This window comes from Balaenoptera musculus, chromosome 1, assembly GCF_009873245.2.
Source record: "Balaenoptera musculus isolate JJ_BM4_2016_0621 chromosome 1, mBalMus1.pri.v3, whole genome shotgun sequence".
Classification (NCBI taxonomy): Eukaryota; Metazoa; Chordata; class Mammalia; order Artiodactyla; family Balaenopteridae; genus Balaenoptera; species Balaenoptera musculus.
In genome coordinates, this window is record NC_045785.1 from 115,240,132 (window position 1) to 115,312,220 (window position 72,089).

General features: G+C 38.7%; 2 protein-coding genes and 1 pseudogene across 2 annotated transcripts; all 3 read left to right on the forward strand.

Annotated features, from left to right (window-relative positions):
* The first annotated feature begins 8,454 nt into the window (after positions 1–8,454).
* Positions 8,455–9,041, forward strand: LOC118905617 (annotated as a pseudogene).
* Positions 9,042–28,367: 19,326 nt separating this feature from the next.
* Positions 28,368–32,338, forward strand: LOC118892086 (T-cell surface glycoprotein CD1b-2-like). Its single transcript, XM_036846249.1, has 6 exons — positions 28,368–28,521; positions 28,776–29,042; positions 29,722–30,000; positions 30,221–30,499; positions 30,947–31,040; positions 31,941–32,338. The coding sequence occupies exons 1-6, from the start codon at positions 28,461–28,463 to the stop codon at positions 31,960–31,962; spliced, it is 1,002 nt and encodes a 333-aa protein (XP_036702144.1). The 5' UTR covers positions 28,368–28,460; the 3' UTR covers positions 31,963–32,338.
* Positions 32,339–43,756: 11,418 nt separating this feature from the next.
* On the forward strand, positions 43,757–47,698 carry LOC118903654 (T-cell surface glycoprotein CD1b-1-like). Its single transcript, XM_036868964.1, is given in 8 exon segments — positions 43,757–43,833; positions 44,088–44,354; positions 45,431–45,471; positions 45,473–45,611; positions 45,614–45,709; positions 45,927–46,075; positions 46,420–46,494; positions 47,576–47,698. Coding segments are annotated over 8 exon segments (951 nt in total). The 5' UTR covers positions 43,757–43,772.
* The last annotated feature ends 24,391 nt before the right edge of the window (positions 47,699–72,089 follow it).

Sequence of the window (72,089 nt, forward strand, 5' to 3'; positions counted from 1 at the left end):
CATCCCACCTCCCCTCCCCCTTGGTATCCATATGTTTGTTCTCTACGTCTGTTTCTCTATTTCTGCTTTGCAAATAAGATCATCTGTACCACTCTTCTAGATTCTACACATATGCATTAATATACAACCCATCCCAGTTTTCTCCTCTGGGGTTTCCTGATACAGGGAGCACATAATTATCAGTGACCTGTATAACAACTTCCTTCTCTCCCAATTCTTTTCTTTTTTTTTTCCTGGTCATGGTCACCTTCCCCCTGCCCACATTTTATCCCTTGATGTTGGCATCCAGTTCTGCTCTTTCTCAGCTCCCCGTGTTCTCAGTATTCCTCAGCCAGCTCCTGAGAAGGCCCTGTCTTCCCCTCCTTCAGATCTGTCCTTTTCCTACATAGCTGAGTGTACATTCAGGAGTGGAGCTGCCTGGGACGCTGCAAATCCACAGTGGGGTCACGACTCAAGTACCAGCTGCTTCCTGCTCCCTGATGAGGATCAACTCTGCCCACAGGAGCTGAGCTGAACAGCTTGTGGCTCTGCTCCACTTCTCTTTCCAGTCCTCCTCCCCCTCCCCTCCCAGCCTCTTCCCCTCCTCCTCTTCCTCTCCCGTGCTTCCTCCTCTCCTCCTCCGTCTGTTATGTCCCTTGGTGTCTCTGCCCAGCTCCCAACCTCTTGGTCCCAGACTCCATTCCTCAGTTAGTTAACTCTCTTTTCTCTTCTTCCCACTCAAACTCAAACTGCCTTCTCCTCACTTTTCCCCAGTCATGGTGAAGGGTATAAGCACTGGTGGCTACATAATTTTGGGGACCTGTACAAAATGTAAATGTGGGGCCTCATATTTAAAAAGCAAGAAAAAGTGCTTTCAATGGTTCTAAAATATAAACCTATTTCCTTTCTTTTGAAGTCAGCTCCCTTCTCTCTCTCTCTCTCTTTTTCAACCTATCTTAGTGTACTTTTTTTAATTTGTTTGTTTTAATTGGCTAGTGTCACTGTCTCTTGGGCAAAAGAATTCATAGGGCAAGTGCAGACCCTCTGAGGCACCTGGGGGCTTCCCTCTCCTTGCTTTTTTTGTGTGTTTTTAATAACTTTTCATCCAAATGCAGACATCTTGTGTGCAACAATAGACACTGAGGTAAAGAGTGTTTTTATCTTTATTTTCTTGGCCTCAAAATGAACCTGTCTTTTTTTTTTTTTGCTAAGCATCGAGTGTGTCGATTTCAGTCAATGAGTTAGGAGTTAACTGGGTTTGTGTGTTTTGTTGTTGTTTCAACAGCCTTCAAATTCCTCTGGCATTACCTTGTTTGTGTAGCAGCGTTACTTGCTAAAGAGTTTTTCTTAATGTCTGCTTCACTCTCAGGCTTTGATATTTCCTTTGTGAGGTGCCTCAAGAAGATTTATGGTCATACTGCTGCTTCTCTTGCAGCAGTAGAATGCTCCTATTACTCTATGCTTGCTCACCTGCTTGGGACGGGAAGTGGGAGCATTATCTTTATTCTCACTCAGTCTCATTATTAGGCATTGTCTTTCAGTTTTAGGGCTTGGGCCTCCTAAGTGTTCCTGCCTTCCTCTCAGCAGTATGGAACCTCTAATAGTTGAAGACAGGATGTTTCAGTGTCCCTTCCCCACTTTTTCCTCTTCCTCTAATTGCTGTGTGTCTTCACCTGTGTCCTGAAGACAATAGAGCTTTTTGCCCTCCCCCACTGTCCTCCCCTCCCTCACCAGGTTAAGGTTTTTTTCTGTGTGGGAGATAGTGGAGAAAGATCTGGTTGGGACTTCCTCCCTTTCTCAGATCTCAGGCCTGTACCACGAGGAAGGATTTCTCTGGCCTATATCCTTGTTTCCAATCTTTCAGGAGCCCCTGGTGAGGTCCATGGAAAAATCCTAGAGATATAAGTGAATTTCCCTTGTCTGTGACTCTTAGGGGTTCTATATACTTATGCTAGCCTTTAGGAATTTATTAACAATTTTAGCTGAATTATTCTTGCTGGCTTATATAGCATCTGGCAGCTGTCCCAAGTAAGCAAGGGTTTGCAAATCCTATTTCCTTGGAGGAATCTGTCTTTCCTTAAATTTTGGGTTAATTGGTTGCCCTGATACTTCAGTGCTGTGATGGTTTCAAGAAAAGTTGTGATTTTGGTTATCCAGCTTTTAAAATTACAAGTATTCAAGTGAAGCTCTTTCCAGCTTTCTATGTTCTAATTTTAACTTCCCCCCAATTTTTCCCCCTTGAATTAGCCTGAGATAATTTCTGTTTACTTATACACCAATAAATAACAAAATAAGTAGCCTAAATACATTTATCCGGGTGATAAATAGAATAAAAAAATATTTAAGACACTTTAAACAGTTATAAACACCATGAAAGAGGAAGGTCAGCATGTCCAGCAGAAACCAGTGTACGATAAGGCAGGCATGGAACATTCAAGCAGGACCAATAAGAAGAGAATCTTGGATAAATAACCCCAGAATATTCTATTAACTTCACTTCCCACATATTCTCACTGGTTTCTTACTATAAATGTTGACCTAAAACAAATAGATGACCAGATATTTCTCCAGCAAAATTGGGTTTATTCAGGATGAGCAGAGAATTGCAGTCCGGCATCTGCAATAATGGCGAGCCACATAAAAGCTTGAGAGCCCCCACTTGGGGCCTTTGACACTATTCAATTGAGGTTTTTATTTATTAATTTTTTACATTAGTAATAGGACATTTACAGCAGGACCCTTTGTAAACTTCATGCTTATTAGCATATATTTTAATTCTAAGTAAAACTCTAAAGTTTCTCATTTCATCAAATAGGGTTACAAGTAATGCTTTCTGATTTTTTAAATCATCTTTATTGGAGTATAATTGTGTTACAATGGTGTGTTAGTTTCTGCTTTATAACAAAGTGAATCAGTTATACATATACATATGTCCCCATATCTCTTCCTTCTTGCATCTCCCTCCCTCCCTCCCTCCCTCCCTATCCCACCCCTCTAGGTGGTCACAAAGCACTGAGCTGATCTCCCTGTACTATGCAGCTGCTTCCCACAAGCTATCGGTTTTACATTTGGTAGTGTATATATGTCCATGCCACTCTCTCACTTTGTCCCAGCTTACACTTCCCCACCCGTGTCCTCAAGTCCATTCTCTAGTAGGTCTGCGTCTTTATTCCTGTCTTGCCCCTAGGTTCTTCATGCCCTTTTTTTTTTTTTTTTTTTTAGATTCCATATATATGTGTTAGCATACGGTATTTGTTTTTCTCTTTCTGACTTTTCACTCTGTATGACAGACTCTAGGTCCATCCACCTCACTACAAATAACTCAATTTCATTTCTTTTTATGTCTGAGTAATATTCCATTGTATATATGTGCCACATCTTCTTTATCCATTCATCTGTTGATGGACACTTAGGTTACTTCCATGTCCTGGCTATTGTAAATAGAGCTGCAATAAGATTGTGGTACATGACTATTTTTGGATTATTGTTTTCTCAGGGTATATGCCCAGTAGTGGGATTGCTGGGTCACATGGTAGTTCTTTTTTTAGTTTTTTAAGGAAGCTCCATACTGTTCTCTATGGTGGCTGTATCAATTTACATTCCCACCAACAGTGCAAGAGGGTTCCCTTTTCTCCACACCTTCTCCAGCGTTTATTGTTTGTAGATTTTTTGATGATGGCCATTCTGACTGGTGTGAGGTGATACCTCATTGTAGTTTTGATTTGCATTTCTCTAATGATTAGTGATGTTGAGCATCCTTTCATGTGTTTGTTGGCAATCCCAACTAATTTTAGGAGGCACTATTTTCATTACACCAAAGCCAGCAAGAATTTTTCCAGGAAAAAAATCAAACCAAATATTAAAATAGTAGCCATTAGCAAATTTCATTTATGTATATTTACTCAGAAATATCTATAACTGACTCAAATAAAATACTTACAAACAGAATCAAGCACCACATAAAGTGGGATTTATCCAGAGAATGCAAGGTTTGTTTACCAATAAAAGTCACTTGATAGAATCCCTTACTTTAAAAGATTAAGGAAATAAAACTATGAAATCATCTCTAGAGTTATAGAAAAAGCATTTGATATATTTAAGTATTCATTCTGATAAAACATTACTAACTCAGAACAAAAGGAAACTTCCACTGTATGGTCAAATGTAGCTACACACAGCCTGCTTGAGGTAAATTTAATTGTGAATGTTTAAAAGCATTCCAGTGAAAATCAAATACAAGTTGTCTGCCTACTATAATCTTCACCATTCAATAGAATACTGAGTCCTAGTTAATCCAATAAGGCAAGAAAAATAAGGAGGGATTAAAAGAGAAATTAAAGAAAAGATATTATTTGAAGGTCATGGGATTGTATATAAGAAAATAAAAAAATAAGTAAAATGTTGGGAATAAAAAGAGAGCTCAGGAATTATCTAGATAAAAATTAACATAAATAAAAACTGAAAGGATTTCAAGAGAATAGGTATTCTTTCAGATGGTATGATTTCTACCTATAAAACTAATAGAATAAAAAGGAAACCATTAGCGCTAACATGAAAGTTTAGCAACGAATGTAGACACAAAATAAATATTAAAAAATCAACAAACTTTTAAAAAATATAAGTAACAAACAAATAAAATAAGATACCATTTATAATAGCATCAAAAACCATAAAATAGCTAAAAATTAGCAAAAGAGAGAATATACAAGTATTCTGCAGAGAGATTTTAAAAACTATTAAGATTATGAAAATATTTCTGATTAATAGGAGTTGTATGGAAGAAATTATTATTATAGGAAATTACAGTTCTCTTTATTCTATAACTTCAGTAAATTCCTAGTTAAACTTCTAGCTGAATTTTTCTAGGTACTTAGTAAACTTATTTTTTTATATTGTATGGAAGAATAAATGACTACATAGATCTAAATTATTTTTGAAAGAGAAGAGTAAAGGCTTATTCACAGTGGAATAAAGTCTTAAATGCAAAAGGCAATACTAGAAAGCCAGCAGCATATAATATGGCAGAATATTGTTATGATCTATTAGTGCAGATAATTATTTCTTAAATTAAATTTCCAAACTGGAAAATCTAGAGCCTTGGGAGAATTGGCCTATGGTGGGTTGTCCCACCCCATTCCCCATCCCATGTATACATGCACAGTTCCAGTTAACCAGTGGGCCCTCGAGGGGGCCTAAGTGCTGGTGTCTTTCCCTCCCAGCCTTGACCCCTAAGGGCTTAGTCCCTCCCAGAGCCTGTAACTAAGTTAGGTCTTGCTGGGCAGGGGTCCTGTGTTCTCCACCTCTTGGGGGACAGGAATGGGCATGCCCAGGGTGGGTGGGGAGAGCATAGATGTTCCACTGTTTTGCCTATTGTTACTTCTGTATCACAAGCTGTATAAAATTGATGTTTTTTAGAAAAAAAAAAAAAGATTAATTTAAACGTAAAAATTGTTGAATTTTACTTTCTAAAATTAAGGCTTTCTCTTCAATAAAGTATACACCTAACAAAATTAATGGGTGAAAAACTGAAGGAAGTATTTGAAATTTTTAAAACAAAATGTGTATATGTATTTTGTACATATATAAAAAGAGTAATATGGGAAGCTCTTTAAAAGAGTGCTGAGTGAACTACATTAACAAATAAAGAACACATATAATACTATTTGTTGAAATTAAAGTTACACTTAAACTCATTGATAGAGAAATGCAAATTAAAACAAGATCTCATTTTATACCACGAAATTTATAAAATTAAAAAGCTGCAGCAGCCCAGTGTTTGCAGGGTTGTGAAGTAGATGGAAATCTCCATACATTGATGGTGATGACGTAATTCTGAAGAGTTTGCAGTAGCAACTTGTCTAATGACATACATATTGACCCTACAATCCCACTTCTGAATATGTGTAATGGGAAATGTTTACCCAGCTCTAAGAGAGAACATATGTAGAGATGGTTATCACAGAGTTTTTATGGTAGTGAGGGGTTGGAAGCATGCTAGCTGTTCATCTCAATGGAAACACCTAAGTAAAATGCAGTATATGCACACTATGAGATTTTATGTAACAGGTATTGATAGAAACAAAAACTTGACACAGAATAATAAGGGAAGGTCTTTAAAAGAGTGCTGAATGAAATAATGTTAATAGCTGAAGCATATACAGTATAATACCATCTGTAGAAATTAAAGTTATAGACATCAAACAATACCACATTTTATAAGAACACCTAGCAGGATAACATATTTATACATTAGAATGTGGGGAAGAGAAGGATATGGGGATAAATAAATAAATATTTCACAAAGGAAGTCTGCTTGAACAAATGGTGTCCACGAGCCATAATGGAGGAGAATGATTAAGTCAACAATCTGCACTTAAGATTCCAAAGGCAAAACACAACATAACAAAATAAATATTGGAAAATGTTTAATGAGTGAATTGGGATGATGGGTTGCACCGTAAGTAGTTCCTTCTCAGGGAAAAAACATAAAAAATGTAATATCCTATAAAATACTTGTTTGTCTAAGAACAGAATCAAAATATCTGCAACATTAAAACACTGAAAACATGAGTTTTTGTAATCATCAAAGGCTACAGGATTGGGATAAGTTTCTATACTTTACCGCTGGGTGGCAGTAGAGACTAAAACAGTTTCAGCATCCTTATTATTATTCAAAAATTAGAAGTGTTAAGGCCCCGAAATCATCAAACAGCTTACAAATCCATGCTTAAATTCACAATAACATGTTATCTCTAAAACTAATTGAAAACCACTTACAAAAACATGCACATAATATTAAAGACATATCAATGAAAATATAGGAATTGAATCCAAAGGAAGATATGGCCAGTAAGTAAGATGAAATCAAGAATGGAGTAAATTAAAAAAGAAAGTGTCATGACACCCTATACACCCTATACATGTGGGTCATGAATTATTGGAGGACTATAAAATGATTAAGGCAGGATCAATTACACATTCACAGTGTCTAGAAGAAACAGACAAACAAGTTGTTCAGGGAAGGTATCACTCTTCCTGGTCCTGAGGCCACAAGGAAAATTCTCCCATCAGTTCTTATAGAGAATAAACTATTTGGTGCAGTGAAAAATGTTCTCAAGGAGTATTCTTTCAGTAAATTTTATGGGGTTCACAGGCCCGTTTTAAGTCCCTTAAAGTAAGGTGATCATGCCAGCCTAAAACAAAAAGTGGGGAAAGTAACTCTACACAACACGCAGGATCTGGTCCACCTGTGCAGCTCTCTGATGTTCTGGCAAACTCGATGGCAGATCTTATATAATCTACAGGAATGAGTAGACTCTAAGTCTCCCATAAATATTGTTTATGTTGAACTAATTTGAGTTTTTTTTAGCAGCAGAGACTTTCAGATTATGTACTCTAACATACACCGTATATATGACAGTTTTATATTATCTGTTAAATGCAGAGCAATAACTTTAATAATCAGTGGAGTTGTAGGTGGAATTTGCAATTGCAAATTTCTTGTGGCTTTTGGAGATCTACTCATGGACCGTTGTTTGAATCTTAGCTTTGCTCCCGGGAGGCTGATAATATCTGCAGTGAGGACCAAGATTCTTCCTGAGATATAATTTAGTTCTGCTCTAATACAGAGGCACTTGTTGGCCTACCTACAACTCCATCCATCCTCAATGCACAACCTATTCTACTTCAGAGAGAATGCCAGATACAACTTTAGAAGGGAAATATTTAAAATGAGTATGAGCCCTAATTTGGGTATAAAGTGTCCTAAGAGAAACACTCATGGGCTTTGAACAATGTTATTTCCAGGTGACCTATTCAAGTTACCAACTATACATTTATGTACCTAAATAGACAGATGAATTACCAAATGGGGTTATATAGCACAGACAACTGGTTGTCTCCCAGAATCTATTTTGCACTTCCTCTAGAATAAATTAGCAACCAATTATTAGCTGGGCAGAATAAAACTACATCTCTTAGGGACTCTCTTAGCTGGCTGTGGTTATGTGACTGAGGTCTGATCAATGCAATGTACAGCTCCTGCAAAGTGGATCTGAGCAGTGGTGGTGGTGGGGGGTGAGTGTGCTTGGCTTATTCCTTTTTCCTTACTGTCGGCTAAAAGGTGGATTTGATGGAAGGACCTCTTGCAACCAACTCAGAGAACAGGATGACCTTTGGAATGAGGACCAAGCACGGCTAAGACCAAAAGAAAACAAAAAAAAGCAAAGACAAAACCCCCTAAACAAAAGAGGAAACTGGAACCAAATCCCGGACACAATGAGATGCCATAACAACCCTGAACTGCCTTCTTCTAGTCTTTTCACAAGAGAGAGAAATATAACTACATGTTTTTAAAGATATTGTTCATTTGAATTTTCTGTCACTTGCAGCCACATTTGATCCTAACTAATCCAGGATGTTAGCTGAATATCAATTGATAACTTTGGCTTTCCTTTTGCCACTGTGGCCGTGAGTATGCTCAGGCTTCAGAAGAGGCTTGCTTCCAGTGTCCTTTGCAGCAGCAAAAAGAAGGTCTGGTTGGACCCCGTTGAGACTAGTGAAATCTTCAGTGCTAACTCCCGTCAGCAGATCTGGAAGCTGATCAAAGATAGGCTGATCATCCAGAAGCCTGTGACTGTCCATTCCCAGGCTTGAAGCTGGAAAAATACCTCGGCCTGCCAGAGGGCAGGCTTATGGGCCTAGGTAAGTGAAAGTGTACTGCCAATGCTCGAATGCCCAAGAAGGTAACCTAGATGAGGAGAAGGATAAGAATTCCACGCCGGTTGCTCAGAAGATACCATGAATCTAAGAAGATTGACCGCCACATGTATCACAGCCTGTACCTGAAAGTGAAGGGTAATGTGTTCAAAAACAAGCGGGTTCTCACGGAACATATCCACAAGCTGAAGTTAGACAAAGCTTGCAAGAAGCTTCAGGCTGACTAGGCTGAGGCCCACAGGTCTAAGACCAGGGAAGCACGAGAGCAACGTGAAGACGGGTTCCAGGCCAAGAAGGGGGAAATCATCAAGGCTCTGTCCAAGGAGGAAGAGACCAAGAAATAGGTTCTCCCCCTCTCGTCTGTACATAGTGGCCTCAGCAATTACATAGATCACTCATTCAATAAAATGAGACTTTATCTGCCTAAAGAAGTGTTGATAGCTTTGGTTTATTTATTTTTTGCTAAGGCTAAATCAAAATTTTCACAGTAACACCCATGTTATCTGTATCTAGTTTTATTTTTATCTGTATATTTTCTAAGGCAAAGGAGAAAATGCAACAAGTCATTCCAAAATTTATACAAAAAGAAACATGTTAAAAACCAGAGTGAACTTCTGGGAAAATAGTAGAGAGAAATATTTCATAATTCATCTCACTGGAATAAATCCAAAATAGAAAAAGGAACTTCCTCTGTACTGAACCTAGAGAAGAACTGTAACTTAAAACAAAACCAAGGAAAGTCTATAACTTATAAACAAGGTTGGAATAAATTTTTAGCATACATTTTCACTCATTTTAAATGAAATAGAAGGTCGGTGGATGTCTGTAGTTTAGGATAATAAGTTGAATTAATAAGAGAATTAATAAGGGCTGCTGGGGTCTTTGTTAGAAGACAAGTACAGAGGGAAAAATTGTTATGGAAATGGAGAACAAATTAATCTGTGAGAAACCTTTGGCTTTAGAAATTAGGGAATGCCCACGTGAGTCTCTGGCCTCGTTAGTGTGTAGTGACCCATATGGTTCAACATGGAGCTTTTTTTAAATTTTAAATTTTTAAAAAATTTTTATTGGAGTATAGTTGATTTATAACGTTGTGTTAGTTTCAGGTGTACAGCAAGGTGACTCTGTTATACATATATATATATCTCCACTCTTTTTTAGATTCTTTTGCCATATAGGTCATTACAGAGTATTGAATATAGTTCCCTGTGCTATACAATAGGTCCTTATTAGTTATGTATTTTATATATAGTAGTGTGTATATGTCAATCTCAATCTCCCAATTTATCCCCCCTCACCCTTACTGCCTGGTGACCATAAGTTTGTTTTCTACATTTGTGACTCTATTTCCATCCTGTAATTAAGTTCATTTGTACCATTTTTTTTAGGTTCCACATATAAGCAATATCATATGATATTTGTCTTTCTCTGTCTGACTTACTTCACTCAGTATGACAGTCTCTAAGTCCATCCATGTTGCTGCAAATGACATTATTCCGTTCCTTTTTATGGCTGAGTAATATTTCATTGTATATATGTACCACATCTTCTTTATCCATTCTCTACATGGAGCTTTTTGTATGCCATGTAGTTGCCTTTTTATTGTTGTGGCCTGGGCAGGTTGTTGTAGGACTTTGCTTCTCATGTCCATTTGAGGGTTTACTGTGGCAATTTGCTGCTACTTAGGATGGATACTTTGTCCAAGTCAAGTGGCTATTTTTATACAGATGAGTGTCATAGGTCAGTTTCTAAGGAAACATACTCAGGTAGATGTCTGCATGCAGAAAGCTTGCTGGGGGTGCTTTCAGGAACAGCAGGACTGAGGAGAGGGGGAGGTTGAGCTGTGATGTAGTTTCAGTAGAGGATTTAGTCAAACTCACAGAGAGTTCTGGAGCAAGGATGACCCTTCAGAGACTTCCTAAAACTAGGTAATGGGACTTAACTTTTTACTCACACATTTGGTATGTGCTCTCAGGGAAGGGATGTCCCCTTGGACAAAGCAACTCTCCCACTGAAGGCAATGCCTGGAGAGGGACATGTCTGTGAGCAGTCAGCAGCCAACGCTCCCTCAGGCTGAGGGAAACACTCATGTTTGTCCTGAAGGGGGTACACTGGTGGCTCCACAGCATCCACTAGAGCAAAAGCGTGTTTCTATGGAAGTAGAGATTTACTTGCTAAGACTTAAGTAAACACACAGGCCTCACAAACAAAGTTAGTGTTGAAAACACAGGCCACAAAGCAAATCTTAGGAAATGTGCATGAGATTCTGTGAGCAATGACCTTTACCTAGGCTGCCTCAGGAGGAATGGCTGAGACAAATTATCTGTTAAAGGAATCAGAGACTCTTAGATATAGATTATTTTAAAGCATTAGGCAACAAAACAATTAGTGCCAGTTTTTGCCTTGGTTTTCAGTCTGGACTAGGTGTGCAGCTTAGATAAGATGCCTCAAATTTGGTTCCTCTCCTATATTAGTTTGAACTGGCTTCATGGTCAAGGAGACCTGTAAAGAAATTCACCTTGAATTCACATGTTTTATACACATGCTCAGGGGTCACTTCCCACTGTAGAGTCTCAACTTGCCTATACCAGCTTTGTTGTTGCCTAGATTTCTGAGACATAAATTGAGGCTCCACACATGAACGGATGGTAGGGTTTATTAATGAACAATTAAAAAAAAAAGTAGAGGCCTTCTGCTTCTAGAAATGGTGGACTATCTAATTTGAACCAACTCTCTTGTCAAGGACAAGTAGAAAACACGAGAAAATATAAAATAAAATCCGCCTGAAGACGTTGAAGAACAAACAAAGGAGAAATAAATTACTGGGTCAATATCTAGGAGAAGACAGAAATTCATAGAATGAGCCCTGTAGTTGGGGCTGCTTTTCCAGTAAGAGCATCTGCTGATTCCATGAGAGGCAGATAAAAACACTGAGAAGCTCAGCAAAGCTTTCACCAGACTTGCAAATCTTCAAAGATATCACTGGAGCCTGAACTTTACGTTATCATCTTAAAGGGCTGCATCTGAAGTAAGTGTGAAGCAGAAGGACAGCAACTTTGCATTCTATATACTTTGATCTGTGCCCATTCTTTTTAAAATTTTGGTAGTAAAATATATAGTAAAAGCCTATCTATAAATAGTTTTAAAATATCATACAAGAATGGTACTATTACTTTTGTCTCCAACAAAACATTGGAGTGTATTGAAAATATAAATATGAAATTAAAACCATTGTTAAATATAAGAGAAGAAGTGCTAATGCCTTCATGGGATTAGGAATTCAATTTGTGGTAATCTTCAATACTTCTTTGGAAAATTTGAAGATATTAATAAAATTATGGGTTCCAGAAAACAAGCCAAATGTATACTTCCAAAAATATCCTTTAAGTTGATGGACTTAGTACTAGTTTGGCATGGTATTTTAGTAAAATTAATACCATAAGCAGAATGATATTAGAATCCCAATCCAATGTACTTAATTCCTTCCAAGTTTCAAAGGATTAAGGCATTCTTTAAAGAAAAATGAAGTGATATGTCAATAAGAAGATATTATGGATGTTAACAAATTATAATTTTAAAAATTTGACTCCAAATCTTACAATATAAGGTCAGTCTTTGCTTTGCATAGTAGTGTGGGACTCTAAAAAATGATCATGCAAGGTGAAACCAAGCAAAAGACCTAAATAATCAATGGGAAATCATTCCATCACCTTTAAAAATTTTTGTCAAAACATTAAAAAACCCTCTTACTGTTGGTTATAAATACACAGTTGACCCTTGAGCAATGTGAGGGTCGCAGTCATAAAATCTGTGTATAACTGTGCAGCTGGCCCTCTGTGTCTGTGGTTCCATATCTGTGGATTTAACCAACTGTGGATTGTGTAGTACTGTATTTATTGAAAAAAATCCATGTAAAAGTGGACTCACGTAGTTTAAACCTATGTTGTTCAGGGGTCAACTGTATAGGGATATTGAAAAAAATAGTAACACTAGTATTAATTTAACATGTTGTCACTGAAAATGATAAAAATGTCCAGACTTTAAATGTTTTATCTTCCTGTAAATATTTACCAAGAGCGGTTTGAACCGTGCTTGCCTTATTCTCATTCTATAACTTATAGATATGGAGTATCTTTTCTATGCCTTGGTGAATTTTCATAATTCTTTCTAAGATTGGGCCAGCTTCCAATTTACACTTTGAGTTTTTGATACATTGAGAGTTCTTTAAATGTGAAGTTTTCTGTAGGCGTCACTTCATCTGGGACACCTTCATCCTTCTCATCACAATTATTTTCCTCATTTATATTGATAAGTTTGCCTTCACTAAGTTCCTCTAGGTTCATATCCATAATTTCTCAACCAGTGGCAGCATCAACATTTCCCAGGTCTGCTATTTCTTCTATGACTTCATTTACATTCAATTCAAATCTCACTTCCAGCATTTTCATTTTCATCTTTCTTGGCCGATCCCCTCTTTCTATTATTCTTCATTTAAATGTCACATGGATTTATTATTGGAATACAAGGAGATAACGCAAGTACAGTTGACCCTGGAACAACGTGGGGTTAGGGGGGCCAACTCTTTGTGCAATTGAAAATCCACATGTAACTTTACAGTTAGCCCTCTGAACCCACAGTTCTGCATGTGCAGATTCAACCAACCTCTGATCGTGTAGTACTGTGACTGTATTTACTGAAAAAAAAAAAAAAAAAATCACGTATAAGTGGACTCATGCAGTTCAAACCATATTGTTCAAGGGTCAACTGTACACATTTTGCTGTCCACACGTGGAACAGAATTAAAAGCCCCTGACAAACTGTGAAAGAAGTGTTGTGATTGGTCACTGATGTCATTGGTTACTGATTGCACTTTTATTATTTCCATAGTCATTCATAGAATGAAGAGTTACTAGTAAAGTTTGTGCTTTGTTCAATTACTAATCTTTAGTATACTGTGGCAACTGAAATTGAGCCATGTTGTTGGGGGATTGGTATTATTTAAATAAACCATGGTAACTGAAATTTGTGTATACTGAAATTGTGCAAAGCAAGGACTGCCTATATTAGAAAAAAGAAGATTGTATTGGTCTTGGATCCCTAGAATTCAGGTTTGTGTTTGCTTCTGCCAAGTAACCAGTTTGAAACCAATTTTCTTTTTCAGTTGTAAGATACTTAGTATTTAAAAGACACAACAGAAATGACAATAAATTTCACTTTTTAAAAAGCTGACAAACAAGGATATATTGTACAACACAGGGAATATAGCCAATATTTTATAATAACTATAAATGGAGTGTAACCTATAAAAATTGTGAATCACTATGCTGTATACCTGTAATTTATATAAAATTGTACATCAACTATACTTCAATTTAAAAAAGCTGACAAAATTCTAGAAATAACACATCATCCAGAGAAATAATTTAAAAATGATCATTTTATTTAGAGAACATGGAAAGATAATCCAGTCTGTTGTCTAGCATAAGTTGATCAGAATTGTTTTTCTTTTTTACTGATTGCTTAGAAAAAAATTTTATGTATTCTATGGGTTTGGGCAAATATAGAGTGGCATATATCCATCATTATAATATCATTTAGAGTATTTTCACCATCCTAAAAATCCTCTGTGCCCTACCTATTCATGCCTCCTCTCCTGGAACCACTTTTTTGATATTAATTTCTTGGATTGGGCATTCCAAATTAATTAGAGTATTTTCAATGCCAAACTCATGTGAGGCAAACCCGTGATTAAGAAATTTCATAAGAATAATTTAAAAAATTCCTAGGCAGAGCATAAGGCAACCATAAGTTTCCTTGTTATTTCCCTGTTCAGTTGGATGGATTTTTTTTTTTATTTCTTCTGGTCCAGTTTCACTGAGGGTGTAGTAGAAAGTCTCATGACAACTTGCATTTTTTTTTTTTTTTGGTGGGGGGGGTGATCTCAAGACATTACCTCTTCACCCATGTTGCTACTGTAGACAAAAGCCTTGGGAACCAACCCTCGACAATGCCCTGGGAAGCTTCTATTTCCCACTCTTGTTTTCAATGTCTTATTTGATTTACTTTTTGAAGACTTTCTTATCATCTTGTAAGGTCAGCATATGCATGTATAAATAATTTATAAAACTATAGCTTACCTGGTATATCTCTGTTTTGCGGTAGTTTTTTCTTGTTCATTTCTTGGCTTCTATTTTGCAAAAAAAAAAAGCATCTTGCCTGTTGTTAATATATTTACACAAAGAAATCTAATGGTCTAATGATAAGGCAATGCTTTATGTTTCAAAATTTAGCCAAGGTGGTGAGCAGCACTTAGAATGAATGGATAAATTAGGGAGCAGTGGTGACAAAATAGAGATGAGACCTTGGGGACTCAGATTAAGGGTAAATAGAGAACATTATGGAGCCATAGAGAAGTAAGAAATGAGGCCCAGGAGGCACCGAAAGAAAAGACTATGTAAATAAAAATGAATGTGAACACAGACCGAGTCAAAGAATGTTAAAGTTGAAGCAGAATTGGAGAATGTCAAGTTCTTTTAGTCCAGTCATTTTACAGTGGGAGAAATTGAGACCCAGGGCAGTGATCAATGCATTCTAGTAAGTGATTTACCCTAGATCTCAGGGTGGGACCCTTCCTACTGCTGTAGGTGTGAGATGGGGGAGGACACAGAACAGAGGCAGGGACTGCTGCTGGAAGCCAGAAAGTGGAGAGAATAGCTTGAAGATGTGCTAATGGGGAAATGAAAGCCCCAGTAAAAGGCGTGTGGTTGTGGAAGGCAGTGGGGTTTCTGGAATAGGGAAGTGTGCAGAGGGTGAGGTTTCTGCTGGCAGAGAGGGGATGAGGGGGTAGAGTGTGACACTGGGGCAGGGACAGGACACTGGAGTGCTGAGGACAGCGCTCTCTAGCAGGAAAACCACCCACTGAGGTGACCTTGAGGGAGGGCCAGTTAAGAGCCCAGGGAAAGGCAAGCATGAGGATGCCTGTGGCCTGAGCACCAATGGGGTGAGAAGAGGGAACTTGGGGAAGACTGGTGACAGAGGAAGAGCACTGGGCTTCCCCAGGACAGCCAGGACCCTCAGCCAGGCTGGATTCTAATCAGAGAATGTCCCACCCATCTCAGATTATTCTTTGGGGGTCATGTGTCTCTAGAGGGCCTATATAAGGGCCATCTCCTTCTCTCTCTATTGCATTTCATACAGATTTCAGACTCTTGCATTTATGTTCATAAGTGTTCACTGGTACAAATAGTCTTGTCAGTTTCCCTTTTTCACAGATCCACTCCTTTCATCTCCCCCACCCTTTTTCTTGTGGAATGATATATGTAGATATATATATATATATGAGCCTTTTTATATAAAATTGACATACATAGTAGGAGTTTGGATTATTTTTCATGAAAGTAATTGAAATATTTTAAGCATGAGCTTGACATGATCAGGTGTACATTTTTATAGCAATTCTGAACCAGAGTGCTGAACAGATAGGGAGAGGGTTTGGATTGCGTTGCACAGATAAGGGATTGTGGCTGTGACCTGGGTCACATATGATGAAAGCAGAACTAAATGATAGTGAGGTTAGAGAGGAAGAGGAGGATTTTATAAATTATGGAGAGAAATGCTGTGGTGACTATGAGGAGTAAAGGAAATTTAAGTTTGCAAAGAATGCAGGTTTCTAGGTTTCTGCTTGGATGATTGGATGGGTATTACTCTGTCAGGGGATGGGGCTGATACCTTCTAGTTCCCCTGAAGGAGAATTTTCCCTCCATATTTTTTGTTTCTTTTCTCAGTCTTATTCTCTCCCCTGAAAATAGAGTGAATTAGCTCACTGGTGAGTCCAGGAGAGAAACTGGGTTTGTGATATGTCTCAACAGTTTCTTCCTGCCCTTGGCCTCTGGAGCCAAGCTGGTCTCAGAAGTGTCAGTTCTGATCTCCTCCTCCATCCCCTGACTCAACCAGAAACAGGCCCTCCGGTGGGGTGCTTAGAATTTTTCTAGTACTGCCCGGACTAGGTGAGTGTATTAGTCTGCCTGGGCTGCATAGCAAAATACACAGCCTGGGTGGCGTAAACCACAGACACGTTATCTCACAGTTTTTGAGACTAGAAGTCCAAGACAATTTGATTTCTGGCGAAGGCTGGCTTGCAGACAGCCACCTCTTTATGTGTCCTCATATGACCTTTCCTCACTGCATGTGGAGAGAGAGAAAGAGGGAGAGAGGGAGAGAGTTCTCTGGTGTCTCCTTATAAATTCCCACACTTAGGACATCATTTAACCTCAGTTACTTTCTTAGAGGCTTCATCTCCGACTATAACCCCACTGGGATTTAGGGCTTTAACATATGTACTTTGGGGCTCGCACAAAAAAGTCAATTTATAACAGTGAGTAAGACCACTTTGATATTCAATACCAGCAAGATTACTTGGATTACACACTTAAGGGAAATTCTCTAGAAACTTTATCAGAAATAAAGTTGAAAATTTGATCCATACGTCTTATGCTCTATATCTTTATCTCATCTGGTTCTGAATTCAGGAGGTTGGAACTGAGCAGGACTCTGCAGGGCCTTTCTGGGGACAAACCCCCAGTGTTCTCTGCCTCTTGTTTGTAGAAAAACTTTAGCCTTCTAGGTCTCCCCCAAATTCCAAGGGACAAATTTAATCAGGAAAGTGAGAAAATGCAGAAACAAAGGAAAATAGTCAAGCAAGACAAGATAATAATAGTTTAGCCATAAAATGAAGTCAAGGACCTTTAATTCCTCCTCAAGGGACACAGATAATATCCTGAGCCATATCCTTGTGCTGTTTTGCAGATACTAAAACCTCTGTCAGGTGGAATAAGTTAACTGCATGCTGACCACCAGCACGTTAACCCCAGACTGGCTGGAACCAGATGGTTGATGATTTTTAACTCCTGAAATACCACCCAGTTATTTCACTGCCAACCCATCAGAAGGATGTGCACAAGCTGATGATGCACCTGGAGACCCTCTCCCTCACCTTGTCTTTAAAAACCCTTCCCTGAATGCCGTCAGGGAGTTCAGGTCTTTTGAACATGAGTTGCCCATTCTCCTTGCTCAGCCCCATGTTGGGCACCTTACAATAAACACTGTACTTTCCTTCACCACGACCTGCTGCTGGTAGATTGGCTTTACTGCGAGTTGGGCAAGTGGACCCAAGTTTGATCTGGTAACAATATTAACCAGTATAGCTAGTTGTGTTGCAGTTATAAATAAACTTGAGAATCTTAGAGGCTAAATACAACACAGTATATTTCTCATGTAGGCGAACTTCATGTAGGCCAGGCAGCCCTTCTCTGCCTGTATCTGCCATCTGGAACAAGTGACCTCCAGGGTGGAACTGCATAGCAAGATGATCAGTTGCAATAGTTTACATGATTAGGCCTGGAGGAGGCTTACGTCTCCAGCACAACACATTCCATTGTCCAGAACTTAGTCACATGGCCCTGACCCAATTACAAGGGAGAAAGACTATAGCATTTTTAAAATAGGCCCATGGGCAAAAAAATGTGATACACATGTAGCATTATATCAGCCATAGCTTCCTAAAACCACAAACTAAGTGTTTGCCATTGGCAAGAAGATTCAGTAGAGATGAGATCTGGTGCCTGTGAGTGATTTGGATGGGGCTTAAACTGTGTATGGTTCTTGGATGAGTTTGTAGCTCATAGAAATTGCCAAATATCTGTGGCCATAACAGAAAGAGCTCATTGAGCCTAACTTTGAATTTCATTATTAATGTTGACAAATTTGAAAGACTAATACGTTCACCAAATACATTTTTGACCCCTTTCACTTTCTCTTCTCCTTCTGGGACACCTACAATGCAAATGTTGGTACACTTGATGTCTCAGAGGTCACTTAAACTATTCTCATTTTTTATTTGTTTTTCTTTTTGCTATTCTGATTTGGTAATTTTATTATTCTATCTTCCAGATCACATATGCATTCTCTCTCACCTAGTCTGCTGTTAATCCCTTCTAGCATGTTTTTCATTTCAGTTATTGCATTTTTCAGCTCTGACAGGTTCTTTTTAATAATTTTTAGTCCTTGTTAAAATTCTCACTGTGTTCATCTATTCTTTCCCCAAGTTCAGTCAGCATTTTTATTACTAAGGCCTTGAAATTTCTATCTGGTAAATTATTTATCTCTGTTTCATTAGTTGTTTTTTCAGGTTTTTTTTTCTTATTCTTTCAATTGAAACAAATTCCTCTGTCTTCTCATTTTGTTTAGCTTTCTCTGTCCTTATGAAATTAAGTGAACCAGTTACCTATTCTGGTCTTGAAGGGGTGTCCTTATATGGGAACATCCCTGTGCAGTTTGAATGTGCCCAGTGGCTTTGGTGGGAGAGCTTGATCTGAAGTGAGCATGGGTCACATCTCCCCCGAGGGTGTGCTGGCAGCTGTCACATTTTTGGGAGGTTGGGCTGGAGATGGAGGGGCTAGAGCCAAAGCCAGGTGTGGGCTGTGGCTTTTCTTATGTTCAGTGGCTGTTACCTCCCTATGGGGAGTGGGGTTAGGTTCCAAGGTGCTGGAGCAGAAGTTTTAAGTTTAGGGTCCCAGCTGGTTCTCTTCCCTCTAAATGTGCACTTCTCCCCTTCCAGCAAGGTTAACTTTGCCTCAGAGGGGAGTGGCGCTAGAACAAGTGTGCACACAGTGGGGGCTTGGGCGTGTGCCAGGATGGTCCTGGCACGCCAGTCAGAGCTCGAGACAGCTCTTGATCCACCACCTCTGTGAGTGCCAGCAATGACTGTCTGTGCAGATGCAGTGGCGGTCAGAGCCGGCTCTGTTCCCCTCATCTGCATACTCTCCCCAGCAAAGGCACTGACAGCCTTCATCCTAGTGGGGAGCTGTGCTGGAGCTAGAGGGGCTGGGGTGCACGATGGGGCAGTTGCAGGAAACTGGCCAGAGCCCTAGGTGTTTCAATCTGCTTCCGCCACCTTGTTCCTGAGAGTAAGCAAGCATGCTTGAGCTCTTCATGAGCAGAGCCTAGGTTTCTCACAGCCCTCCTCTAAGTACCAGTGGTTTTCACATCATTTAAGAGCACTGGTGTTCCTGGTGTCAGACCCCAGGGCTGGGGCGCCCAGTATGTGGTTCCAACCTCTCCCTCCCAGGGAAGATCTCTGAGCCTGTGCAATCACCCTCCTTTCCTGTGTGCCCTCTTAGGGGCTTAGGTCCTGACCTGATCACTTCTCTTCCCTTTCTACCTGATTTTGTGTGGATTTTGTTTTACAGCCTTGGTTGTAGAAGAGTCTTTCCGCCCATCTCCAATTTTTCAGTGAGAATTGCTCCACATGTAGATGTATTTTCAATATGTTCTTCGGGGGGAGGTGAGCTCAGCGTTCTCCTACTCTGCCACCTTGATCTCCTCCCCTGTATGTACTCTTTGTATTTGCCCTTTCCCTGCTCCAGCATATGGTTATAAGTCACCCATGTTGTTTATCAGTGTATCAGCAGTCTATTCCTTTTTATTACTGAACAGAATTCCATGTATGTATGTACTGTATTTTGTTTTTTTTATCCATCCACTCTTTGCTAGTCATATGGTTTGTTTCTTGTTTGAGGCTCTTCAAATCCAGCCTTCATTGTTTTGTTTGTTTTACTTTTTGTGTTTTTTTGTTTGTTTATTTTGTTTAGTTACCTGCCTGGACTAATTCTGTAGATTCTGGCTGCTCTGCAGCCAGAATGCTGATGTCTCTGCTCATTTTTAAAAGATATCTTTTCTTTCCTTTCTTCCTTCTTTTCTCCTCCTCCTCCTCCTCCTCCTCTCCCTCTCTCCTTCTATGTATCTTTCTGTCACCCTTCCTGTCTCCCCTTTCTTTCTCCTTCCTAGTCTTCTAGGAGTCATTCTTTTTTTGTTTTTGTCTTTTTTTTAGTTATCTGTGAGATATACATTTTAAAGTAATAACTAGAATTATTACTTATAACATTATACCAGAACATGTAAGATTTTCAGAAATTTCATGTAATGTCTGAAACATTTATATTAACATATTTCCATACAAATAACCCAAAGAAAGTTTAGGATTAGTTGTTTTTTTGTTTGTTTGTTTGTTTGTACTGCAGGTTCTTATCAGTCATCAATTTTATACACGTCAGTGTATACATGTCAATCCCAATCGCCCAATTCAGCACACCACCATCCCCACCCCACCACGGTTTTCCCCCCTTGGTGTCCATACGTTTGTTCTCTACATCTGTGTCTCAACTTCTGCCCTGCAAACCGGCTCATCTGTACCATTTTTCTAGGTTCCACATACATGCATTAATATACGATATTTGTTTTTCTCTTTCTGACTTACTTCACTCTGTATGACAGTCTCTAGATCCATCCACGTTTCAACAAATGACTCAATTTCATTCCTTTTTATGGCTGAGTAATATTCCATTGTATATATGTACCACATCTTCTTTATCCACTCATCTGTCGATGGGCATTTAGGTTGCTTCCATGACCTGGCTATTGTAAATAGTGCTGCAATGAACATTGGGGTGCATGTGTCTTTTTGAATTATGGTTTTCTCTGGGTATATGCCCAGTAGTGGGATTGCTGGGTCATACGGTAATTCTATTTTTAGTTTTTTTTGTTTTTTGTTTTTTATATTTTTAGTTTTTTAAGGAACCTCCATAATGTTCTCGATAGTGGCTGTATCAATTTACATTCCCACCAACAGTGCAAGAGGGTTGCCTTTTCTCCACACCCTCTCCAGCATTTGTTCTTTGTAGATTTTCTGATGATGCCCATTCTAACTGGTGTGAGGTGATACCTCATTGTAGTTTTGATTTGCATTTCTCTAATAATTAGTGATGTTGAGCAGCTTCTCATGTGCTTCTTGGCCATCTGTATGTCTTCTTTGGAGGCTAGGAGTCATTCTTAAGTCAAAACAGCTTAGTGGTAGCCAATGATTAATCAGAGGTAGTGCCTTTACATTTTAATCAGTAAGGCTTCCACATTTTACTGAGGGGATGTGTGTGGACTGGAACACACATTTACCATTCAAGCAGTTTACAAATCTACCCTGGCTTCTACTTTTTCTTTGCACAAGGTGTCATGTTTGGTGGGGGAGAAGTAGTTAACTGTGGTCCTTTTTGGTCTCTCCTTAGTTTGTGTGCAGCTTCCAAACCTCTGGGAATAAGTGGGAACTTATCAAAGTCCACTATGGCTGTCTCACTTCCCAAGTGTCTTTGTTAAATTTTGTTTGGTCTCTTCTTTGCCTCAACCATCATTGCAGCCTCAGGCAGCTGTACTGTTGACCTTTGATTTTTGCCACCAACTGCTGTTTTCTACATCGTACCTGGGCATGGGTCTCTCTATGGAGTTCTAAATCAGGTGTACCCTTCTGGTGACAGCAAGACTACTGGTCCTCAGCCTATGGCATCACCAAGTCAAGGGAAGTATGGGAATAGCCCCATGTTAATTTGTCCCCATAGTTCTTGCTGAAGTTCAAGTAGTTCTTCTTGAATAAGCACTTCTCAATCTGTTGTCTGCCTTTGGTCATTTTTCCAGAATTCTGAAATTGATTATTTTGAAAATTTTGTCCAGTATTATCATTGATATTTGGAGAAAGGATTTGCTGAGATCATTACTCTGACATTCAGGATGTCCTGCTGCATGTAGACATTTCATAACATTATAAAGCAAACAAACAAGAGTTTCAATTCCTAAAAATTAAAGCAAAATGCAGCAAGGAGCTTAACCACTTATAAAGTTTGTAACACACCGGAAGTCAGGGACGATTTCAAGTGACTGTAAAGCTTAGAAATTTGCTTGTCTCCAGGGGATATACTGTAGGGTAAGAAAACAAATCTTAAATTACCAAAAATTATATTGTTACTGGTAGTGTTTTTATTGTTATTCTAAGACTATTATGTGTGTATAGTCCAGTGAGATACAGTGTATAGTGGGATAGGTGGATAGTATAGAGTATACTGTACAGTAGGTTAGGTGAATACATAATTTTGTTGATTCATTGGGAACCAGGATTTTCTGTGTGGGAGAAGAGAAGTTGATGTGAGACAGATGAGTAAAACTCTGTAGTTTTAAACTAGAATTAAAAGTATAAATATCAAATCATGATATTTAGCCTTAAAAAAAAAAAGGTCCTGATTACTTAAAAAGCCCAGAAACCAAGACTTAGGACTCAGATTATGGCTTCCACATAGTATTTTCCCACTAAAAGGAAGCAAAGCACCTTGGAGAAATGGCTAATTTCTAGTTCGGGGCAGGAAGTTTCTACAAGAGTCTGGAACAACTTTGCCATGTCAGAAGGTAAAGGAAAGCTCAACGATAAAGGCAAGTTGAAAGAATTCATAAGCAACTGGCTTGAAAGGATCCCATGTCACAGATGGGACAATTTCAGCCTCAAGAAAAACAATGGTTAGGATAGATTCAAGCGTTTCTAATATGCTGAAATTCATGAGTATGCAAAAATGCAAAAACTAACTCACTGGAAGCTGTATAAACAATTCATTCTCTCAAAAACTGGTAAATATATGGAAATAATCAAGTACTTATTCTGTCTTTGGTTATCTCAGGGTAATGAGATAGTTATTTAGGAGAATGTATCTTTTGTAGAAATATTCTAACTTAGAAAGAAGATGTGATACCTTTACATATCCCCTAAAGAAGTACCAGATCTAGGCCAGTTGTTCTCAGGGTGTTTTCAGGGATACCTGTGGATTTCTAGAACCCTTTCTAAGGGTCAATGAGTTCAAAGCTATTCTTATAACAATATCAAGATGTTATATTTTAGTGTACAGTGTTTTCCAGAGACTATATGACATGTAAAGTTACATGAGATTGTATTTGGAAGCAGATATGAAAATATAGCTTTCTTCTACTAAGTCAAATGTTAAGGAGAAATGCAAAAATATTTAAAACATTTTCTATTATTAGTTTATTTTTAAGTAGTTAATAATACGTATTTAAAAATACTAGTTTCTACTTCTAATATAGCATGTGCCTATCTCTCTATCTATCTATCTAGAATTCCATCCCTCACATATTGCTTGTGGGAATGTACAACTGTACAGGTGCTATGGAAATCTGTTTGGATGTTACTCAAATTTAAACACTGAGGTAACCATTTGACTCAGCAATTCCACTTCTAGGTATAACACCCATGACGGTTGAATATAGATGTTCAAACAAATATTTGTACATGGATATACATAGAAGTCCTATTCACAATAGTGAATAGTGAATAGTAAATAAGAGGAAACACACAAATGTCCTTTCATTAATGAATGAATAAACAAAAGGTGGCATATACTTACAATGGACTATTATTCAGCCAAAAAAGGAACAAAGGAGTAATACATAATGCAACCTTGACGTACCCACAAAACCGTATGCTAAGTGAAAGAAACCAGACACTAAAGGACACACAATGCATGATTCCATTTATATAAAGTATTCTAAATAGGTAAATCCAGAAAGAAGATTATTGGCTAGTAGGGGTCTTAGGTGAAGGAGAAATGGAAGGTGATGACTACTTAATGGGTATGGGATATTTTTGGGGTGATAAAAATGTTGTGGAAGTTGTTAGAGCTGGTGGTTGCACAACATAGTAATGTACTACATGCCACTGAATTGCACACTTTAAAATGGTTAATTTTTTGTTATGTTTCACCTCAGTAAAAAAAATGGATAAGCAATTATGAGATACTCACACTATAATATGAAACTCCAGAGTCTAAGATGTTCCATTATAAAAGAATGGAAGAAAAGATGGAAAACCTTTAGAGAGAAAAAATTGCCTGCAAAGTAGTAACAAATAAACTGGCAGAAGTTTCCTCATCAATAGCAGATACAAGCAAACAATAAAATAGAATTTGATACTAGAACTTGAAATCCAGATTTACCTGAATGTGTATCTATTATTCAGCTATAAGGATCATATGGACCTCACTCTATGCACTCTTAAAAGATAGAGAACAGCAAGAAGAAAAGTAAATGCACAGGAACAATGTCATATTAAAAAAAAACAAAAAACTGAAACCCAAAATCATCCAGTTTGGATTGAATGGTCAATAAGGCAAAAATGCAGTGGGTTTGCCAATCAGTCTGTGTCAGAAGTTTAAATCTCTCTGTGTCCAAGTAACTGGGAAAGCAGGTAAATTTTCACTGAAAAGATGTCCCTTACATATCAACTTTGAGGTTTTCCCAACATTTAAGAATCTATGGATCCTAGGGCTTCCCTCGTGTCGCAGTGATTGAGAACCCACCTGCCAATGCAGGGGACGTGGGTTCGAGCCCTGGTCCGGGAAGATCCCACATGCCACAGAGCAGCTGGGCCCGTGGGCCACAGCTGCTGAGCCTGCGCTCTGGAGCCTGCGAGCCACAACTACTGAGCCCACGTGCCACAACTACGGAAGCCCGCATGCCTAGACCCCGTGCTCTGCAACAAGAGAAGCCACCGCAATGAGAAGCCCACGCACCACAACGAAGAGTAGCCCCCACTTGCTGCAACTAGAGAAAGCCCGCAAGCAGCAATGAAGACCCAGTGCAGCCAAAAATAAATAAATAAAATAAATAAATTTATTAAAAGAAAAAAGAATCTATGGATCCTGGACAAGACTAAGCCAAGCAAGGTTCCTGAGCTAAAAGGAAGTCTGTGAACTCACTTCCAATTTTGGAACAAGGTAGGATGGGTGATGACAATTTGAATGGTGAAGAGGTAGTTCAGAGCTACTGCAGGTGCAAACAGTAGGCACTCAATAAATACTTGTTAAAAAATGAATGCGTGTATAAATAAATAAGTAGGTCAAAATATACTTGTCAGTTTTGGGTCTATTGTTAACTATTAGCACTTGGTTAAAATCACAAAATTAAAAACGAAAAGTAATACCACAGGCTACTCATGTGCTTCAGTTTTCTCTCTTTAGTTTAACATCTTGTCAAAAATCCAGAAATAGCAAAATTAAACCCACCAAATCAATAAGTAATATTTAGTAAGAGTTTATTGTACATATAAAAACAGTTCACAAACTGGGAGCTTTCAAATTCAAAGCTCGGGAGCGTGAAGTTATAGAATGACTTACAGAGTAAAAATGAGGAAGTTATTAATTTTTACAATGATTGGTTATTACAGTGGAGGTTTCCAGATGGCAGGGGATTGGTTAAAAGTGATAACCTCATGCCATTTTTAGGAAGATGACTTATGTTTCTTTTATGATTGTCAGAGCCATTTACAAAAAATAAACTAGGTTGAGCTTCATGAAATGAAATACTTTCATTTACATTCATGAAGTAAGCTGGATTTAGTTTTTCTTACATGGCTTAAATGTTTTTGTCTGTTCAGGAAATTCTTAAATCCAGGCTCCATTTGTATTTAATTTTAATAATCTTAGGTACTGTGACCACCACTCAGACTGTATAGGATTGCACAGAGTAGCAGCTCTCAGGCAACCGTTAGATACCAGCTCACTTGGGCGGCTGCCTTGTACTTCAGTGGAAGGTCCTCTGTCGTCCTGCAGAAATCTTACTTCTGGGCCTGATGTGTGTCTTCCTTGCTTTTGGAGTAGACTTAGGATATTTGTTGTATTTATTTTTGTAGGGAACTTAGGGAAATCAGAGGTAAATTTTCACATTTTCAACCCTATCCTCTCACTCTACTTTTCACCAATAAAGGCAGGACCTTTTCTTCTGAGCCTCTTCATTGGAATAATCGGGATTTTGAAATATTTGTTTCCACCCAGGCTTTTGTTTTGGAGGCGTGGGCCATTGAGAGAGGAGTCTTTATAGTATTAGTGTGGTGTGGCTTGTGAAAAAATTAAGTTCTGAGTGCCCCTTTTCCTGGCTATCATCTTCATGTCCCAGTGAGTGTTTCAGTACCTTTAGTCAAGTTTCAGCCAAGCAGGGGATAATAATGGTGATGGCAACAATGGTATGAAGAGCACAAGTGCACTTTTTCATTGTCGGACTCCCTGAAATGGGGGCTGGAGTTCTCAGAATCTCCCTTTCTCTGGTGCTTTTCAATTCTCAGATCATGTCTCTCTGTGAACGTACACCAAAATAGTGTGGGCACTCACACTGATCCATTTGGTATTCTTTCCAAGGCTACCTGCACAACCTCTCTTTTGCTGCCACACACTGTCAGTGCTATATTTGCTGTGTGAGAGAATTAATCTACTCATTATGGCTGCACATCGCCAAGTTCTTAAAATTTGTTCTTGCCAGTGAATGTACAGTATATCGTATAAACTGAATCTTGGGTGTCCTACCCCAAACTCAAAGCTTACAAAGTAAAAAAAAATGATACAATGTCATGATGTACAGGCAGTCAATATTATGTCTCTGCTGTTGTCTGTGGCCGTTACACAAGAAGTGGATTAGATTATACTATGTACTGGATTCTGGGAATATTGTTCAAACTTGAATACTTTGGAATTTGGAGAGTTATCCTGGAGCTTACAATTAGTCAGTGATAATCTTAAATGAAGTCTATTCTGATTTGTTTCTAGGAATAAAGAATGTTACATTACTCATTTTGCATTTTCTTATCTATGTAAATAGGATCAATTAGTGAAAACCTCTTACACTTAGGATGTTTTACTATCACATTTCTGCTAGATGATACATATCTGCAAATTTGGAATTCTTTTCCTGAGTGGAGAAATCCAAGAATTTTCCTTAACGCTAACATATTGCTTAGAGTCCAATTGTTTCACTCAGTGAATGCTAAATATATTGCTAAAACATGCAAAGGGCATACAAAGAGAAGATAAGAGATAACATCTTAGGACAAACATCTCTGAACTTTTGGTGAAAAAATGCCAGGCTACTTGCTCACCTAGCAATGCTTTATTTGGTGATAGGAAAGACCAAAATGTAGATCGAGATTATAAAATAATACAAAAGAAGAAGGAGGTCCTACCGCCTACTACAAAAATTATCTTTGACTTGGGCTGGAGCCACACATAACTCCTGAAGTTTTACTTGTCTCATGAAGATTTGTTACTGAAAGACCCAAAGGTCAAGAACTACTGAAAAGAAGTTCATATACCAGTAACAAATGTAATTTTCATCTTCAAAAATTGCTATGGTGTAAGAGAATTTTGCTCAGAATATAAACTGCAGTATTTATCATATTTAATTCTGGCATTTGGGTCCCAGAATCAAATATGATAAAGCAGTGATTTAAATGCTTTGCCTGCATGTAAATGATTGTCAACACACACCCACACTCAGAAACCATAATGTGGGTTAGAGAGACCAGGTAAGAGGGATGAGATAAGAAAGAGGGGCCATTGAGAACGTTGGGAAGAGGTAATGACAAAGTGCCAGAGGAAAAGGGCAGTGAGGAGGGAGGTCCAGTTAGGTGTATAAACCAAAGGAATTCTTCTAGATTAAAAGAGACTGGAAGCAGAGCAATTGTTTAATATTACCCTCTTATTTAACAGATGTGGAAATAAACGATTAGGGAGGTGAAATAACCTTTTAACATCACACGGGAGCTTTTCCGAAGTAATAAAAATGAAGGAAGCTGAGGTCAAGGAGAACAGCCGGAAGCCAGAGACATTAAAAAAAATCTACAAGTCAAGGGCTGGAGCGGAAATGAGAGGCAGAGTGGGAGCACAGAGCTGTAGAAAACACAGTATTTCTGTGACGTGCGGGTGTGGGTGTGGGTGAGGAAGAGATTTGTCAGTTGAAAGAGAGAGGAAGTCACTATAGAGTATTGAGAAAAAGGTTTGCTGAAATTAGAGATCAAACACCAGCTCTGAGGGTCAGAAGTTCTACTTCCCAATGAAATGCTGCTTCTGCCACTTCTATTGCTAGCAGTTGTCGTCCCAGGTGGTGACAATGAAGACGGTAAGAGCAACTCTGGCAGTTCCCAGAACAGGTGCAGGGGGTCTGGATGAAAGCATGCTGCACCTATCACTAAGGGTCAGGGCCCTCCTGTCTCCAGCCCTCTCCCCCCATTCTGGAGGTTGGGGATGGAGCTAGAAGCCTTGGGGCAGGCAAATGTCTTAGGCTCTGTGTTGTTGTTCAGACTCTGGGTTCTTTATCATTTCATCCTGATTCTCTCTTCCTCCTCACTCTTCTTATGCTTCCACCACCCACAGCCTTTCAGGGGCCAACCTCTTACCATGTTATCCAGATTTCGACCTTTGCCAACAGCACCTGGGCACAAAATCAAGGCTCAGGCTGGTTGGATGATTTTCAGATTCATGGCTGGGATAGTGACTCGGGCACTGCCATTTTCCTGAAGCCCTGGTCCAAGGGCAACTTCAGTGATGCGGAGTTGATTGAGCTGGAGGACCTATTCCGAGCCTACTTCATTGGATTCACTCAGGAAGTGCAGGACTATGCCAGTAAATTCCAGATTGAATGTGAGTACAGTCCTCTGCTCCGGGGAGATTCTCAACGGTTTTTCTCTCTCCTGGTTAAGGCTATTACTCTCTTGGGTCTTGGTCCCGTCCTCCCACTTTACCCAACTGCATGCACACACTTCTCCAGAGTAGTCTCCAACTCTGACTCCACACCTCCACTAAGTATCCCAGACTCTTCCTGTTTCTTGCACTCCAGTGTGATAAAAGAAGGTCCCCCTTTGTAACCATCTCCTGGTTTGTTTGTGCATAACTGGCTTCTCTCTAACCCCAAGGACAAAGCCCTCACTTCTCCAGTCTGTGCCTGAGTGAACTGAAGTGTGACTTCCTCCTCCTCCAATCCGTCTCCTCAAGCATCTCCTGCCTGATCCCTTCTCTCAATGTAACTCTCCCCTTCACCCTGGAATGCTGCACTCCTGATTCCATCACATGCTGCTCTCCTTCTCTCCTCATGCCCACCCTACAGCCTTACAACAGACCATCTCCACCAGTTATGACATGCATACCTCTCCCCAATGCTCTTCTTTCTGAAAAGGCTCTGAATACTGCAATTGGTTTTTGAGTCATCTCACATCTCAGACCTTTCTCCCACCCCCCAAATCCAAAGCCCCACATCCTCTCCCCATACCTTTCTTTCTTGTTTGCTTTTTAGTAACTTTGTCCCTGTTTTCCTTGTATCCAGACCCCTTTGTGATCCAGGTTATAGCAGGCTGTGAGCTGCATTCTGGGAAGTCCATAAGAAGCTTTTTGAGGGGAGCTTTAGGAGGACTGGATTTCGTGAGCATTAAGAATCATTCATGTGCACCTGCCCCAGAGGGCAGCACCAGGGCGCAGCAGTTCTGTGCACTCATCACTCAGTACCAAGACATCATGGGTATCATAGAGACGCTCCTCTCAGAAACCTGCCCTCGGTTTCTCCTTGGTGTCCTCGATGCAGGGAAGACTGAACTACAGAGGCAAGGTTTGTTCTTTTCTCTCCACAAGACTTTTCTATTTCACGTCCTGCCACCTTCTTTGAATTCAAGAGTAGGAGGTACCTAAGGAGAGAGGGGCTTAATCAATAAATGATTTGGTTCCCATAGGAGTAGAAGAGGTCACTGTCCAAACTTGTGGGTTTCTGAATGCCTATGCTCTAGGTTAGAGTCATAATCTGACAGTCTCCCTGCCTCTTCCTGCCCCAGTGAAGCCTGAGGCCTGGCTGTCCAGTGGCCCCAGTCCTGGGCCTGGCCGTCTGCTGCTGGTGTGCCATGTCTCAGGATTCTACCCAAAACCCGTGTGGGTGACGTGGATGAGGGGCGAGCGGGAGCAGTCTGACACTCAACAAGGAGATGTCTTGCCCAATGTTGACTGGACTTGGTATCTCCAAGTAACCCTGAATGTGACGGCTGGGGAGGAGACTGGCCTGAGTTGCCGAGTGAAGCACAGCAGTCTAGGAGACCAGGACATCATCCTCTACTGGGGTGAGTAAGGCATGGGTCCCAGCTGGGAATGGGAGGAGATGGTCCTCAAGCACAGAGGGAGGGACTGGGAAAAAGGAGGGATTTGATGGATGAGATAGGGAGGGACAGGGGGAGAAAGGAATGGAGAGAGGGAAGGAGAGAGAGACAGAGAGTCAGAGGTTGAGATTTATTCCTTGGGACTACAGTTCCAAGAGGAATGAAAATAGATGATCTAAGGTATAGAAGAGATAAGAATGAAGGACTTATAGACTGGGTCGGATGGGGTAAGAGGGAGAGACAAAGGGTGGCTGTGAATATATGATATCCAGGAATATGAGAGAGAGAATCACAGATGCCTATGCATCAGAAGCAGGTAATGGTGGTGCTGACACTCAGGTGGGTAACAAAGCCAGGAGAACTAGAGAATGGGTTTGAAGTGACATCCCTGTGTCCTCTCCCAATTGCCAGGTCACCGCACCTCCGTCAGCTTGATATTTTTGGCAATATTAGTGCCCTCCTTGGTCCTTTTGATATGTCTTGCATTATGGTTTTTGAGGCGCTGGTGAGTTTTCCTTTTTAATATTTCTTTTTTGTTCATCCTCTCACTCTTTCCCTCCATTTTATCTATTACATACTTTAGCCTCCGTATTTCCAACAGACCCTTTCCCCTTTCTTCCCCACTCCCATCTTTAGGTAAATCTATTTTTAAAAAATATTTATTTATTTATTTGGTTGTGCTGGGTCTTAGTTGCAGCAGGCGGGCTCCTTAGTTGCAGCATGTGGATTCCTTAATTGATGCAGGTGGGCTCCCCAATTGCGGCTCATGGGCTCTTAGTTGTGACATACAAACTCTTAGTTGTGGCATGCGTGTGGGATCCAGTTCCCTGACCAGGGATCGAACCCAGGCCTGCTGCATTGGGAGCACAGAGTCTTATCCACTGCGCCTCCAGGGAAGTCCTGATAAATCTATTTTTAAAAAGTCGTGGTAAAATATACATGACGTAAAAACTTACTGCCTTAGCCATTTTTAAACGTACAGTTTAGTCGTATTAAGTACATTCACTTTTTGTGCAACCCATCTCTAGAACTTTTTTATCTTGTAAACTAAAACTCTGCCCATTAAACCACATTCCCCATTCCTTGCTCCCCTAGTCCCTGGCAACCACCATGCTACTTTCTGTCTATATGAATCTGATTACTCTAGGTACCTCATATAAGTGGAATCATCACTATTTGTCTTTTTGTGACTGGCTCATTCCACTTAGCATAATGTCCTCATAATTCATCATGTGATGGCACGTATTAGAATTTCTTTCCTTTTTAAGGCTGTTTTGTTTATCCGTTCATCTGTCAAGGGACATTTGGGTTGATTCTACCTTTTGGCTACTGTGAATATGCTGCTATGAACATGGTGTACAAATATCTCTTATGTAGAACAATTTTTTGCTTGTGATCTTAACAGGTCCTATCAGAATATCTCATGAGCCCTCATCATGTCTCCATTTCCATTTGGGATCAGTAACCAGGAGTCCAGAAACTCAATTTGTCAGCCCAGGAGTCAATCTCATCTTATTTCATCAAATAATCATCAGATTTGGACAAATCAGAGTGCCCATAGTTTGTAAGATAAATCATAATTTATACACTAGCAGAAAAATAATTAAAAATTGTTATTATGAGACAATATCAATAGTAGGATCGACTCAGATTTCATAGATGTGAGGTGAGAAAGAATGTACCTCGTAATAAGTGAAATGATGTCCATGACTTAACAGTGACATCCCTTTGGCTTCTTATTTGAACTCTTTTTTTGTGATTCTGCTGAAATATCATTTGTTAAAGTGAGCTAGCTATAATTATGCCGAGATAATTGTATTTGCAGAGATGCTGAACAATTTTAACATAATATCTCTGTCTCTGCTTGGATGATTTTCTAACCATGAGGGCCAGCTGAGCAGCTTCTTTCTCCAGGAAGCCTTCTTTAGTGCTACAGTGGAAGTAACCCTCCCTTGTGTGGTGTCATGCTGAGATCCACATTACTCTGTACCCACAACATTGCAGGTCTTTTTGTTTTTCTTTTCTTTCTACTTATAAGTTCCTTGAGAGAAAGGCTTGCTCTAGGTGGATCCCAGGCAAGATCTCTCACTCGCATATGTATTTGTTTAGTAAAATAATCTAAGTTGCTATAACTGCCACATTAATGGTCTTTTTCAAAATTATCTCCTTCCTTTTTTTCCTCTTTAGTTGATATTCTAGATTTTCCTCTTATTGAGATATTCTCACATAGCAAAAAATATCATACTCTCCTTGTTTCTGCCCTGAACTCCTCTGGAGAAAACCACTTCTGCCCATATTATAACTATAGTTTACATATAAAGATTAATCAGAAAAGGATCCTGTTTCTCATTTTCCAGTGAGAATGCATGAGAGGCAGGATGGGTGAGGGATAATAGTGCAGATGGGTTGTTAAATATTCAAGCAAAGAGTCAAGAGGGCTTTTCTTGCTCTCAGGGACTTTGATATCTGTGGTTTATCAAGTCAGTTATATTGTTGACTCTTGTTTACATTTATTGATTCTTTTGCTTATTCCACAGTTTTCTAGAAACCTCATTAAAAAAATCCAAACTCATTTAATTAAAAAATAATATATATATATATATTTTTAATTTACTGTTTGTGTTTAATACACATCAATTCCATAACATGAGAAGTTACTATGAACCCAAGCATAAATACACAAACACAATATACAATCCAAAGTAGATGTACAGCATTCAGGTATGAAACAAAAGAGAAGGTTCGTTCACACACATAGTAGCTTGAGATCTGTTGGATATGGTTGTTCCAGTGTAGATTTCTAAAGATGGAAAAAAAATGACTTTGGTTATCAAGACTATTGTGGCCATATTAGATTTGGAACATCTAAGAATCAGTGTGTGATCATGCAAACAAAAGACGTAGAGAGTGTCTATTTTTAAAAAGGTTTCCGTGCATCAAGGCAGTTGTGAAAAGATTTACTTTCCAAAATCAAACCCACTTTAGGCTTAGGACCAGATTCTAACTATCTAAAAATATTGATTGATAACAGAAAGTGTTCTATATGTGGCTATTCTGATTCAGTTTAAAAAAAAGTATTTACAGAAAAGAGTATAAAAGTTTTTCTGAATTTAATGTAAGCAAGCTTCCAGTCTTCCCTTGCCAAATATATTTGATTTATAGTTTAGCTCCTTCACATATTTGCTTTTTTAATTTCGAGATTTGTCAATCTTACCTGCAAAACAGATCATTTTTTAAACTGTAAAAAGTATTCGGCATATGCAGAAATAAAAAGCATTTTGAAATTAGTTGAGATCCATGTAATTCTACTCTTTGTTATCTGTTTAGCTAAATGAATCTAGTGCTCTTTTTGAATAAGAATAGTTGATAAGTATAGAAGCAAAATGTACTCATTATGCTTGGATTTGGGGTAGATTCCAATCCATCATTGCCCTGGTACATATCAATGACTATATAAAAATTCAAAGGCAATGTCAAACCCAAACCCCAAGGGAAAGATTTCAGTTCCCAAGAGAACAGTGATAGCTTAACATAAAATTTTCTCTAGGGTACACCAGCATTAAATTAGTACTGCTGAAACAACACATTGAGGATTTACAGTAGCACCTGGAAGTTCCTTCTAATGTACATATAAATAGAATCACAGAAGGTTTCTGTTTTACCTCATTGTTTTATGGCCTTTTAAATTTAATGAGCCAAATGAAAACTGAATCTCTGTTCTACATCCCATTCTTTATCTCTAAGTAAGATAAAATCTATTCTCACTTTCAAGGTAGAGTTTTATGTGTGCATACTTCTTAAGCCACATTTAAGGAAAACATCTCTTAACTAATTTTGGATGTTGTCTCTCTTCATCTTGTACAGGAAACTCCAGCAGATTTAATATTAGCATTCATCATCTAGTCAAACGCTTCACATGCTCTTCAAACCAATCAAATTTGGGATCCTCAACAGTTTCTGTCAATAAAGTAAGGTGTGGAACTAGCAGATTAACTCAATGAAGACCTGTTTTTTTTTTTTTCCCTTGTCACACTGGATGTCTGGATGCCATCTGAATTGGGTTTAGAGGATGGGGAAGTGTAGATGTTTCTTGGCCTGAGTCTCTTAACAGTAGAGATGTAGAAGGGAGACTGAGATCTCCAAGAGACTGGCTGTTGACTGCAGAGCACAGTCATTTGCTTTGGTGGTGGCGTTCGCTGGATTGGGGGCAGCTGAGGTATGCTGGGAGGAGTCACTTGAAGGTGTTACAACAGTTGTTTGATTTGAATAAATCTGCGTAGGTAAGAGCAGTGTCAGAAGCAGCAGCCCCAGTCTGAGCCTGGCCACCATCTCTCTGCCCATGTCCACTCTGCCGGTGCGCAGCGCATCTCACTGGATGCGGGGTGCGTGGAGGACCGCTGGCTCCAGGTGGGCGCAGGCAAGGTCTGGGTATATTTTTTGAAGGATTTAGGAAGGGAGGTCAGAGCAAGTGGAATTTTTCAGAAGCCAGGAGTACTAGAAGCGGTTCTCCCACCTGGACATTTTAGAACAACATGGACTTTAGGATTTGGGCAGGGTAGGAAATGACTGAAGACATAGTTTTTTTTCTCTCTGCATTAACACAGCTGGTTATTTCTCCAGAATGCATTAAACTCCAACTCATCTTATAGAGCCGACATGCTGTCCTATGCTTCACTGCTCCCTCAGCTACAGGTCAGGACCCTGATTAGAATGTTTCTTGGAGTGTTGACTATGGACCACCAGCAGGAGTAGTACCTGTGAGCTTGTTAGATGAAGACATTTTCAGGCCCCACTCTAGACTTACTGAATCAGAAAATCCTGGAATGGGAACTAGAATGCTGTGTTTTAATTAGCCTTTTAGGTTATTCAGATGAACATTTAATTTTAAGAAACTCTTGTGTAAAGATTTCTCAGGCTTTGGACTGTTGACACTTTGGGATGCATAATTCTTTGTTATGGAAGGTTGTTCAATGCACTGCAGGATTTTTAGCAGCGTCCCTGGCCACTACTCACTGGATGCCAGTAGTACCTCCCCAGTTACAATAACCAAATATATCTTCAGACATTTCCAAATGTCCCTCAGGGGCAAAATTGACCCCAGATGAGAACCAAGGTCTAAGATAATGAACAGAATTTCACCTCCCACCTCAGCACTTAGTTGGAATAATTGGTGATCCCACTTAAATAAAGCAATAGTTTATAATTGGTGGTTGAGGAAGGAGGGACTCTGTCTCAGGGGTATGATGCCTTCAAAACTCCAAGTGGCTATAGAATTTTGTTCCACAGGTAAAGCTGGCCCAGGAATGAAGTTCACAAATAGAACAGAATGATGACAGAGCCAAAGACCACATGTGGAGACTGACCTACCTCTGGATATTTTAGTTATATGAGCACAACAGATTTCATTCTTCCTTTTAAAAGAACTGAGTTAGAATATTTAGTTGCTTAAAAGTTCTGATATTACTATGCTTTCTGATGTCTTGTAACAGCTTTTCCACATTGTTATTATCTTTCCTTGTTTTCTTTACTCTTCTTATTCTCTTTCCTCCCCCAAGTCATCATCCCTCAAAGGTGGTTTCTTGGACTTGTGATTTTCCTCTGTGTCCTTACCTTGGAAAACCTTAATTTACCCATGACTTTAACTATGACCTCTGGATGATTGACTTTCAAAAACAGATCTTCAGTCTCAGAATATAAGGGCTTTTCAACTCTTTTTATATGAGAGTTTGTGTGCGTGTGTTTGTGTGGTTTTTGCTAATCTATAGGAATATGTTAAAAAATATTTTGTCCTTGTTTCTAGTATCTGTGTTAAATTAACTTATTAAGTTTAATATTTTATCTGTAGGTCCTTTTGGATTTTCTATGCATACTATCATGACAGCTCTAGGTATGAAAATTCCAGTTGTTTCTTTTCACTCCTCTTGATCTCTTTTATTGCATTTTCTTGCCCAATGGCACTTGTTATGAACAGCAGTACACTGTTGAATAGAATTGACATCTGGCATTCTTATCTTTTTACTTGTATTGGATAAGAATTATTCAAGAGTTAATATTAGCTATGATAATTGCTGCAAGTGTTTCATGTATACTTTTTATTAGATTAAGAACACTTTCAAAGTTGCTAAATGTTTTTTATTATCATTATTATTATGGATGGCTACTGAATTTCATTAGGGCTTATAATGAAATGACAAAATCTTTTACATATTTTTTTTTCCTTTTAATGTTGTGAGTCACACTTATTGACTCTCAAATGGTAAAACAAAATTGTGTTTCTGCCATTTATCTGTCTTGTTCATAAAGTATTATGTGGATTCAGTTTGCTAATATTTTGTTTATAATGTTTTTTAGTTCTTATAATTCCTTTGGTATTTTGAGGGTTCTTAACCTCCTAAAACAAGTCAAGAAATCTTTCCTCTGTTTTTATTCTCTGGGAGAGTTTCTGTTATATATTTATTTTTAAAATAAATATTTGGTAAAATTCAGTAGTGAAGACTTATGTGTTGGGAGTTTTTTGGGGGGGAGGGAGTTTTAAATTTCACAGTTAATTTTTAAGAATAAAAATAATGGGGCTTCCCTGGTGACACAGTGGTTACGAATCTGCCTGCCAATGCAGGAGATACAGGTAAAAGCCCTGGTCCAGGAAGATCCCACATGCCGAGGAGCAACTAAGCCCGTACGCCACAACTACTGAGCCTGCTCTCTAGAGCCCACGAGCCACAACTACTGAGCCCGTGTGCCACAGCTACTGAAGTCCGCATGCCTAGAGCCCGTGCTCCCAAGAAGAGAAGCCACCACAATGAGAAGCCTGTGCACCACAATGAAGAGTAGCCCCTGCTCGCGGCAACCAGAGAAAAGTCCATGTGCAGCAGCGAAGACCCAATGTAGCCAAAAAAAAAAGTAAATAAAATAAAATAAATAAATTTATAAAAAATAAATAAATAAAAATAACTCTTTTCAAATTGTCTATTTCTTTGTGTCCTCTTTGGTAAGTTATGTTTTTAAAGGATTTGTCCAAGTTGTTCAGATTTCTAATTTACTGTTGGCTTGTGCATAATATCTTCTTTTTATCATGTTAATGTCTATAGGGTTCATAATTATGTACCCTGCCTTTTTTAACCAGATCTTAGAAATCGGTTCTCTCTCTCTTCTTTGTTTTCTCTCTCTGATCTTGACAGGAGATTATCAATTTTATAATTTTTTCAAAAACTATGTTTTGAGTCGTTGATTATTTCTATGATCATATCATTTTCTTTATTATCTCCTTCCTTCTACTCTCTTTGCATTTATTCTGTTGTGATATAAGGACTCTGATCACCCAGTTCCAGTGTGTGAGGGAGGGGGTTTCCCCACACATCCAAGAAGCAACACTTTGGACCAGCTTGGGTGTCTTATAATTCAATTCAATTCTGACACTATCTACCTGGATATAGCATCAGATTCCACAGTTTAAGGGTTCAGACCTACAAGACTGTGGGGGGCAATCAGGCTTGCCAGTCACAAATAGATTGGAGGTTCCCATGACCTCCTTCTTAGATTTGATTAATTTTCTAGACTGGCTTACAGAATTTAGAGAAACATTTACTTATTAGATCACCTATTATAAAAGGATAGTTAAGAGCTAGATGGATGAGATGCAAAGGGCAAGAAATGGGGTAAGGTGGTGGCGCTTCCATGCCACTCTAAGCCTGCTGTTCTCCTGACCTCAATGTGTTCACCAAACTGAAAGCTCTTAAAGCACCATTCTTTTGGGTTATTTTTGGAGACTTCATTACATAGGTAAATTGATCAAATCATTGGCTATAGGGTTAAATTCAACTGCTAGTCCCTCTTACCTCCCTGGATGTCAGAGGGTGGGACTGGAAGTTCCAACCCTCCAATCACATGATTGTCTCCACTGACAGCCAGCACCCACCCTTAGGTTATATAGGGGTTTTCCAAAGTCACTTGATTAACTAACAAAAGATATCTTGATTGCTTTCAAAAGTTAGGAAATTCCAAATGTTTTAAGAACTCTCTGCCAGTAGTGGCAGCTCCAAAGGTCAAGAACTACTGAAAAGAAGGTCATATACCAGTAGTGTTACAGAACACAAGTTTGTGTGCCTGATGCACAGTGAGGCTGAACAAACTGAAACGTCAGAGTTCGGAGCAGAGAAAGATTTATGCAGGGCCAAGCAAGGAGAATGGGTGGCTCATGCTGAAAAACCCCAAACTACCTGATGGTTTTTGGGGGAAAGATTTTATAGGCAAAATTTGGGGTGCAGGGTGTGTGACTTTCTTCTGTTCCGTGGTGAGGTAACAGGGCAGTGTTCCAGGAATCTTGTGCTCAGTCTGAAGTTGCCATCCTCCACCTGGGGTGGGGGCCTTGCAGAAGAACTTAAAGATATTTTTATGTATATTACTTGAGGCAGAACCAGGACACTTTCCCAAGGCTGCCCTATTGTTTCTTGCTTGCTCCTCCTTTGTTTCTGAATTCTATCCTTTCCCTGATTAACAACTGTTTGAATCTGCTTTCTGGAATTCGTCGAGGGTCAAGGAGCTGAATGAAACGTAATTTCTACAAACAAGAAATGGGGGCCAGAAAGGCTTTCATGCCCAGGAGGCCCAGGGTCCTGCTCAGTTTCAATCCCCCTTTTCTTTGATACTTCTCAATCTTGAAGAGAACAGGTGTTGGGTAAGAAAGGGAATAACATATTGGGTATAGAGGTTAATCATAAACTCAGCAGAGGAACTCAGGTGTAGGGGGACTTGGTTTCAATCCCACCTTGTCTTTCAACCTTCCCCAAATCTTTCAGAGAACATGAGGACAACCACTCTGGGTACTTCCTGCTGAAATGGGGCGTGGTTCTGCCTCAGTTTGGGGAAGGGACACCAAATTATAAATATCCCTGAGTTCCAAGTCCTGGATTTGAGTTTGGTATGATTAAGACCTCAATCCCTTGGCCCGCCAGTTTGGTGCAACAGACCCAATTCAAACTAACTTTAAGAGAGAAAACAGATCTCATTCCCTGAGGAAATCAGGAGAATAAACCTGAAACCTAGTCTGGACCCAGCACCTTGGGGAGACTTGTAGCCAGATAGCCAGTCTTTTATCTAAGTAGGTTTTAACTTCTGATGTTGTATTAACATATACACAATAGGAGCTATTGGCCACTACACAGTCTCCTTTTTTTCTGCCAACATCTGATCTACAGAATCTTATTGTCTAAAAATTTAATTGTTACAAGAGGAAACCTTGAAAATGTAAAGTTGCAGCTACTAGCTGCCAGCAGACACTGCTTTGAGAATGGCTAGTGGTGTCCCCTAGTCTGACACAGCTCAGAAAATTCAGCAACCCAGGAACATATCTGAGGTCACATCCACAATGGCCACCGAGTATTACCTTGGATGTCTGAACCATGGTTACTCTATTTTGACTTTCAAATGCACTTTTATCCTCAATGGCCAAAGTAGGTGTACAATGCATGTCTGAAAGGTCACAAAACAGGCCACTTTGGTCAGTAAAGTTTAAGTTAAACCATATATAAGCCAGAATGACTTCCCCATACTTCAATGTGTGCAGATTCTTCCATCATTTTAACTTTTGATTGTAAGTCTTTCAGTAGAAAACTTTGATGATCAAAATATCCATTCCTCAATGCTGGGGTGAGTCAGCTGCTTGCCCCAACCAGCAGCTGGGGTCCTAGGCCTCCTTTATATTTGCCTAGTTATCCACATTGGGGGAAAACTGATCAGATATTGTGAACAATCTCAGAGGTATGTTAATAGGGAAACATTTTAGAGGCCCTATATATATATATATATATATATATATATATATGTGTATATATATATATATGTATATATATATATTTTATCTATTACACCCATTTGTCACACAAGCATTTGTACATGTGCTTTTAGCAATAGACTTAAAGCAAGCAGTGTCATACATCATGAGTAGTTATACTCTGTGATAACTCTACTAGGTAATTTTCTTGTCCTCCTGAATATTAAGGCAAAAGTGTGCTTAACACAATAGCTTTAAGAGAACTAGAATTTAATATCTATTGAAACATATTATTTTTCTCCCTAATTACCCTCATGTCCAACAAACACAGCCAAATCAAGACTAATTTGTTTCCAAAATAAGTCCAGTCTATTGACCACATAGGCTCCTCCACACTGGCTTTGGTGGAACTCCTCAGGAGTCTCAGACTGAATTCCCACAAAGGCCTCTCAAGGCCAGGAAATCCATGCCAAAGGCCTGCCATCAGATTCTGCCTCAGTGGACTTCTCTTTTCTAGAGGTCTCCAAAATATCAAAATTCTTGCACATGCCAGGAGATAGTTTTTCCCATTCACTTGATAAGCCTCCTCAGAACCCAAGACTCTCCTATTTCTGGAGAGACCAGGCAGAGAGAAAAGAATAGCATTTCAATTCTATCCATAGAGGTGTAATTTACCCAATTGCTGTTAAGTCATAGTAGCTTGAAGGGAAGGGCTTCCCTATATCTGGAAAACATAGATCAAAACCAGTAATATTCCAGACAAAAACCCATAAACATTATAACTGTATTCACCAGTTCACTCAGTAACTAATCCTTTTGTTAACTTTTTATGAAGCCACCAGGTTTTCCATCAGGATTCTTTAATTTCTTACCCAGTTCAGTGGTATAATCTGAAATTTATCAGAGACTTGTACTTGTCAAAATTTCCTTCCTATGAATCTTCTTGAAGATAAAGCACTTTGGCAAAAGCATCAGAGTACAACAATAACTGTCTTTAAATGACAGAAAGATTTAAAAGTCATGGTTAAACACCTGATTATGATGTAATCAGTAAAGAAACTTGGTTACAATAACCAGAATTATGACTGGTAACATTTTATCAGGACATACCAGATTTTTAGGAATTTCATGTAATTTTTAGAATATCTGTATTAATAACATTTATCCATACAGTATAACCTGAGAAGGCTTATCATTCATTTGACAATGCTTTCCCTGTAATTTAACATACCAGGTAATCATAGTTAATTTAATATTTCTCTGAGATGCCTCAGGGCTACTTTGAAGCATCTCAAAAGTAGCTGGAGGTCAAACTTTTAGAATCTGGCAGACAATACTTATTCACTTAACCAAAGTGAAAAGATTTCAAAAGCAAATACAGATCACTTAAAGGCAAAGAAATTCACACAATTTGTTATCAAAAGCAGCATTCCAAGAAAACTTTGTTCTCTTAACAGAGAAACCAAATCCAAACCAAATCCAAATAGCCCACTTACAACAAAATCCATTTACCCAACTAAATTTAATCCAATCTTAGAGAAACCTGAGATTCACAGCTCTTCTCAGTATTCCCTTTCACAAACATTCTACAAATTTCTGTATCCGTATCACCTTGTCCCTTATTTTCTTTTCCATTCAGAAACCACCAGCGGTAGGAGAAAATTGCCCTTTTTCCCTTTAACAAAATGCAGTTCCATTCCTCATACCTTCTTTTATTGAAAACATGAATCTTCCTTTCCTGGCACACTGAAATATTTCCCTTATTTAGTAGCTTTAATTACATGTTTAAATTAGAATCCTCAACTCTAAAAACCTTAATTTCTAGTGAAAACTAACAAGTAAGCAATTATGAACTGTCTTTCATATTAGCATTCTGTAGATTGCTAAACATAAATACCAACAATAATTTCTCAAAATGTGCTTTCTTATAGAGAATATCTCAGGGTGGCACCAAACATATTCATCAATTGTCCCTTATTTTCTCTGCAAAGGGAAACCGATGTTTGTTATTAATGTTTCAGTATCTTATTTTATTTGGAAGTGATCTAGCTATTCAATAAACTTCCATCATTTAAACTCAATGTGGGTCCAGAAGCAACCCAAACAGTAAGATTCCGTCCTCTCTTCATACCATTTACCCTGTTTTTTACATCAACAAGAAGATCCCTTCCTTGTTTCTGAACATCCATGCTGTCTTTCTATAGCAAACCATGCCTACTTGCCATCATTTCTCTGGTCTGGACCTAGGTTTCTGATCAGAGCCCTGAAGCATTAAGGGTTGACTGGCCTGCCAAAAATGGGCAAACTTTGGTTGAGCAAAAGTTTTATAGGCAAAATCTGGGGGGAGGGATGCAGGGTGTGTGACTTTCTTCTGTTTGGTTGTGAGGTAGCAGGGCGGTGTTGCAAGAATCTTGTACTCAGCCTGAAGTTTCCATCCTCCACCTGGGGTGGGGGCCTTATTTCCTGCAGAAGAAGTCAAAGATATTGTTATGTATATTCTTTGAGGTGGAACCAGGACACTTCCCCAGGGCTGCTCTATTGTTTCTTGGCTGCTCCTCCTTTTTCTGCATTCCCTCCCTTCCCTGATTAGCAACGATTTGAATCTGCCTTTTGGAACTCTGGGAAGGTAAAGGAGGCTGAATGAAGCCTATTTTCTACAAACAAGAAACATGGGACGAAAAGGATTTTGTGCTCAGGAGGGTGTCACAGTGTCCTGCTCAGTTTCAGTAGAATGTAATTTTCAACCTCAAAAATAGCTATGGTATGAGAGAACTTTTCTCGGAATATAAACTGCAGTATTTGTCATATTTAATTCCGGCATTTGGTTTCCAGAGCCAAATACACTAAAGCAGTGATTTAAATGCTTTGCATGCATGTAAATGATTGTCAACACACAACCACACTCAGCAACCATTAATGTGGGTTAGAGAGAAAAGTTAAGAGGGATGAGATAAGAAAGAGGGGCCATTGAGAACGTTGGGAAGAGGTCATGACAAAGTGCCAGAGGAAAGGGGCAGTGAAGAGGGAGGTCGAGCTGGATGTATAAACCAAAGGAACTCTTCTAGATTAAAAGAGACTGGAAGCAGAGCAATTGTTTAATATTACCCTCTTATTTAACAGATGTGGAAATAAAGGATTGGGGAGGTGAAATAACCTTTTAATATCACACGGGAGCTTTTCCAAGGTAATAAATATGAAGGAAGCTGAGGTCAAGGAGAACAGCTGGAAGCCAGAGACATTAAAAAAAATCTACAAGTCAAGGGCTGGAGCGGAAATGAGAGGCAGAGTGGGAGCACAGAGCTGTAGAAAACACAGTATTTCTGTGACGTGCGGGTGTGGGTGTGGGTGAGGAAGAGATTTGTCAGTTGAAAGAGAGAGGAAGTCACTATAGAGTATTGAGAAAAAGGTTTGCTGAAATTAGAGATCAAACACCAGCTCTGAGGGTCAGAAGTTCTACTTCCCAATGAAATGCTGCTTCTGCCACTTCTATTGCTAGCAGTTGTCGTCCCAGGTGGTGACAATGAAGACGGTAAGAGTAACTCTGGCAGTTCCCAGAACAGGTGCAGGGGGTCTGGATGAAAGCATGCTGCACCTATCACTAAGGGTCAGGGCCCTCCTGTCTCCAGCCCTCTCCCCCAGTTCTGGAGGTTGGGGATGGAGCTAGAAGCCTTGGGGCAGGCAAATGTCTTAGGCTCTGTGTTGTTGTTCAGACTCTGGGTTCTTTATCATTTCATCCTGATTCTCTCTTCCTCCTCACTCTTCTTATGCTTCCACCACCCACAGCCTTTCAGGGGCCAACCTCTTACCATGTTATCCAGATTTCGACCTTTGCCAACAGCACCTGGGCACAAAATCAAGGCTCAGGCTGGTTGGATGATTTTCAGATTCATGGCTGGGATAGTGACTCGGGCACTGCCATTTTCCTGAAGCCCTGGTCCAAGGGCAACTTCAGTGATGCGGAGTTGATTGAGCTGGAGGACCTATTCCGAGCCTACTTCATTGGATTCACTCAGGAAGTGCAGGACTATGCCAGTAAATTCCAGATTGAATGTGAGTACAGTCCTCTGCTCCGGGGAGATTCTCAACGGTTTTTCTCTCTCCTGGTTAAGGCTATTACTCTCTTGGGTCTTGGTCCCGTCCTCCCACTTTACCCAACTGCATGCACACACTTCTCCAGAGTAGTCTCCAACTCTGACTCCACACCTCCACTAAGTATCCCAGACTCTTCCTGTTTCTTGCACTCCAGTGTGATAAATGAAGGTCCCCCTTTGTAACCATCTCCTGGTTTGTTTGTGCATAACTGGCTTCTCTCTAACCCCAAGGACAAAGCCCTCACTTCTCCACTCTGTGCCTGAGTGAACTGAAGTGTGACTTCCTCCTCCTCCAATCCGTCTCCTCAAGCATCTCCTGCCTGATCCCTTCTCTCAATGTAACTCTCCCCTTCACCCTGGAATGCTGCACTCCTGATTCCATCACATGCTGCTCTCCTTCTCTCCTCATGCCCACCCTACAGCCTTACAACAGACCATCTCCACCAGTTACGACATGCATACCTCTCCCCAATGCTCTTCTTTCTGAAAAGGCTCTGAATACTGCAATTGGTTTTTGAGTCATCTCACATCTCAGACCTTTCTCCCATCCCCCAAATCCAAAGCCCCACGTCCTTTCTTCATCCTTTTCTTTTTAAACAATATTTTTAAATATAAATTTATTTATTTATGTATTTATATATTTTTATTTTTGGCTGTGTTGGGTCTTCGTTGCTGAGCGCTGGCTTTCTCTAGTTGCAGAGAGTGGGCGCTACTCTTCGTTGCTGGTGCCTGGGTTTCTCACTGTGGTGGCTTCTCTTGTTGTGGATCATGGGCTTTAGGCATGCAGGTTTCAGTAGTTGTGACACATGGGCTCTGTAGTTGTGGCTCACGGGCTCTAGAGTGCAGGCTCAGTAGTTTTGGCGAACTGGATCAGCTGCTCTGCGGCATGTGGGATCTTCCCGGACCAGGCCTCGAACCCGTGTCCCCTGCATTGGCAGGCAGATTCTCAACCACTGTGCCACCAGGGAAGTCCCCTCATCCCTTTCTTTCTTGCTTGCTTTTTAATAACTTTGTCTCTGTTTTTGTTGTATCTAGACCCCTTTGTGATCCAGGGCATAGTAGGCTGTGAGCTGCATTTCTGAGAAGTCCATAGGAAGCTTCTTGAGGGGACCTTTAGGAGGACTGAATTTCATGAAAATAAAGAATCATTCATGTGTGCCTGCACCAGCGGGCAGCAGCAAGGCGCAGTGGTTTTGTACACTCATTACTCAGTACCATTGATCTGGGGTACCATAGTGATGCTCCTCTCAGAAACCTGCCCTCGATATCTCCTGGGTGTCCTCGATGCAGGGAAGGTGGAACTGCAGAGGCAAGGTTAGTCCTATTCTCTCCCCAGAACTTTTCTATTTCACTTCCCACCACTTTCTTTAAATTCAAGAGTAGGAGGTGTCTAAGGGAGGGGCTTAATCAATAAATTATTTGGTTTCCAAAGGAGTGGAAGAGGTCACTGTCCAAACTTGTGAGTTTCTGAGTTCCTATCCTCTAGATTAGAGTCATAACCTGACACACTTCCTACCCCTTCCTGCCCCAGTGAAGCCTGAGGCCTGGCTGTCCAGTGACACCAGTCCTGGGCCTGGCCATGTGCTGTTGGTGTGCCATGTCTCTGGATTCTACCCAAAACCCGTGTGGGTGATGTGGGTGAGGGGCGAGCAGGAGCAGTCTGGCACTCAGCAAGGAGATGTCTTGAGGGAGGGAGGGAGGAAAGGAGAGGGGAAGATTGAGATTTATTCCTTGGGACTACAGTTCCAAGAGGAATGAAAATAGATGATCTAAGGTATAGAAGAGATAAGAATGAATGACCTATAGACTGGGTGGGATGGGGCAAGAGGGAGAGACAAAGGGTGGCTGTGAATAGATCATGCCCGGGAATATGAGAGAGAGAATCACAGATGCCCATGCATCAGAAGCAGGTAATGGTGGTGCTGACACTCAGGTGGGTAACAAAGCCAGGAGAACTAGAGAATGTGTTTGAAATGACATCCCTGTGTCTTTTCGCAATTGTCAGAACACCTCCCCTCCCTCAGCTTGATATTTTTGGCAATATCAGTGCCCTCCTTGGTCCTTTTGTTATGTCTTGCATTATGGTTTTTGAGGCACTGGTGAGTTTTCCTTTTTAATCTTTCTTTTTTGTCCATCCTCTCACTCTTTCCGTTAATTTTATATTACATCCCTTTAGCCTCAATGTTTCCACCAGAACCTTTCCCCTTTCTTCCCAACTCACATCTTTATGTAAATCTATTTTTTAAAAATTGTAATATATGCATGACATAAAACTTAACCATGTTAGCCATTTTTAAACGTACAGTTTAGTAGTAGTACGTACATTCACATTTTGTGAACCAATCTCTAGAACTCTTTTCATCTTGAAAAACTAAAACTGTATACTTGTTAGACCACATTCCCCATTCCTTGTTCCCCCAGGTCCTGGCAACCACCATGCTACTTTCTGTCTATATGAATCTCACTAGTCTAGTTACCTCATATAAGTGGAATCATCACTATTTGTCTTTTTGTGACTGGTTATTCCACTTAGCATAATGTCCTTATAATTCATTCATGTGGTGGTATGTATTAGAATTTCTCTCCTTTTTACGACTGTATAACACATTTTGTTTATCCATTCATCTGCCAATGGGAACTTGGGTTGAGTCCACCTTTTGGCTATTGTGAATAATGCTGCTACGGACATGGGTGTACAAATATCTCTTATGTAGAACGATGTTTTTTTGCTCCTGTTCTTTTTTTTTTTTTTTTTTTTGCTCCTGTTCTTTTTTAAAATTTTATTTTATTTTTAAAATTTTTATTGGAGTATAGTTGATTTACAATGTTGTTTTACTTTCTGCTGTACAGCAAAGTGAATCTGTCATATATATATATATATATTTCCACTCTTTTTTTGATCCTTTTCCCATGTAGGTCATTACAGAATATTGTGTAGAATTCTCTGTTGTATATAGTAAGTCCTTATTTTATATATAATAGTGTGTATATGTCAATCTCAGTCTCCCAATTTATCCCTCCCTCCCTTTCCCCCTAGTAACCATAAGATTGTTGTCTACATCTGTAACTCTATTTCTGTTTTGTAAATAAGTTTACTTGTACCATTTATTTAGATTCCACACATAAGTGATATCATACGATATTTGTCCTTCTCTGTCTGACTGCTTGTGTTCTTAACAGGTCATATCAGACTATCTTGTGAGCCCTCACCATGTCTCCTTTTCCATTTGGAATAAGTATCCAGGAGCCCAGAAGCTCAAGCTGTCAGCCCAGGAGTCAATTTCATCATCTTCCATCAAATAATCATCAGATTTGATCAAATCAGAGTTCCTATAGGTTGTAAGATAAATCATAATTTATATACCAGCGGAAAAATAAATAAAAATCATACATTTATTATGAGACAATATCAGTAGTAGGATCCACTCAGATTTCTTGGATGTGAGACATGAGAAAGAATGTACCTCGGAATAAATGAAATGATGTACATGACTTAACAGTGACATCATTTTGGCTTCTTACTTTAAAACTTTTTTTTCTCCTTCTACTGAAATATCATTTGTCAAAGTGAGCTAACTATAATTATGTTGAGGTAATTGTATTTGCAGAGATGCTGAGTATCTTTAACATAATTTCTCTGTCTCTGCTGGGATGATTTTCTAACCGTGAGCATCAGCTGAGCAGCTTCTTTCTCCAGGAAGCCTTCCATAGTGCTGCAGTGGAAGTAACCCTCCCTCGACTGGTGTTATGCTGAGGTCCACTTTATTCTGTACCCACAACATTGCAGTTCTTTTTGTTTTTCGTTTCCTTCTACTTATAAGTTCCTTGAGAGAAGGGCTAGGTCTAGGTGGATCCCAGGCAAGATCTCTTACTTGCATATGTAGTTGTGTAGTAAAATAATGTGAGTTGATATAACTGCCACATTAGTGGTCTTTTTTTCCAAAATCATCTCCTTCCTTCTTTTTTCCTCTTTCAATATTCTAGATTTTCCTCTTACTGAAATATTCTCACATAGAAAAACATATCATGCTCTCCTTGTTTCTGCCCTGAACTCCTCTGGAGAAAACCACTTGTGCCCATACTGTAACTATAGTTTACCAATAAAAACTCATCCATAAAGGATCTTGTTCCTCATATTTCAGTGAGAATGAATGAAAGGCAGGATGGGTGAGGGGTAATAGTGCAGGTGGGTTGTTAAATATTCAAGCAAATGAGTCAAGAGGGCTGTTCTTGCTCTCAGAATCTTTGATATCTGTGCTTTATCAATTCAATTATATCTTTGACTTTCATTTACACTTATTCATTCTTTTGCTTATTCCATAGTTTTATAGAAACTCCATTTCAAAAAATCCAAACTCATTTTAGTTAAAACATCAGAGGGTGAGAATTTGAGTATATTTTTTGTTGGACTTAGAAAGGGAAGTCAGAGTAAGCAGAAGTTTTGGAGAAGCCAGTGGTACTGGAAGCCGTTCTGCCACCTGGACATTTTAGGACAGTATTGACTTTAGGATTTGGGCAGGGTAGGAAATGACTGAAAACATAGTTTTTTCTCCTCTGCACTGGCACAGCTGGTTATTTCTCCAGGATGCATTAAACTCCAACTCATCTTATAGGGTAGGCATGCTTTTCTATGCTTCACTGCACCCTCAGCTACAGGCCAGGGCCCTGATTAGTATGTTTCTTGGAGTGTGGACTATGAATCAGCAGCAGCAGTAGTACCTGTGAGCTTGTTACACAAAGACATTTTCAGGCCCTACTCTAGACCTATTGAATCAGGAAATCCTGGAATGGGAACTAGAACGCTGTGTTTTAATAAGCCTTTTAAGTTATTTGGATGCACATTTAATTTTAAGAACCCCTCATCTAAAAATTTCTCAAGTTTTGCAGTATTGACAATTTGGGCTGGATAAATCTTTGTTATGGAGTGTTGTCCACTGCACTGTAGGATTTTTAGCAGCATCACTGACCTCTACTCACTAGATGCCAGTAACACCTCCCCAGTTGTAATAACCAATATATCAATATCTTCAGACATTTCCAACTGTCCTCTAAGGGACATGTCATCTTTTTAGCATTATTGAGGTATAACTGATGTACAAAAAACTGCACAAATTTAAAGTAGATATCTTGATGAGTTTGGACATGCATCCATGCATCCATGATACCACCACCACAACCAGGGTACTAAATATATCCTTCACCTCCAAATAGTTCCTGTGTTGCTATGTATGTGTTTTTGTTTGGTAAGAACACTTAACATGAGATCTAGCCTCTTAGCATAAAGTGCACAATACCATACTGTTAACTATAGGTACTATATTATACAGCAGATCTCTAAAACTTATTCATCTTGCTAACAGAAAATTTATATATCCATTAGAAGACAATTTCCCATTTCTCCCTTCTTCTGTCCCTGGCAACTACCATCTGATTCTCTGCTTCTATGGATTTGACTATTTTAGATACTTCATATAAGTGGAATCATGCAACATTTGTCCTTCTGTAATTAGCTTCTCTCACTAAGCATAATGTCTTCCAGGATTTATTCATGTTGTTGCAAACTTCAGGATTTCCTTCTTTGTAAAGGCTGAATAATATTCCATTGTATGGATATAACGCATTTCTTTATGCATTCATCTGAATAAATGTTTCATGTGTACTTAAAAATTATACATATTTTTCTGTTGGTAAATTTAAAAAATATGAGTATGTCAATTGTCTTATTTATTCATTTATTTTAACATCTTTATTGGAGTATAATTGCTTTACAGTGGTGTGTTACTTTCTGCTTTATAACAAAGTGAATCAGTTATACATACACATATATCCCCATACCTCTTCCCTCTTGCGTCTCCCTCCCTCCCACCCTCCCTATCCCAACCCTCTAGGTGGTCACAAAGCACTGAGCTGATCTCCCTGTGCTATGCGGCTGCTTCCCACTAGCTATCTATTTTACATTGGGTAATGTATATATGTCCATGCCACTCTCTCACTTTGTCCCAGCTTACACTTCCCCCTCCCTGTGTCCTCAAGTCCATTCTCTAGTAGGTCTGTGTCTTTATTCCCCTCTTGCCCCTAGGTTCTTCATGACCATTTTTGTTTGTTTGTTTTTTTAGATTCCATATATATGGGTTAGCACATAGTATTTGTTTTTCTCTTTCTGACTTACTTCACTCTGTATGACAGACTCTAGGTCCATCCACCTCACTACAAATGACTCAATTTCGTTTCTTTTTATGGCTGAGTAATATTCCATTGTATATATATGCCACATCTTATTTAGCCATTCATCTGTTGATGGGCACTTAAGTTGCTCCCATGTCCTGGCTATTGTAAACAGAGCTGCAATAAACATTGTGGTACGTGACTCTTTTTGAATTATGGTTTTCTCAGGGTATATGCCCAGTAGTGGGATTGCTGGGTTGTACGGTAGTCCTATTTTTAGCTTTTTAAGGAACCTCCATACTGTTCTCCATAGTTGCTGTATCAAAGTACATTCCCACCAACAGTGCAAGAGGGTTTGCTTTTCTCCACACCCCCTCCAGCATTTATTGTAGATTTTTTGATCATGGCTATTCTGACCAGTGTGAGAGGATATCTCATTGTAGTTTTGATTTGCATTTCTCTAATGATTAATGATGTTGAGATTTCTTTCACGTGTTTGTTGGCAATCTGTATATCTTTGGAGAAATGTCTATTTAGGTCTTCTGCCCATTTTTGGATAGGGTTGTTTGTTTTTTGATACTGAGCTGCATGAGCTGCTTGTAAATTTTGGAGATTAATCCTTTGTCAGTTGCTTCATTGGCAAATATTTTCTCTCATTCTGAGGGTTGTCTTTTCATCTTGTTTATGGTTTCCTTTGCTGTGCAAAAGCTTTTAAGTTTCATTAGGTCCCATTTGTTTATTTTTGTTTTTCTTTCCATTTCACAAGGAGCTGGGTCAAAAAGGATCTTGCTGTGAACTATGTCATAGCATGTTCTGCCTATGTTTTCCTCTAAGAGTTTGAGAGTGTCTGGCCTTATGTTTAGGTCTTTAATCCATTTTGAGTTTATTTTTGTGTATGGTGTTAGGGAGTGTTCTAATTTCATTATTTTACATGTAGATGTCCAGTTTTCCCAGCACCACTTATTGAAGAGACTGTCTTTTCTTCACTGTATAGTCTTGCCTCCTGTATCAAAGATAAGATGACCGTATGTACGTGGGTTTATCTCTGAGCTTTCTATCCTGTTCCATTGATCTGTATTTCTGTTTTTGGGCCAGTACCATACTGTCTTGATTACCGTAGCTTTGTAGTATAGTCTAATGTCAGGGAGACTGATTCCTCCATCTCCGTTTTTCTTTTTCAAGATTGCTTTGGCTCTTTGGGGTCTTTTGTGTTTCCATACAAATTGTGAAATTTTTTGTTCTAGTTCTGTGAAAAATACCAGTGGTAGTTTGATAGGGATTGCACTGAATCTGTAGATTGCATTGGGTTGTATAGTCATTTTCACAACGTTGATTCTTCCAATCCAAGAACATGGTATATCTCTCCATCTGTTTGTATCATCTTTAATTTCTTTCATCAGTGTCTTATAATTTTCTGCATACAGGTCTTTGTCTCTCTAGGTAGGTTTATTCCTAGATATTTTATTCTTTTTGTTGCAATGGTAAACGGGAGTGTTTTCTTAATTTCATTTTCAGATTTTTCATCATTAGTGTATAGGAATGCAAGAGATTTCTGTGCATTAATTTTGTATCCTGCTACTTTACCAAATTCATTGATTAGCTCTAGTAGTTTTCTGGTAGCATCTTTAGGATTCTCTATGTATAGTATCATGTCATCTGCAAACAGTGACAGCTTTACTTCTTCTTTTCCAATTTGGATTTCTTTTTCTTCTCTGATTGCTGTGGCTAACACTTCCAAAACTATGTTGAATAATAGTGGTGAGAGTGGGCAACCTTGTCTTGTTCCTGATCTTAGTGGAAATGGTTTCAGTTTTTCACCATTGAGGACAATGTTGGTTGTGGGTTTGTCATATATGGCCTTTATTATGTTGAGGAAAGTTCCCTCTATGCCTACTTTCTGCAGAGCTTTTATCATAAATGGGTGTTCAATTTTGTCAAAAGCTTTCTCTGCATCTATTGAGATGAACATATGGTTTTTCTCCTTCAGTTTGTTAATATGGTGTATCACGTTGATTGATTTGCGTATATTGAAGAATCCTTGCATTCCTGGAATAAACTCCACTTGATCATGCTGTATGATCCTTTTAATGTGCTGTTGGGTTCTGTTTGCTAGTATTTTGTTGAGGATTTTTGCATCTATGTTCATCAGTGATATTGGCCTGTAGTTTTCTTTCTTTGTGACATCTTTGTCTGGTTTTGGTATCAGGCTGATGGTGTCCTCATAGAATGAGTTGGGGAGTGTTCCTCCCTCTGCGATATTTTGGAAGAGTTTGAGAAGGATAAGTGTTAGCTCTTCTCTAAATGTTTCATAGAATTCACCTGTGAACCCATCTGGTCCTGGGTTTTTGTTTGTTGGAAGATTTTTAATCACAGTTTCAATTTCAGTGCTTGTGATTGGTCTGTTGATATTTTCTATTTCTTCCTGGTTCAGTCTCAGCAGGTTGTGCATTTCTAAGAATTTGTCCATTTCTTCCATGTTGTCCATTTTATTGGCATAGAGTTGCTTGTAGTAATCTCTCATGATCTTTTGTATTTCTGCAGTGTCAGTTGTTACTTATCCTTTTTCATTTCTAATTCTATTGATTTGAGTCTTCTCCCTTTTTTTCTTGATGAGTCTGGCTAATTGTTTAACAATTTTGTTTATCTTCCCAAAGAACCAGCTTTTAGTTTTATTGATCTTTGCTATCGTTTCCTTCATTTCTTTTTCATTTATTTCTGATCTGATCTTTATGATTTCCTTCCTTCTGCTAACTTTGGGGTTTATTTTGTTCTTCTTTTCTGATTGCTTTAGGTGCAAGGTTAGATTGTTTATTTGAGATGTTTCCTGTTTCTTAAGGTAGGATTGTATTGCTATAAACTTCCCTCTTAGAACTGCTTTTGCTGCATTCCATAGGTTTTGGGTCATCGTGTTTTCATTGTCATTTGTTTCTAGGTAGTTTTTGATTTCCTCTTTGATTTCTTCAGTGATCTCTTGTTTATTAAGTAGTGTATTGTTTAGCCTCCATGTGTTTGTATTTTTTACATATTTTTTCCTGTAATTTATATCTAGTCTCATAGCGTTGTGGTTGGAAAAGATACTTGATACGATTTCAATTTTCTTAAATGTACCAAGGCTTGATTTGTGACACAAGATATGATCTATCATGGAGAATGCTCCATGAGCACTTGAGATAAAAGTGTATTCTTTTGTTGTTGGATGGAATGTCCTATAAATATCAATTAAGTCCATCATGTTTAATGTATCATTTAAACCTTGTGTTTCCTTATTTATTTTCATTTTGGATGATCTGTCCCTTGGTGAAAGTGGGATGTTAAGGTTCCCTACTATGATTGTGTTAGTGTCGATTTTCCCTTTTATGGCTGTTAGTATTTGCCTTATATATTGAGGTGCTCCTATGTTGGGTGCATAAATATTTACAATTGTTATATCTTCTTCTTGGATTGATCCCTTGATCATTATGTAGTGTCCTTCTTTGTCTTGTAATAGTCTTTGTTTTAAATTCTATTTTGTCTGATATGAGAATTGCTACTCCAGTTTTCTTTTGATTTCCATTTGCATGGAATATCTTTTTCCATCCCCTCACTTTCAGTCTGTATGTGTCCCTAGGTCTGAAGTGGGTCTCTTGTAGACAGCATATATATGGGTCTTGTTTTTGTATCCATTCAGCCAGTCTATGTCTTTTGGTTGGAGCATTTAATCCATTCACGTTTAAGGTAATTATCGATATGTATGTTCCTATTACCATTTTCTTAATTGTTTTGGGTTTGCTATTGTAGATCTTTACCTTCTCTTGTGTTTCCTACCTAGAGAAGATCCTTTAGCATTTGTTGTAAAGCTCTTTTGGTGGTGCTGAATTCTCTTAGCTTTTGCTTGTCTGTAAAGGTTTTAATTTCTCCATCAAATGTGAATGAGATCCTTGCTGGGTAGAGTAATCTTGGTTGTAGGCTTTTCCCCTTCATCACTTTATGTATGTCCTGACACTCCCTTCTGGCTTGCAGAGTTTCTGCTGAAAGATCAGCTGTTATCCTTATGGGGATTCCCTTGTGTGTTATTTGTTGTTTTTCCCTTGCTGCTTTTAATATATTTCTTTGTATTTAATTTCTGATAGTTTGATTAATATGTGTCTTGGCATGTTTCTCCTTGGATTTATCTTGTATGGAACTCTCTGTGCTTCCTGGACTTGATTAACTATTTCGTTTCCCATATTAGAGAAGTTTCAACTATAATCTCTTCAAATATTTTCTCAATCCCTTTCTTTTTCTCTTCTTCTTCTGGGACCCCTATAATTCGAATGTTGGTTTCTTTAATTTTGTCCCAGAGGTCTCTGAGCCTGTCCTCAATTCTTTTAATTCTTTTTTCTTTATTCTTCTCTGCAGTAGTTATTTCCACTATTTTATCTTCCAGGTCACTTATCCGTTCTTCCAACTCAGTTATTCTGCTATTGATCCCTTCTAGAGAATTTTTAATTTCATTTATTGTGTTTTTCATCACTGTTTGTTTGTTCTTTAGCTCTTCTTAGTCCTTGTTAAACTTTTTTTGTATTTTCTCCATTCTATTTCCAAGATTTTGGATCATCTTTACTATTGTTATTCTGAATTGTTTTTCAGGTAGACTGCCTATTTCCTCTTCATTTGTTAGATCTGGTGGGTTTTTACCTTGCTCCTTCATCTGCTGTGTGTTTCTCTGTCTTCTTATTTTGCTTAACTTACTGTGGTTGTGGTCTCCTTTTCGCCAGCTGGAAGTTCGTAATTTCCGTTATTCTTGGTGTCTGCCCCAGTGGCTAAGGTTGGTTAGTGGGTTGTGTAGTCTTCCTGATGGAGGGGACTAGTGCCTGTGTTCTGGTGGATGAGGCTGGATCTTGTCTTTCTGGTGGGCAGGTCCACGTCTAGTGGTGTGTTTTGGAGTGTCTGTGGCCTTATTATGATTTTAGGCAGCCTCTCTGCTAATGGATGGTGTTGTGTTCCTGTCTTGTTAGTTGTTTGGCATAGGGTGTCCAGCACTGTAGCTTGCTGGTGATTGAGTGGAGCTGGGTCTTGGCGTTGAGAAGGAGATCTCTGGGAGATTTTTGCAGTTTGATATTATGTGGAGCTGGGAGGTGTCTTGTCAACCAATGTCCTGAACTTGGCTCTCCCACCTCTGAGGCACAGCCCTGACGTCTGGCTGGAGCACCAAGAGCCTGTCATCCACATGGCTCTGAATAAAAGGGAGAAAAAAAAAAAAGAAAGAAAGAAAGAAAGAAAGAGAAGATAAAGTAAAATAAAATAAAATAAAAAGTTATTAAAATAAAAAATAGAAAATAATTATTAAAAAATGTTTTTAAAGTAATAAAAAAAAGAAAGAAAGAAGAGAGCAACCAAACCAAAAAACAAATCCACCAATGATAACAAGTGCTAAGAACTATACTAAAAATAAAAAATTAAAAAAAAAATGGAGAGACAGAACCCAAGACAAATGGTAAAAGCAAAGCTATAGAGACAAAATCACACACAGAAGCACACACATACACACTCACAAAAAGAGAAAAAGGGGAAAAATATATATATCTTTGCTCCCAAATTTGGGATGATTCGTTGTCTATTCAGGTATTCCACAGATGCAGGGTACATCAAGTTGATTGTGGAGATTTAATCCGCTGTTCTTGAGGCTGCTGGGAGAAATTTCCCTTTCTCTTCTTTGTTCGCACATCTCCTGAGGTTCAGCTTTGGATTTGGCCCCGCCTCTCCGTGTAGGTAGCCTGAGGGCCTCTGTTTCCACCCAGACTGGATGGGGTTAAAGGAGCAGCTGATTTGGGGGCTCTGGCTCACTCTGGTCAGGGGGCGGGAGGGGTACAGCATGCGGGGTGAGCCTGCGGCAGCAGAGGCCAGCATGACATTGCAACAGCCTGAGGTGTACCATGTGTTCTCCCAGCGAAGTTGTCCCTGGATCATGGGACCCTGGCAGTGGCGGGATGCACAGGTTCCTGGGAGGGGAGGTGTGGATAGTGATCTGTGCTTGCACACAGGCTTCTTGGTGGCTGTAGCAGCAGTCTCAGCATCTCATGCCCGTGTCTAGGGTCCGTGCTGATAGCCGACGCTCGCACCCGTCTCTGGAGATCCTTTAAGCTGCGCTCTTAATCCCCTCTCCTCACGCACCAGGAAACAAAGAGGCAAGAAAAAGTCTCTTGCCTCTTTGGCAGCTCCAGACTTTTTCCTGGACTCCCTCCCGGCTAGCTGTGGCACACTAGCCCCCTTCAGGCTGTGTTCACGCAACCAACCCCAGTCCTCTCCCTGGGGTCTGACCTCCAAAGCCCGAGTCTTAGCTCCCAGACCCCACCCCCCCCGGCGGGTGAGCAGGCAAGCTTCTCGGACTGGTGAGTGCTGGTCGGTGCTGATCCTCTGTGCGGGAATCTCTCCACTTTGCCCTCTGCACCCCTGTTGCTGCGCTGTCCTCCGTGGCTCTGAAGATTCCCCCCTCCACCACCCGCAGTCTCCGCCAGTGAAGGGGCTTCCTAGTGTGTGGAAACTTTTCCTCCTTCACAGCTCCCTCCCAGAGGGGCAGGTCCCATCCTTATTCTTTCGTCTCTGTTTTTTCTTTTTCCTTTTGCCCTACCCAGTTACATGGGGAGTTTCTTGCCTTTTGGGAGGTCTGAGGTCTTCTGTCAGCGTTCAGTAGGTGTTCTGTAGGAGTTGTTCCACATGTAGATGTATTTCTGATGTATTTGTGGGGAGGAAGGTGATCTCCACGTCTTAGTCTTCTGCCATCTTCAATTGTCTTATTTATTATGTTGTTCAAATCTTATGAATACTTGTAAATTTGCCTTTTCTATCACTCAGAGAGGAATATTAAAAGAAATCTCCACCATTCTTTTTTTTTAAAATAAATTTATTCATTTATTTATATATATATATATTTTTAGCTGTGTTCGGTCTTCGTTGCTGCGTGCGGGCTTTCTCTAGTTGTGGCCAGTGGGGACTGCTCTTCATTGTGGTGCATGGGCTTCTCATTGTGGTGACTTCTCTAGTTGTGGAGCATGGGCTCTAGGTGTGTGGGCTCAGTAGCTGTGGCTCACAGGCTCTAGAACGTAGGCTCAGTAGCTGTGGTGCACGGGCTTAGTTGCTCCGCAACATGTGGGATCTTCCTGGACCAGGGCTCTAACGCTTGTCCCCTGCATTGGCAGGCGGATTCTTAACCACTGCACCAGAAGGGAAGTCCTCCACCATTCTTAAACTTAAAAAAAAAGATTTAAAAAAAATCAGGTTTCACTTTATAATTTTGAGAATATATTCCTAGATGCATAAATGTTTGCAATGTTATAGCTTCTTTGTGATTCATTTCCTCCTTTATACCTTATAATGCTTCCTTACCTCTAAGGCTACTTTGTCATAACTTAGTATATCCATACCAGTTTCCTTTTGGCTAGTGTTTTCATAGTATATCTTTTTCATTGTTTCATTTTTATATCTTCTGTTTACTTACATGTATGCTATTTCTCTTGTGAGCATAATATAGTTAAGTCGTTTTCTATTTGGTTTAGCAACTTTTGTCTTTTAATTACTTAGTTTACATATCTTCAGCATAATTACTGATATTTTGGGTTTAAATATACCATCTATCATCTTACTATTACTTCCTTCTTTTCCTGTCTCTTTTATATTCTTTCCCCTTCCTGAGTTTCTGCCTGTTTTTTGGGTTAAATATTTTCAATTATTTCATTTTCCCATTTATTAACTTGTTGGTTTCATGATCTTTTACTATTTTATTGTTTATCCCAGAAAGTTTTACATGCTTCCTAAGCTTATTAAATTCTAATATAAATTAGTATTTTACCACTTTATGCTAGTGCAGTGATCCTAGAGCACTTTAATTCCATTTATCCTTCTCCCGACTTATATGCTACAGTTCTCATATATTTTAATTTATTTTATACAGCAAATTTTAAATGAATTTAAATTTAAATTTATTTAACACAGCTAATATTGATTTTGATTTATTTACCCTTTCCATTGCTTAACTTGAAGTTAGGGTTGGGGGTTAGCAATGTCAGTTGACCTAATCAAATCAGGAATTGCAATTATTTGAGTGTGAATTTCAGTCCCTGTGAGGGCTGCTCTATCTTTTCTATTTCTGATTTACTTTTACTATTAAGGTACAGGGCTTTAGAATGCCAAGTTTTAGAGTTTTAACTGAAAGCTTGTGGTGTCTACCAGGACTTCTGTTTCCATGTAGGCCCCCAATTCCAATTTTTGTCTCCTTAGCCCCATGACTCTGGAAGGTTCTGCTCAGCCTCTTGGTTTCTCAGGCACCACTTTTGGAGGTAATGGATGCCTGTGGGTGAAGGGAATGTGGTCCCAAATGCTGGGTTCCACCTCTCAGGACTTCCTTCCTTTTCTGGATCATGGCCTCTAATTCCTCACTGTCTTCACAATTCTCAGACATCTTCAAATGGATGATGTTTCTCAAAATCTATCTAGCTGATCTCAGCAGGATAGTTTTTCCTAAAGGATCTAATGTACCATTGCAAAACTGAAATTCCAGTGTTATTTTAAAAGTCAATAAAATTGGTTAAGATCATGATCTTGAAAGTTCAAAGATTTATTAGTAATTCAGGGAGGCAGATGGAAACTTTAACCCATGACATTAGCACATTCAGGACCCATTATGAGGGAGACATTATTGTTTCCTCAAGTTACAGAGGTCATCTGTGGTAATAATAGTAATGATGGTGATGGTGGTGGTGGTAGTGGTTTTAATGATACAAGGAGTTAATAATGTTTAAATGTTTCTTGTGTGCTTTTTTATGCATTTCTCATTTAATTCTCACAATAATCACATGAGGAAGGTAATATAGTTGTTCTCATTTCACAGCTGTGGCTGCCACAGCTCACAGAATTGTGCAATTTGTTCAAGCAATATCCACATAAAGCAAGATGGCCTAATAATACTCTTGTTTCAATTCTTCTTTTTTCGTGTGATTCTAAGGGAAAATAAGAAGTTAGAATATTTTCCATATAGTATTAGAACAGGGATACAGATGACTTTGGAGTTTGAAAGTGGGCCTTAATTTGGAGAGCTTATTTACAAGGAAAAGTTAAGGAAATGAATGGCAGAGTTAGGAGTGGTCACTGAAATGGTTAGGAGAAGAGATGATAGCAGGTCCTAAAAATCTTAGTAAAATCAAAAGTATAAATGAAACAAACATAAGCCCACACAAGTATAATAAATAATGAATAAATTAAAAATGGGGGAAAGGGACAAATCTTCCTTACAGAAGAATTCCAGACTATCTATGTAGGAACTCCCCTTCCAGGATGTGGAGTTTGATTCCCTGCCCTTGAACGTGGGCTGGACTAATTGTCTCACTTCTGGTGCATAGAGTGTGAGAAGTAAAGTAGTAACTTTAGTGGAAAAACCTGGCAGACACAAGCTTAGCATAGTGATCTGGATTATCATTACCAGTCATAAATCATGTTGCTATCATGTGCCTCTAACATGATGTGATGAGAAGGGTGTGTCACATCTGTAGTATTCTTGCCTCAAACTCACAACCCCAAACTAATCATGAGAAAAATATCAGACAAACCCAAAGTGAGGGAAAGTCTACAAAATATGTGGCCAGTGCTCTTCAAAATTGTTCAGGTCATGAAAACAAGGAAAGATGGAGAAGCTGTCACAGATTAGAGAAGACTAAAGGCCTTATCGTGTCTCTTTAGAGACACGATAATTAAATGCAGTGTGATATGATCTGACCAGCAAGCTGGTAAAAGAACTAAGTTGGCCCCTGTAGCAGTCATGGACAGAGTCTCCTTAACCATCTCAAGTCCCAAGCTGGCCCCTTTTCCTGCTTTACCAACAGAAAAATTCACATCATCCTATTGTCAACATTGACATAGTCCAACAAGTTGCCTTCATTTAGAGAGCTGAGAGAAAAAATGATAAGCACTTAAAAAAAAATGCAGTGTGATATCCTGGATGGGAACTTTGAAGAGAAAACATGAATTAGTGGAAAAATTGGTGAAATCTGAACAAATCCGTACTTTAATGATGATGTACCAATATTAATTTCTTAGTTTTGGCAAATTTACCACAGTTATGTAAGATGTTAACTTTAGGAGAAACTGTGTAGAACTTTCTATACTATCTTGCATCTTTTCCCTAAATCTAAAATTATTCCCAAATAAAAAATTATCTTAAAAAGTCCTAGTAAAGTCTAAAAACAAACAAAAAAACCCAAAAAAGTAGCCAGAGTTCATAAAGTATGTAAACTGTTAAGATGGCCTACACAAGTGTGTGCCACATGAAATAGTGCTGAATCTGAGGGTCTATACTCTATGAAATAAACTAAGAACAACTAAAAAGAAATTCATCTGGGTGAGAGCAGTGAAAGAAAAATTTAATTTAGGAATGCATGAACAAGATGTCAATTTAATAGGAATGAAAAATGTAAAAGCTGAAATTCAGTATTACATCTTCTATTCAAATATTTTTCATTGAAAGCCTTCATGAACCTATTAAGAAGGGTTAACTATCCTGGCTGGAGATGATCAGCGTAAAGATCCTCAGGCTAATGAGAAACCAGCCTTATGCAATGACCACTCCATCTTCTGCTGTACTTCACTAATCAGTGCAAAGAATTAAGAAACAGTGATTTTTAGCCATAGAATATAAGATATCATGAACTCAGTAGTGTGGATGCAGAAGGGTAGGTTGTTGTGATGATGGATCCTCCAGACTCCCTAAATGAAGCACTGAGGTCAGCATGCAGGTGTGTCAGGGGTTCCAGCCTGGGCTGAACTAGGATTCAGACATGAGTGGAAGGTTTGGCAGATTTGTGGGCTGAACACATTTGAATCACAGAAAGCCATAGGGATATGGATAAAAATAGAAAGTTACTGTTTTCAGTTTCAACACTAAAACTGCTCTTTCCAAAATTAAACTAAATTAAATTAAATTAATTACTATACCAAACATCACAGAATAGAATATTTCCATCATACAAATAGTTTTGTTAGACAGCACTACTCTAAGGTGCGGTTAGCATAACTCAAAACTCCTTAAGATACATAACAAAAATGTAACTAAAATTGGGGAGAAAGACATGGATTTCCATTTGGAATTAGCACTTTGAGGGCCTCAGAGCATACAGTACTACTTTGGAGCATGTGGACCCAGTTCATGTCAATAGCCATGACTGTAATGGCCCATGACACAGAAGACAGGGCCAAGAAACTTGTACACAGGTTTTCAAAAAGTGGGAGCTAAATGGACTCATCAGTAAGTTCATGGAAGTATCACAAAGGTGCTCTTAGAGATAATTATTGAAGACTTTGGGGAATCTGAGATAATTATTTAAGACTTTGGGGAAGCTGAAGGTAATCCAATAAGAGGTAAGGGCAATGATAAAAGCAATGTAGATTAGAACAGCCAAAGAGACCTTTTTGCACCCTGTTATTGTGGTTATCTGGGACAACATTGGCTTCATAAATTCACACGAATGGAATTGTTATCTAAATGGAAATCTCTCTGAAAAAGAATGAGACCTCAGAGAGAAAATGTCACTGAGCTTTAGAATTAGATTTGGAAGGAAAAGAGCTGGAATATATAAACCTCCTGGAAATTAACCATAGGCAGGAGTTGGCTGTGTGGGCAGAGTTGGAAGATTAAACAATTGCTGAGTAGATGAATGAAGCTTAGAAATTGCCCGTGTGATCATATTGGACTGTCTGTGAATATTGTCTCCTTTTTCCTGCACCTTTGAAAAACGGGCAACACGTTCAAATTGAAAGATGAGATTTTATTATATGGTTGAGTATTGAATGCTTGAAGTTTCTTCTTCTCTATAAATACATTTAAAGCTATATATAATAGAAGTTGATGTTACTTTATACCTTCTGTTAACATTTTATTAAATTGGTACTGCTTATTCTAATATCATTAAACTTGTAAACCAGACTTCATTGGAGGAAATACAGGAAGGTCCCTAGATGATTACAGAGTTTTCAATAGCAGCAGATTGAATACTTCCTTACATTTATACAAATGTGTTCAAGGATACTATTTTAAATCATTTCTTGGCAATTTCTCCCCATCATTTCCTTGCTTAGGAAGATTATGTTGTCTAAAGCCACATCTCTTGTCATACGTTTCCAGATAATTTTTCAGTTTTGGCAAGAACGTTAACAAAAGGGGATCTGTGACTGTGATTGTGGGTCAGCCCCAGGGTAAAGCAAAGGAGGGGGAATTTCTTCTTAAAAGAGACCTGGCCACAAAGAGTAAGCACTTTTAGTCAAAACTGGTTAGGCACTAATGAAATTTGTCAAGCAAAGAGGAAGTACTCATACCATAATATGTACCAAAAAATTAAATGAAAGTTAGATAATTTTTCCCTTGGAATGTATCTTCTGCATGATTTAAATTTAGAAGAAATCTCAGTGGTTTTGCTAATTATTGTGGCGTTGTTATCAGAAATTTCTTTCTGCTTTGCTCAGTTCATTGCTGTGACTTGTGGCTTCAGTAAACTCAAAAATTGAAAACTGGTGTTCGGTTATTTTCATCTACATAACAGTGCAATTTCTTGTGTAATACTGAAATTATTTTCTTCTCTCCAACATTTTTGCTTTATTTTGTTTTGTGAATGATTCTACAGTTCTCCAAATTAGTAAGTTACTTGTAGTATGTTTAGCATATGCCATTTGAATCTTTTGATGATGTATTATGTTTTTTTTGTAGGATAGTATGTATTCTCTTCAGTATCTATCTGTGTCTATAGACCATAATGGTATTATGAAACCAAGGTAGATTTACAGAGCTATATATAGCTTTAAATGTATTTATAGAGAAGAAGAAATGTTGAAAATAAGTGATCTAGACATTCACTCAATGACCAAGTAAAGTGAATCAAAAAGTGAGGAAGAAAGGAAGTAAATATAAAGGCTGTATCATTAAAATAGAAATTAAAACATATTATAATAGAAACTACCAAATGAGACATAGACAGCTTTTTTGAAAAAAAAAATTAATAAAATATAAAAGTAAACTCTAGAAGGAATGATAAAAAAGATAATACACAAATAAAGAACACTGGGATTTAAAAAGTGGGTGTTAATGGATGCAGTAAAGAGTAAAAATTAATAAGAGGAAACTATGTACAACTTCATTTCAGGTCATTTGAAGTCAAAATGAGATGAAAAATTTTACTGAAAGTTATAAATGATTCAAATAAGACCCAAAAGAAAAAGAAACCCTAAGTATATCAGTTACCATAAAAATTGAAACTGATGGGGCTTCCCTGGTGGCGCAGTGGTTGAGAGTCTGCCTGCCAATGCAGGGGACACGGGTTCGAGCCCTGGTCTGGGAAGATCCCACATGCCACGGAGTGGCTGGGCCCGTGAGCCACAACTACTGAGCCTGCGCGTCTGGAGCCTGTGCCCCGCAACGGGAGGGGCCGCGATAGTGAAAGGCCCGCGCACCGCGATGAAGAGCGGTCCCCGCACCGCGATGAAGAGTGGCCCCCGCTTGCCGCAACTGGAGAAAGCCCTCGCACGAACCGAAGACCCAACACAGCCAAAAATAAATAAATAAATAAAGTAGCTATAAAAAACAAAAACAAAAACGCAGCTTTCTTTAAAAAAAAAAAAAAAAAAAAAAACGTGTAAAAAAAAAAAAAAATTGAAACTGATGGCAAATTTGTGACTAATCCAAAAGGCTTCAGGCTCTTAATGATGTTTCAAGATATATAAAATAGGGGCTTCCCTGGTGGCGCAGTGGTTGGGAGTCTGCCTGCTAATGCAGGGGACACGGGTTCGAGCCCTGGTCTGGGAGGATCCCACATGCCGCGGAGCGGCTGGGCCCGTGAGCCACAACTGCTGAGCCTGCGCGTCTGGAGCCTGTGCCCATAAAATAATGGAAAACAACGGAAGTTATTTCATGAGGCTAGAATATCACAACACAAAAACTCAGCAACCTGACAGGAATACTTGAAGATAAATAAAGCAAACAAAAAAACAAAGCAAACAATGGAACCGAACACCCAATAGCTATTATCCAATTTCACTTAGGAATTTAAGTAAATTTAGATACAACATGTAGAGTTTTTACCAGGAGTGTAAGAATAATTGAACATTAGAAAATCGATTAATGTGGTTGTCTATATCATCTTACTACAAGTCTGATAAAACCCTCAATAAAGTTAAACATACACTGATGAAAAAATATGTTACCAGTTTTAGAATAAAAGAGAACTTCCTTCATATGGCTTAGTTTAGCTATAACCAACGTGTAGCAAATATAAGAGTAACAAAAATGTATAAGGTTTAACATTAAAATTAGGAAAAGGACAAGGGTGTCTGCTATTGCCATTGTTATTCAAAGTGGTATTAAAGTGGTAATTTCTAATCCAGTGTGTAAATAAAAATAAAAGGTATAAAGAAAGATGAGATTGCCATTATTTGTATATGATATGATTTTCTCTACAGAAAAATTAAACAATAGAGAAATTAACTTAAAAAAAGAATTCAGTGATTTATCTGGACAAAAAAATCAACAGGCTAAATTAATATAATACTAAAGTACAAATTTTTCCATTGAGTCCCACTTATCCAAAATGATATGCAGCAAAAACAGAACAAAAAATAAACAGAAAAACACTTTATTGGCAAGAAAAACAAGATGAATTGTTTATGACACATGTAGATCTAAAATGAATACAGGTGTTACATTTTTGCTAATTATATTCTTTTATTTGTTATTAATTATTTTTGATGTTACTGTGAATGCATGAAATGTTTCTCCATTTATTTAAATCATTAATTTCTTTTTTGGCCATTAAAAATGAATTTAATTTGCAAGCCATCATTACTAGATAATAAAGACCCATTGCAAAATGTACAACAATATTTTGTGAACATGTGAAAAAAACTAGTTATAAATCTCATTGAGCAGATGAGTTTCTGTTACATTAGCAGATAAAAATGTTGAATGGATGTTTCAGGATATAACGAAAACCAGCAAGTAATGGAACAATTGGTTTGCTTAATTTTTTTTGGGAGGGAGGGGGCGTCATAAATTTTTTTTGTTTGTTTTTTTAAGTGGGGTATAGTTGTTTTACAATGTTGTGTTAGTTTCTACTGTACAGCGAAGTAGAGTTCCCTGTGCTACACAGCAGGTTCTCATTAGTTATCTATTTTATACATAGTAGTGTATATATGTCAATCCCAATCTCCCAGTTTATCCCATTCTCTCTTTCCCCCCTTGGTGCCCATATGTTTGTTCTCTATGTCTGTGTCTGTATCTCTGCCTTGCAAACAGGTTCATCTGTAACATTTTTCAAGATTCCACATAAGTACGTTAATATACGATATTTGTTTTTCTATTTCTGACTTACTTCACTCTGTATGACAGTCTCTAGGTCCATCCACATCTCTACAAATGACCAAATTTCATTCCTTTTTATGGCTGAGTAACAGTCCATTGTATACATGTACCACATCTTTATCCATTCATTTGTCGATGGGCATTTAGGTTGCTTCCATGACCTGGCTATTGTAAATAGTGCTGCAATGAACACTGGGGTGCATGTGTCGTTTTGAATTATGGTTTTCTCTGGGTATAGGCCCAGTAGTGGGATTGTTGGGTCATATGATAATTCTATTTTTAGTTTTTTAAGGAACTTCCATACTGTTCTCCATAGTGGCTGTATCAATTTACATTCCCACCAACAGTGCAAGAGGGTTCCCTTTTCTCCACACCCTCTCCAAATTTATTGTTTGTAGATTTTTTGATAATGGTCATTCTGACTGGTGTGAGGTGATACCTCATTGTAGTTTTGATATGCATTTCTCTAATAATGTGTCTCTTGGCCATCTCTATGTCTTATTTGGAGAAATGTCTATTTAGATCTTCTGCCCATTTTTAAATTTTATTTTATTTATTTATTTATTTATTTATGGCTGTGTTAGGTCTTCGTTTCTGTGTGAGGGCTTTCTCTAGTTGCAGCAAGTGGGGGCCACTCTTCATCGTGGTGTGCGGGCCTCTCGCTATTGCGGCCTCTCTTGTTGCAGAGCACAGGCTCCAGATGCACAGGCTCAGCAATTGTGGCTCACGTGCCTAGTCGCTCCGCGGCATGTGGGATCTTCCCAGACCAGGGCTCGAACCCGTGTCCCCTGCATTGGCAGGCAGATTCTCAACCACTGCACCACCAGGGAAGCCCTTCTGCCCATTTTTTGATTGAGTTGTTTGTTTTTTGGATATTGAGCTGCATGAGTTGTTTCTATATTTTGGAGATTAATCCTTTGTCAGCTGATTTGTTGGCAAATATTTTCTCCCACTCTGAGGGTTGTCTTTTCCTCTTGTTTATGGTTTCCTTTGCTGTGCAAAAGCTTTTAAGTTTCGTAGGTCCCATATGTTTATTTTTGTTTTTATTTCCATTACTCTAGGAGGTGGGTCAGAAAAGATCTTGCTGTGATTTATGTCAAAGAGTGTTCTGCCTATGTTTTCCTCTAAGAGTTTTATAGTATCTGGTCTTACATTTAGGTCTTTAATCCATTTTGAGTTTATTTTTGTGTATGGTGTTAGGGAGTGTTCTAATTTCATTCTTTTACATGCAGCTGTCCAGTTTTCCCAGCACCACTTATTGAAGAGACTATCTTTTCTCCACTGTATAGTCTTGCCTCCTTTGTCATAGATTAGTTGACCATAGGTGTGTGGGTTTATCTCTGGGCTTTCTTAGATCATTAATTTCTCTTGACAATGTTTTTTGGTTTTCAGTCTATATGACTTGCATTTCTTTTATTAAATTTGTTCCTACGTATTTTATTCTTTTTGAGGCTTTTGTAAATGAAATTGTTTTCCTAACTTCATTTTTGGATTATTTATTGTTAGTATATTTTGGTATATTTATATTTTGTCCTGCTAGGGATTTATTGTACAGTTTCAGAATTTCCATTTAGTTTTTTTAAAATTTTCTATTTCTTTAATGATATTCTCTACTTGATGCCTCATTTTTGTCATACTCTCCTTAATTTTTTTTTTTTTTTTTTCTCTCCTTAATTCTTAAACATGAGCTTTACTCCTTGAACTTATTTAATGTTCATTGTTTACCAGTTTGAAGTTTTTCTATGTCTAAAACTTGAGCAACATGAAAGACAATTTCTGTTGATTTCTTTTTTTCTGCTGTGTGTAGTCACACTTCCCTCTTCTTTTCATGTTTCCTTTTTTGTGTTGAAAAATGGATATTATACATTATATATGGGTTCTGATCACCCCATGTTATTCCATCAACTCTTTGTTTCTTCATATTTTTGTTTAATGACTTGCCTGTGCTAATCTATACAATCTGACTCTTCCATAGTATTCGGCCACAGATTTCTCTAATTTTCTTTTCTCTTTCTTTATTTTATTTTATTATTATTATTATTTTTGGTTACTCTTGTTTTTCTTTTTAAGCCTGGTTTCTTAGAGATCCCTCCTATGTCAGCATACTTAATAAGGTCGTGCTCAAATACATTGAGCCAATATAGCTTCTACTCTTTGCCAACAGATCTCCGTTTGAACTGGGGAGTGTACTCAAATTTCAGGAAGTTTGCAAGTCAGCCCTGACTTTCACTTTCCCCTCCACTTTCTTGTGTCTCCTCACAGCATGTGTACAAGCCTCATCTTCATCCAGGGACCTGCAGAACATTGGGGTTGGTTGTTTCTGGCTCCTTTTGAGCGTGCATGCAGTGTTGCACGTGTGTTCATCCTTCCAGACCAAGGATATGTGGCAGATTATCCATGCCCAATAAGGACATCTTACTCATTGGTATCTTTTAAAATTTTCTGGCTAAAGTGCGGGTTTGTTGCTCTATCTAGTGTTATATCCTTAGACTAACTGGGAAGTTAACATTTTCCATCTGTTTGCTTTTGAATTTGCTATTTCAGTGATGCCCCTGGGTTTGGGTATTGTCCTTTCTTCTCTCTAAATCAAGTTAGCCATCTTCAGCAGGGAAACTTCTGATGTTCAGGGCTTTCCCTGCCCTAGTAGAACTGCATTGAAGGTACTGGGCATGGGAAAAAGATGGGAGCAGCCCGGGTTATAACCACACCTGTGCTTACTCCAGGTTCAAGAGTTTTTCTAGAGTAAACACTTCTTAATTTGTTGTATAACTTTGATCCATTTCCACAGACTCAGTATGGTTGTTTTTGAAAATATTGTCCAGTTTTATCATTGTTTTTGGGGAGAGGGTTAGCCAAGCTTGTCAACCCACCATTCTGGAAGTTCCCCATACTAGAGAAATTAGGGGGTATGAACTGCTGCAGCACCTCTTAGACTTCATGGTATTAAGATGCATTCTGATTATTCCCACTTACCTAAGGGGGTTTGGTGTTATGCACAGAAGCAAAAAACTTCAACAGAGGCCTAGCTGGATGTTTAAAAGAGCTTTGGTTGTACAGCAGAAATTAACACAACGTTGTAAATCAACTATACTTCAATTTAAAAAAAAAAAAGAGCTTTGGAGGCCTCCTGAGTGGTGGTGGGTATAGCATAAGTGAAGTATTCAAGCTTTAGCTCACATCTGCTTAACATGGTGGGGGTGGGGGAAGAAGTCCCTATGTTACCCAGACATTACATAAAAGGCTGTTATTCTGAAAGTGTTGGCTGACCAGCCTAGATGTAAACATGGTACAACATTTACTAGTGTACACTCTGGGATTCAGTGCATAATCACGTCCAAATTTTTTTTTTACATTTTTCAGGAAAAGATATATTGATATTTAAATCAGAGAAGTAGGTTTTAATGATATTTGAGAAATTTTGTGTTACAAAATACATGTGAATTGTGGCCTTTTAGTTTCTCAGATGGGATATAATCCCTCTATGTACCCGGTCTTTGCATGTACTGTGGTTTCTTTTCAAGGTTAATGTCTGCTCTTCCCTCAGAATGCAGGTGTGTTGTCACTTTCTGGGAATCCTCCCTTGATCTCCCTGACTTCGTCCATTTTTCTTATCATTTCTTACCATAGCACTGTGTACTTCTAAATTCATTGTTTATGAGAGCTGTGCTTATCTATTCATCTGTATTCACACTAAGCTCCACCAGGACAAGGACTATATCCCTCCTTCCTTACTCTTTTCTTGCTCTATCATTATATTGTCAGCTCTTAGTAAAATGTCTGGCATATAGTTAAGTTCTCAATAAATATTTAATGAGTAAAGGAAAGAATGAATAAATAAACAAATTCAAGAGACTTGAACATTTTCTGTGACACAGATAATATTTATTAAATTTAACTTAAATATATAATTTGAAAGAGAGGGACAGATTTACAGTTTTCTACACTTCTTTCTATGGTACCATGTGCTTGGCAGGTTCTGTGTTATCCATAACACCTCCTTGCAACAACCCATGTGCCGTGAAACACCTGAATACCTCCCACTGGAGCCTTAATCCAACATGACCCAATCTGAACTGTGCGTCTCCATGCCATCCTTCCCAAGCTTGTGCTGTGTACCTTCGTGAATGGCCCCACTTTATCTCCTCCTGGTCATACTTCTTTGCTTGATTACTCCTGATGACCTCCAAGCTATCTTTTGTTATTTCCACACCTCTCCATTCTCACTGCTACTACCTTTGTCCAGGTCACTAAAGTCATCATCCATCGTAGTCTCATCACTCTCTGGTACAATCTCCAGTGAATCTCCTTGGGATTAAGGGAATTTTCCTAAATGGCATTTTAACCACAAAACTCTCATGTTTAAAATCCTTCACTTGCAAGAAAAATGAGACAGTTCTTCAGTATGGCTCACATATCAGGTCTTACCAACATCTCCTGCTACGTCTCTTTTCTTTTCTCTGGTCCTTAAGCTCTAAAATCCACTTTTCTCCTATGATACGTTTCTACACATCTTCCACCTGTTTTAGCACTAACTGTCTAGCATGTTTTACTTTGTGGTAAGGCAAATACTCCCTTCATTATTCTTTAGCGAAAAGAGGTAGGATCCTAGGATCCTGTGCTTTAATTTTTTCAGATAAAGTTGAAAATAAATGTTTCAAATCTACCTGAACTTTCTGTAGAACTAAGTGGCTACTACTCAAAATATACCCTTGCCTTCCTCTGCTTTTCTGTGCAGGTGATGCAACTGATTCTTCAGTTTTTAGCATGAACAAAGGAGGTGGTATTGGAGGTCTAGTTGCCCTAGTCCCTGATCTACTTCTCCTGCAAATACACTGCCTGTTTTCAGGCTGGAATATCTCCCTAGGCAAACATATCACTCTGCTAATAGAGAAATTCTTGGGTTATTGTCATATGACAAAATGTCTTGCAGCCTGAAACTCAGTAAAACCAGTGGTAATAAATAATCTACTTAATTACCATCATATTTTGTATGTTTTCATTTATATTTATAGTATTTGCAGGCAGGCATCCTCTTCTATTAGTATTATTTTCCTTCTGCATATGTTTTGGGCTGTGGATTTTGAAGCCATTTCATCTGCTTTTATTTTTGAAGAGCTTCTTTAAAATTTCTCTTCAGCAGTTGGATCCCTTCACTGTTTTCCAGCATGATAATGGATTCATTCATCTTTTATTAGCACACATTTTAAAACATTTGAATTGTTTTAGAGATATGAGCTAACTGTGTTCTCTGCCACCTTGATTTAAGGTTGTTTTCTATAAACATCATAACTGAAATGATTTTTCTAATTGACTCCATTTTATATTGTGCTCTTATGGTCTATATAATATGATTTGAAATACAGTAATCCTTATTTCTCTCCTTTCTTTTCATCTCCCTTCCCAAGTTTTGATGAATTAATATGGAATTTAATTCTTCAAATATTATTAATTTTTTCTGAAATATTAAACAAATGTGTTAAATTTTACAAGTTAATTTTAAATGCTTATTTAGAGTTAACTATATATTTTATAAATCATTTTATACCAGTATTCTTGTATCATTTCTTGAGTTCTTTATTGAGGCAATTTTCTGGTTTTACTCAGATAATTTGTTTCATAAAGGGAGTTATGTGGCATATTGTTTGACTTTTTGAGTTCAAATATGGATTAATTTTGCCCTCATGGGAGAATGAAAATTTGCCTGAATGAAGAAATTTAGAATTATCTCATTACCTCAGAGTTCTGAAATATTTCCCTACAGCATTGCATATGAAATATCTGAAGCGTGTGTCGTTCTCTTCTATGTAAGTAGCCAGTATATATATCTGAAACTTTGTGAGGTTTTTTTTTTTTTTTCTCTTTAGAATTCAGAAACAATAGCAGGATGAGACTGAGTGTGGATCTTTTTCAACAATTCTGATCACTATTCTGTGAGCTTTCTCTATAATAAAAGTAGAGGCTTTATGTTGGGTTTTGTTTTGTTTTCACTAAAGAAATTTTCTCTCTGAAACCTTAGTGTCTGGCAAATTTCTTGGCACCCAGTGAGCATTAACTAATGTCACAAACAAAGGTATGGTGTTTCAACTGCCTTGAGGCTGCCACAGCAAACATCAATGAAAGGAACCCAAATAAACACTCAACTCAGTAATTAATTCTCCCATGCACACTCCAGTCCCCTAG

What these genes read in the sequence shown, in the direction of transcription:
- LOC118892086 (XM_036846249.1), top strand. Translation starts at nt 28,461, where the DNA reads ATGCTGCTTCTGCCACTTCTATTGCTAGCAGTTGTCGTCCCAGGTGGT. An exon ending in GACTGAACTACAGAGGCAAG is followed by an intron (nt 30,001 to 30,220) that starts GTTTGTTCTTTT and finishes TTCCTGCCCCAG; the next exon opens with TGAAGCCTGAGGCCTGGCTG. An exon ending in TTATGGTTTTTGAGGCGCTG is followed by an intron (nt 31,041 to 31,940) that starts GTGAGTTTTCCT and finishes TGATCTTAACAG; the next exon opens with GTCCTATCAGAATATCTCAT.